A 63,360-nucleotide genomic window follows, 5' to 3' on the forward strand; every position below is an offset into this window, starting at 1 on the left:
AAACTAGCCACCAATTACCGACAAAAATATTTATGCCAATGTCCCAATGTCTACAAATTTAACCCTATAGAACCGTGGCCAGGAGCTAAATTATTTTTAAGTCCACCCCCCCCCCCACCCCGCTTCCGCGCAAAGCGGGGAAGCTTCGACGTTTCATTAAATTATTAGAGAAAGAAGACGATTCGTTGTACTGTTTTCGAACTCTTAATCCTTGTCTGAATTCAGTTTCCCCCACCCCCCCCCCCCAATCCGGCGCGAAAGCCTTGACGTTTCATTAAATTATTAGAGAAAGAAGACGATTCGTTGTATTGTTTTCGACTCTTAATCCTTGTCTGAATGCAGTTTCCCCCTCTCGCGCGAAGCGAGAAGCTTTGACGTTTCATTAAATTATTAGAGAAAGAAGATGATTCCTTGTACTGTTTTCGACTCCTAATCCTTGTCTGAATTCGGTTTACCCGCCCCCTCCTCCCCCCCCCCCCCCCTCTGGCGCGAAAGCTTTCACGTTTCATTAAATTATTAGAGAAAGAAGATGATTCCTTGTACCAACTCTTAATCATTGTCTGAATTTCAAAAAAAAAAATATTTCTTTGTCCGATAAAAAATCACCGTCCGTAGGGAAAACAAATTGCCAGCCGACCATAATAAACCATCTCACCGACTTCAAACTTCTGCATTGATATATAGTACACGGGGATCGAGCAAGAATACCGACATAGCGGACCCGACACAGCAACATAATTATCTATGCATATTTGTCTTGCTCCTTTGACATGGCGACTCCATCGAACATCCTCCTCTCTCTTTCTTACTCCCACCCGTCTTCTCTCAGGCTCTTACCCCATCTCTCTCCTCTCTTTCATCCCCCGTTTCCTTTGTTTCATTTTTATATTTTTTCTTCATTTTTTCCTTTCCCCACCCCCCTTTTTTTTCTTCTTCTTGTTTCCCTTTCTTTCCTCTTCTTCCTCTTTTTCTTTTTTCTCTTTCTCTCTTCTTTTCTCTTTCCTTTCTTTCCTTTCTTTTCCTTCTCTTTATTTTTTCTTTCCCTTTCCCTCTCATTTTTCCCTCCCCCTTTTCTACACTATAGCCTCTAACCAACCAGGCCACATCACTAAGCCCAACTTCTTTCCACCACCCTCAAACAATCCTATCCGCTGTTGATAGTTAATAAAAACCCTTAAGACGAAGGAGGTATAATATATACTCCTTTATTTACCCTGAACCCCCCCCCCCCAAACAACCTCCCATCTCCCTACACTAGCCTCTAACCAACCAGGCCACATCACTAAGCCCAACTTCTTTCCACCACCCTCAAACAATCCTATCCGCTGTTCATAGTTAATAAAAACCCTTAAGACGAAGGAGGTATAATATATACTCCTTTATTTACCCTAAACCCCCCCCCCCAAACAACCTCCCATCTCCCTACACTAGCCTCTAACCAACCAGGCCACATCACTAAGCCCAACTTCTTTCCACCACCTTTAAACAATCCTATCCGCTGTTCATAGTTAATAAAAACCCTTAAGACGAAGGAGGTACAATATATACTCCTTTATTTCCCCTGAACCCCCCCCCCCCGTGCTCGAACAACCCCCACCTCCCTATACTAGCCCCTAACCATCCAGGCCACATCACTAAGCCCAACTCCTTTCCATCACCCTCAAACAATCCTACCCACTGTACATAATTAATAATTCTTTAAACAAAGTAAGTAATATACACTCCTTTAAAACCCTTAAACGCCCTTCCCCCTCCCCCGGCCCCTCCTCGGCCCCCTCCCACTCCTTTACATTCCATTATTCCTTTATATCCAACTCCTTTATATCCCCATTAACGACTCTCCCCGGCACCTAGTATCCCATTATCCCACTCCCTTATATCCCATAAAGGCCCTCCCCGCCCCCCCCCCCGCTAGCCCCAAGCAAACGAGGCTACATGACTATGCCCTCCCCCTTCCCATCACCTTAAACTGATCCTATCCACTGTTCAATATCAATAAAACCCCTGAGAAAGACGAAGGTAATACACACTCCTTTATAGCCAATCGACGCCCATCTCCGGCACCCTCCCCTCTCCCCGGCCCCCTCTCACTCCTTTATATCCGATTAACGCCGCTCCCAGGCACCCCTCCTAGTATCCCAGTATCCCTCTCCCTTATATCCCATAAACGCCCTCCCCGCCCCGCCGCCCCCCCCCCCTCCCCGCTAGCCCCAAGCAAACGAGGCTACATGACTATGCCCTCCCCCTTCCCATCACCTTAAACTGATCCTATCCACTGTTCAATATTAATAAAACCCCTGAGAAAGACGAAGGTAATATACACTCCTTTATAGCCAATCGACGCCACTCTCCGGCACCCTCCCCTCTCCCCGGCCCCCTCTCACTCCTTTATATCCGATTAACGCCGCTCCCAGGCACCCCTCCTAGTATCCCAGTATCCCTCTCCCTTATATCCCATAAACGCCCTCCCCGCCCCGCCGCCCCCCCTCCCCGCTAGCCCCAAGCAATCGAGGCTACATGACTATGCCCTCTCCCTTCCCATCACCTTAAACTAATCCTATCCACTGTTCAATATTAATAAAACCCCTGAGAAAGACGAAGGTAATATACACTCCTTTATAGCCAATTAACGCCCCTTTCCGGCACCCTCCCCCTCCCCGGCCCCTCCTACTCCTTTATATCCGATTAACGCCCCTCTCCGGCACTCCTCCTAGTATCCCATTATCCCACTCCCGTATATCCCATTAACGTCCCTCTCCGTCTACCCCCCCCCCCCGCTAGCCCCAAACCATCGAGGGTATATGATTATGCCCTCCCCGTTCCCATCACCCTATAACAATCCTATCCACTGTTCAAAATGAATAAAACCCCTCAGAGAGACGAAGGTAATATATACCCCTTTATTTCCCCTGAACCACCCCCCCCCCCGCTCCAACAACCCCCATCTCCCTATACTAGCCCCTAACCATCCATCCCACATCACTAAGCCCAACTCCTTTCCATTACCCTCAAACAATCCTACCCACTGTCCATATTTAATAAAACCCCTTAAAACAAAGTAGATAATATACGCTCTTTTATATCCCGTTAACGCCCCTCTCAGCCCCCCCCCCCCTCCACCCCGGTAGCCTTTGATCATCCAGGATACATGGCCATGTCCTCCCTCTTCTCATCACCCTCAAACAATCCTTTCTGCGGTTCATAATTAATTTTAAAAACCTTAAAACGAAATAGGTATAATATATACTCCTTTATTTCCCCATTAACCCCCCCCCCTCTCCAACAACCCCATCCAGGCTAGCCTCTTTCCATCACCGCTCCTTCACTATGCCCGCCCCTTTCTCAACATCCTCAAACAATTCTATACACTGTTCATAGTAAATAAAACCCTTAAGACGAAGGAGGTATAATATATACTCCTTTATTTCCCCTGAACCATCCCCCCCCCCGCTTCAACAACCCCCATCTCCCTATACTAGCCCCTAACCATCCAGACCACATCACTAAGCCCAACTCCTTTCCATCACCCTCAAACAATCCTACCCACTGTTCATATTTAATAAACCCCCTTAAAACAAAGTAGGTAATATATGCTCTTTTATATCCCATTAACGCCCCTCTCAGCCCCCCCCCCCTCCACCCCGGTAGCCTCTGGTCATCCAGGATACATGGCCATGTCCTCCCTCTTCTCATCACCCTCAAACAATCCTTTCTGCGATTCATAATTAATTTTAAAAACCTTAAAACGAAATAGGTATAATATATACTCCTTTATTTCCCCTCTTCCCCCTAACCCCCAACAACCCCCATACCTACACTAACCTATAACCATCCGCCCCTCTCAGCCCCCCCCCCCCCCTCCACCCCGGTAGCCTCTGATCATCCAGGATACATGGCCATGTCCTCCCTCTTCTCATCACCCTCAAACAATCCTTTCTGCGGTTCATAATTAATTTTAAAAACCTTAAAACGAAATAGGTATAATATATACTCCTTTATTTCCCCATTAACCCCCCCCCCCCTCTCCAACAACCCCCACACCTATATACACTAACCTATAACCATCCGCTACATCACTAAGCCCACCCCCTTGTCATTATCCTCAAACGATCCTGCCCATTGTTCATAATTAATAAAACCCCGTAATGTACACTCCTTTATATCCCATGAACTCCCCCCCCCCCCAACCCCTCCTTTTATACCATTTTATCCCCCTCCCTTATATCCCATTAACGCCCCTCTTTCCCCACCTTTGTAAACGGGAAAGCATGCTCGGCCAGCAAATAAAAGAACGGCGGAAATTCAGCGCTATCCACACAATACAACAAGCTTTCTCATTGGTTGTACGACTGTCTAGTAAACAGTAAAAACACACAGCTGAATTACGTACGCGTGGTTCTGTCATAACGTACGCGTGGTTTTGTCATAACGTACGCGTGGTTCCGTCATAACGTACGCGTGGTTCTGTCATAACGTACGCGTGGTTCCGTCTTGGAGTTACACATTTTTTCGGGACCCACGCGTATGACATGACACAACCACGCGTATGACATGACTGAACCACGCGTACGCTATGTCAAAACCATGCGTACGTTAAGAATTACATAGAAGTATAATGGAAAATGACCATGCGTACGTTCTGTCAGAACCACGCGTACGTTATGATCGACCCACGCGTACGTTCTGTCGGAACCACGCGTACGCTCTGACATGCACGCGTACGGTCTTGGCACACGTAATGAAGGCGATAGCCAACCATATTCAACCACGCGTACGCTATGACAGAACCACGCGTACGCTATGTCAAAACCATGCGTACGTTAAGAATTACATAGAAGTATAATGGAAAATGACCATGCGTACGTTCTGTCAGAACCACGCGTACGTTATGATAGACCCACGCGTACGTTATGTCGGAACCACGCGTACGCTCTGACATGCACGCGTACGGTCTAGGCACACGTAATGAAGGCGATAGCCAACCATAGTTGGCCAACCATACGCGACACCTAAATGATTGGCAAGTCGGTCGCGTGCCTTGAATTGATATGAAAAGATATCTAATTCTGATGGAAGGGGAATTTCCGCGTGTAGGTAGTCTGTATTATCTGACAGGGTTTTCTTCGTTAATGAAAACAGAAGACATTCTCCTATTATTCATGAGTATATATAAGTTGAAGATTTAGTCCAAACATTCTTATATGTATTGATAATCGTATATTATATCCCTTTATTTTTAATATGTATACATTTCTTTTCAAACGTTAATCATGCACCATATGATTATTATTCAAGTCAGTTCAGTTGTATGATTTCGATTATGGAACATTCTCAATAAACCTTTAAAAGGTAGACATGACTATCGTGGAACAAAGGAAGAAATTAATGTTCGGATCTTACCCTGATATTAAATTGGTCTTAATAGAAGCCGAAAAATTAGAGAGAAAATTCAGCGAAAGTTTGAGAAAAATCGGACAACAAAATAAGAAAGTTATGAATCTGTTGAAATCATGGAATCTGTGAGACAAATTGGCAATGCCAATGCGGTCAAAATGTTGTGATGTTATCCCTCACAATTCACCACCGATCAGAATGACAGGATGACCCAAAATCTCAATTTATCTGAATATGAATGGAATAGTGTAGACCTATCTTATATGGGGATGCATGAAATAACATGTTACCCGTGATATACGATCGAGATTGGCACGAAGAAATATATCTTTTGATCAAAATGGAATTTAATGAAATTTCTTGCATTCAACAAAGAATACAATGTTAGGGGATGACATCATATTAAGAGACCGCGTTGCCAATTTGACTCACAGATCTGAAGTATTTCATGCAAACTTATGGATTTAAAAAATTCCATAACTTTCTTATTTATTGTCCGATTTTTCTCAAATCTTAATTGTTCTTCTCATTTTTTCTCCTATAATATATATTTAAAAAAAATTATTATCAAGGTGGAATTCCCCTTTAAAGGTACTATATCCCATGTGCAGGCCAACAAATAAAAAAGGTAAAATTCCAACGGCATTTGAAAGATAATACTAATTTAGAACTTCCCTCAAAACAAAAGGGCATGAAAAAGTCTTTTCGAGGGAAAATAACGACCGTTAGATGTCGAATCGAATTTAGCGATTGCGGTCGTTTAATTAAAAAGTCTTATTTTCAGACCCGTGTATATAGGACTACTAATGGTCGTACGCTTCGTGCTGCGGAAAGATTCAATCAGTTTAATTTTGGCCGTTACAAGAAGCGGGTTATTGATGTAGACAAATGCTCATGAGCTCCGTTTAGTTTAGTTTTTTTTGTCTAGCCACTCGAAATTCCCCTGCATCAAAAGTACACCTCTTTTCAAATCCTGGCACACGACCGAAACGCGAACCTGATACTTGACTTCTTCTCTAATCTGTCTAGTCATTGTGTTCTATTTGAAAAGTTCCCACGGTGCTGCCTGCATGTGTTAAATCGTTGTTCTACCGGTACTTGGTTCGACTCTTCGTTTAGTCCCTTTGTCCCTTTGTCGTTGATTTTATTTAGTTCATCATCAGCCCCCCCCCCCAAAAAAAATAAAAAAATATAGAAGCAGGCGCGTGACCTCGGTACCTTTCAACATTTGACTTTGTGTCACCCAGCTCCATTGAGTACCGAAGCTGTGACGTTATACAAATCTATTTTACGAACCAGAGCAAAATAACAGTGATTTCCTATTGAAAATCAATTGAATATGCCCAGTTTTGGCTGAGATTTTGACCATCCGGATAAATAGATTTCAATAGCAAATCACTGTTATTTTGCTTCGTTTCGTAATGCTACGAACCAGAGCAACATTACGAATCAGAGCAAAATAACAGTTCGGATGGTCATATCTCAGCCAATATTGAACATATTTGATTGGTTTTCAACAGACAAACATTATTTTTGATGCTCTTTCGAAAAATGGAGTTCAAAGTTGAAAACTCTAAACAAAAATGTTGTTGATTGCAGGGCCGTAGCCAGAGTGTTTTTTTTTTTTTTTTTTTTTTTTTGGGGGGGGGGCACATACATGTACATGTAATTGATCAACGTCCTGAGGAGGGGTCTAACAAGTTCAACCGATCTTGGTAAATTTTGGGGGCACGTGCCCCCCCCCCCCCCCCCCACCCTCCCGTGGCTACGGGCCTGGTTGATTGCAGACACACACTCGTGCGTCACAGTGTCTGCAATGTGGGACTAGACACGTGACACAGCCAATAACATACATATCTATGTTCTGCTCCTGGTTTTAAGAATTGTGTGTGTGTGTAAGAGAAAGAGAGAGAGAGAGAGAGAGAGCCGAATAGAAGAGACAAGAATGGCGAGAGAGAAATATAGAGAGAAATAGAGAGAGAGAGAGAGAGAGAGAGATAGAGAGAGAGAGAGAAGCATGTCATTGAATGGATAAGGTAATTTCACCCGTGCAACTGTCCTAGATTCGAAATTCAATATCACGTAACAGCCAGGTATCAGTATTATATTATCGCAATCCCATTGGCGTAGCCTCGAGGGGGAGGGGGGGGGGGGGCGTGCCCTCTCGAACCTTAAAGACTCCTGGTAAAGCAACTAGATGGCAATTTGAAACCCGTTTTGTATCGTCTATATAAATCATCAGTGTTGGGATCTCGTAGCTCGTTGTTGTAATGTTCGCACGTTTTCATAGATGGAGCACAAGGCTACAGAAATTGCCGCATTAAAATTCTTCAGTCACACCTTCAAACCGACTCCATACCGAGTCCAAATCGACTGACACTTTTTTCTATCAGGGGTAATGTTATATGTTCGATCGGTCTGCTGTCGGACTAGAGTCGGTTTTGTAGATTTTTCAAATTTTCGAGGGCCCCCCAAAAAATAATAGTGCTCACTACCCCCCCCCCCCCCCCTCCGCCACTGAGCGAATTATTGGCCGGCGCAATTTTCAAATTTTCGGGAGCCAAAAAAATTAGCGCTTGTAAAAATGACGCCTGGCTGGAATGCTCCCCAGGGAGTGGAGAATGTGCATACATCGTGTGCGGATAAGCCTGAATCCGATGACCGGGGTAATATCTGTAAAGCACTTTGAGAGGGCCTTCGGTCCTGAAAAGCGATATAAAACTAGCTATTATTATTGTTACTATTGTTATCATTTTTATTATCATCATTATTATCATTATAATTGTCCTTGTTATTTATATTACGAATATTATAATTGCTATTATTAGTATTATTATTATCATAATTATTAGTAGTAGGAGTATTTCTCATCTTCTCCTTTTTTTTCTACATTATTACTATTATAGTTAGTATTATTATCATTGCCATTTTTATTCTTCGAATTATCATTAAGATGATGATGTTACCCCCGCTCCACCCCTAACGTCACTCGATGGCCTGTTTTTTCTTCTCCTCATTTCCGGTAGGTCCCCACAATACACCCCCATTATGACTGGAACCTGGCTATGCCACGGACCCTGATTGAGATGACTTGGTAGTGAATATCAAGGGTATCAGCTATTCTCTCAACGCCATTCGTTTTAATCCCTTCAGTTACCAACCCGAGTCAACAACGCTTCTAATGGGAGCTGCGGAATCACATCTACCTTTACCTCAGCAACGTCGGGGCAGTCGACGCTCCAGTCATTGCAGCTTTAACGATGCCGAGTGCCGACTTCGAAAATCGTATAGCAAGTTACCCGACGTCATTGATTACGGTGAGGATGCGTTGGACTGCCAGCCGAGGTCGTCTTCGATCCCGTCGGACATGATGGGGAGTGCGCTGAACTTTTTGGCTGACGTCGAGTTCCCGTACGAGAATGTGGTGTTTGAAGGCGGTGGAAGTCAGGGGACAGCTTACATTGGGGCTATTATGGTGAGTTTTAATTAAATTAGAATAAAAATGTTTAAATATCCTCTGCAGTCTGTCGTTCCTAGCCCTCACTTTGTACTCCTATGTTAGCTTTTGTTTGTTATTTGTTGCTTGTGTATCTGCATGTCCAAACGATTGAAATAGATATTTTTAAAGATTTAATTGATTAATTTCTTTGTTTAATTTAAACAGGGTAACTCTTTCAGTATTAAAACCGTTTTTATAAGAGGCCATGTACAGATTATACGTTACAAATACAATGGAAATCACACAAAGTTTAAATACATACATATCATATCATGGATTATTATTATTATTTGTTTGTACACTCTAAGAAAAAAGGGTGCAAAAAAGGGTGCAAAATAAGAGTTTGCACCCTTTACATAAAAATGAACCCTATTGAAGGAAAAGGGGTTCAAAAAAGGGTGCAATATAAGATTTTGCACCCTTCCCACAAAAATGAACCCTAACAACCCCAAAAAGGTGCAAAATAAAAGTTTGCATATTGCATGCATATTCATGATTACTTTCCACGTGTTCACAAAAAAATACATTTATCTTATGATTTGTTAAGCAAATTATGACAATGCACATCAATTTTGTGATTTGTATTTTCCTTCGGCAATCATTAACCAATAGATTATTTTGTCTGATCATGTTACAATTACATTCACGTTTTAGCAATATATATATTGATTATATGATTACTAACCAAGAAACATCATGCATGTTTAATATGTATATGTGTACGAGCAAATGTCACGAGTATTCCTCGATGATGGGTGCATTCTGGCACCCTCCTAAAGGGTGCAGGATTTAACCCCTAAAGGTGCTGCTATTGTTGCATCGGTTTGCACCCCTAAAGGTGCAGGATTGAACCATAAAGGGTACTAACATTTCCCCTAAAAGGTTCGATCTGGCACCCTTTTGAAGGGTGCAGGATTGCACCTTTAAAAAGGGTGCAGGATTTAACCCCTAAAGGTGCTGCTATTGTTGCATCGGTTTGAACCCCTAAAGGTGCATAGTTGCACCATTTTTCTTAGTGTGTATACCCATAACCCATTGATATAAACACGAAGAAAATAGATATTTGACCAGACCATATAATATATGACTAACGATTAACAGAAAATTAAATATTGACATTGCGTTAAGTTGATTTGTTTTAAAAGCAGTTACTATCGTGTTCGGAGCAAATGTGATCATTGTATATATATTCAGACTTTGCTGATTTTCTTTGCACCATGCTTCTCAATTATAAAGACTACATACTTCGTCTTAACGGATTGTAGCCTACTTAGGATATTATTTCATCATGTTGATGCTTTCAACAGAGCGAAAACGATCAATTCAACGATTTCAAATTAAATCATTGACAAACAAAACCGATATTGTTTGGCACATGATACGTCATCGTGTATACATACCAATGATTGAATACTTGTTCCTGATTTTTCGTTGTCGTCTTCCTTACTTTCAACATACATTATAAGATATCGCATTATCGTTTAAGACATTTTTGTAGTTACATTTGTTTTGGATAACATAGAATAAGCACACCAAAACACATAAAAAGTGCAAGGCGAATGTCATGTGTTTGCAAAGAACAGTGAAATCTGATATTATGCAACCTTTTACTTTTGGCGAAAGTGATCCATCACACTTTGGCCGATTAATTCACAGGGTATCATCGGTTCGTTCAAAGGCAGGGTACCTGTATCACGGTGGCAAAGTTGGCAGCATGTTGCAAAATATGTCTTCAAACAGAAACATGAGAGTCTCCGTCAACGTATACAGTCATGGCTACTTGAGCTAAACATGAGTCATGTCTCCCCCCTTCCTCTTCCTCTCCCTCATTATTTTTCTCTCTCTTTGCCCTCCTTCCCTCTCCTCTTTCTCTCCCCCGCTCTCTCTCTCCCCCTCTCTCTCTCTTCCAGTCTCTCTCTGCCCATTTCCCACTCCCCCTTTCTTTCTTTCCCCCCCCTCTCTCTCTCTCTCTCTCTTTGTCTGTTAACCCCTCTCTTTGTCTACCCACCTCTCTTTTGTCAGCCTGTTATGTCTCCTTTCATTCCCTCTCACTCACACTCGCACCTTTCCAGCTCTTTCCCCTCTGCAGTTTCGTTCCTTAAATTGTTCATTTTATTCAATTATTTATTTATTCATTTCTGCATGGTTCATCACACTACATGGTATGATCAACGTGAGATTAAACAATAACAATAGCAGTAGATATTTAGAAGGCAGTTACAATCATAATACAATATACATAATACATCACAATATAATATGAGCCTATAGGGCTTGAGACGTTACCACACCTTTATCATCAATTTAACATAATATATTCAACATACTTAGTTTAATCGTTTATACGATTTTCAGATCTAATATATTATCTTTTTTTAATAACATTTTTAAAGCTCCTTTCCATGTTCTTCTTTTATTGTCAATCTCTTTTCTCTTTTTTCTTCTTGAAGGAGCTGGAACGTCTTGGGCACCTTGAGAAGTTACGTCGTTTTGGAGGTGCTAGCGTGGGTTCCATCACTGCTGCCTTGCTAGCCGTAGGACACACTTCGGAAAAGTTCCTTGATGTCATGAAAAATGGACCTTTCTTTAACGATGCACTAGGTGAATGATCCCCCCCTGTTTCTTACTTTGGTTTGATGTTTGATGATGATAATTATTGTACCTGACTGCTAATAAAGCATTATGCTTGTAAGTAAACAACCAAGCGACTGACGGCTTTAAATCATCTCCGAGCGACTTGGTGATGAGAATTAGTGCCTTACCAAAGAGCACTAGTACATTGTCATGTTTTCGAACCCGGGACCTACCGGTTACGAGACCACTACTCTACCAATCAGAGCATATTTCCTTTTTTCTTAAGTTTTCTTAGATAATATTATTCCATCCGTACACATTTATTATAACAACGATCAGATGCTAGTGAGTATGAGAAAAGGAGGCGGGGTGGGATAGTTGAGTAACATCTGAAAATAAAATTGTTAGCAATATAAACAATACAATCAATATTACTTATGCTTAGCTGGAGAAATCACACAGGCATTACGACGTGTTCTTCTATCTTTGTCGTGTAAAGCATTGTCTTGTCCCTTTCTCGTCTCTTTTGGCATCCCCTTTTTTCTTTCCCCTATTTTGTAGTTCCTTTTGTAGTTACGGATTAGTTAATGTAATTACTCATTATTCTTTAGTATCATTTGAGGTGTTCACACCTGTACAAGCATTGCTTTTTAGTGGACCCCTCTGTTTCCAACATGTATTTATTACATTTATTTTAAATGCTTATAATTGAATTGTAATGTTTTGTTGGAAACATGAATAAATTGAAATTGAAAATTGAATTGAAATTTTACTCGCAATTTTGAATAATCAGCTTTAAAGATCAAAGTCTTTGGAAACGAAATAAGTATTGTAATCGTTATTGTCATGTCCACTGGCCCTATGAAACGTTGTTATAAATGCATACAATTTTTCATTTACAAAGAATACATTATAGAACTCTCAAAATAGTGACCGAGATCTATTTCAAATATTATCTAGTTTGATAATGGGTTTGTGCCTTTTACCCCATTCGATACATAAGAAAGAAAAAAGAAAATGAAAGTATAAATTCAAAATGAATTAAGAAGAAAAAGCATAATTATGAAGAAGATGGTGAAGAAGAAAACATAATCTAACAAAACAAAACACGATTAAAGAAGAATAAGAGGTCGAATGAATAAAAAAGATGACGGACAGAGAAGAAACGACAAGGTAGAAAAGAAGAAAACAATTCTTGATCACATCAATAACATGAAGAAGATGGAGAAGAAAGAGAAGGAGAAAAAGAAGATGATGACTAAGAATGAGAAGAGGGCGAAGAAGGGAAAAACATACTTTTGAGGAGGAATAGAAGGCAGACTTGCAGGAGAAGGAGGAAGAGAAAGTAAAAATTAGGGAATAAGAATAAAATATGATTTACATAATTGTAATAACAAAATTGTAACCACTTGATTTTTTTGAAGATGCTAGATGTGGCCCTTGCAGCATGGTGCCCAACTTCTTACGTCACCTTGGATGGCATCCTGGTAGATCTTTCTATCACTGGATGGGTGAGGTGGTGGAAGAGAAGCTGGGTAACCCGGATGCTACATTTCGAGATCTCTATGAGGTTACGGGCAAGGAACTCTGTGTGGTGGTCACCAATCTGAGCTTGAAGATGGAGGAGTATTGTCACGTGAAGACCACGCCCCTCTTGCCGATTAGAGCCGCGGTGAGGATGTCCATGGCCATACCAGGTGAACTAGAACACAGGAAAGATGGTGGAGGTGGAGTTGGAATAAATTAAAGTAAATGCATAGAAGGAAAGAGGGAGATTGGGGGGGGGGGGGGGAGAAAGGGGGAGGTAGGCAATTACAAATTTACGAGTATATATATATATATATATATATATGGGTGTGTGTGTGTTTGTGTGTGTGTGGGAGGGGTCGTATGTGAGTAGGATGACTACTAAGGCTTAGAGAAAATTCTCTTTTTATCATTTATTTACTTGTCCTGTTAGGCAGTGACTTAAAACATAACTGACTTTGACGACAAATTTGATGAGACACACCCTTTTCTAGCTTGATTGATTTCGAAATCAGACTTACCCCTATTGCACATAATATCATGAGTATGAAACAGAAAGAAGAACAAGAATCAGTTATATCAAGAGGTCTAAATTCAGGGCTGTAATCATGGTAATCATGCTGACAAGCTTCGGGAATTTGTTGTACTTTTAATTCGAAATGTGTTGACATGTGTGGAAATATCATACAATGTTTCAGTCTTTCATAGTTCACCCATTTTTCAATTTTGTCAACCCTAAAAGGAGCAGTTACAGTTTTCATAGGTGATACCTGGTCACCTTCTTCCATTTCTTCCACCTCCTCCAAACAGGTGTATTCTTCCCATTCCAGTGGAGGTACATTGATCGTACAGACGTGTATGTTGATGGAGGTGTGCTGTGTAACTACCCTGTTCACTGCTTTGATGGTAAGTCAGTCTTCTTCTTCTTGTCCTTCTTGTTCTTCCTTTTTTCTTGTTCTTGTTCTTGTTCTCGTTCTTGTTCTTCCTATTGTTCTTGTTGTTCTTGTTGTTGTTATTCTTCTTTTATTGTGGTTGTTGTTGTTGTTGTTCTTCTTCTTCACGTTCTTCTTTTCTTGTTCCTCCTCTTGTTCTTGTTGTTGTTATTCTTCTTTTATTGTGCTTGTTGTTCTTCTTCTTCACGTTCTTCTTGTTCTTGTTCTTGTTCGTGTTCTTCTTGTTCTTTTTTTTCTTGTTCTTCTTATTATCATTATTATTGATATTATCACGATTATTCTTATCATTAGTACCACCACAACCACCATCATCACCTTCATCATAATCAAATCCATCCTCATCATCATCTTTATTTTGATCAGTGCCAGGGAGGGGAAAGTGAACACAAGCAAAATAACCATTGGGTTTTCATGCCAGTAAAATAAGTTCAGCCAACACTACAACGGCCCTACAATTATTTAACTGTCATGGTAAAGTAGTTGACTCTCCACTTTAGGGTTAGGATTCGAATCCCTACCCGGCATTTACTTCATATGTTAAGATATCATTCCACATTTGACACTCCCCACCCAGGGTAATAATCATTGCAGGGCCTGCTGGAAGAGCAGTATTGATACTGATGTAGTTACTCTGGGTAAACAAGACCAGCTTATCACCCTTTAACAAAGCCGAGTGCATTGGGTTCTTGAGGGAGTCGCTGCCCATGCAAGCGACCGCACAATATATATTTGTAATCATTATTATTGTTATTTGTTAAATATGTTTTACTATACCATCATATTTTATTGTTCCTATTCTGTCACCAGGATGGTGGTTGTCCATGAAACCAGAGGATAGTTTTCTGCGAAGGTTACAACCTTTGAACGACGTTGGTAAACTCCTCACCAAGAAAGTCCGATTTGGAACCTTCAACGAAAAGACCCTTGGTTTTATTCTGGTCAGTCAATATGCCACTTCTTTTAGACTCGTTTCGTTAAACTTTCTTATTTTATTTCGTCTGTTTGTTTGCTGTCGTTAATTGAATTTATGCATATTATTCAAATCGATATCTTAGATAAAGCAAAATCAAAGAAAGAACAAAATAAAGCAAATCTTTATTCTGATATAAAATGGGTTTTTAAAATCAATACCTCAGTCACGTAATAATAAACAAACTCTCAAATTCGCCATGTTTTTAAAGTCAATGTCATTTTATCATCAACACAATCATCAAAGATAGTCAGATCATTTGTTCAGTATGCTGTCTAACTGGTGACTGGGATGTTGATGATTGTGTGATTATAATGATTACGTTATGATGATTAAATGATTATATTACCACGATGGCCACCCCCAGTCAATTTGGAGTCCATTTGGAGTAGGTGTGGAGTCGGTTTCCCGATGGGACCCTGAAGACTATTTATAGGTCAACATTTCTTATTTTTAAAAATGTGTGTGCGTGGGTGTGATTAGCTGGTGTATAGGAAACTCTATTTCATATCTATTAATGAGAATAATTGAGGGTGCTTAACTATATCCACCGTATTTTTCTACACGATATAAGCTCTTGTATCTGATGTATGCACTGGCAGGAAGTTGATTTATATCTTTCAAACGATGGCAATGTATGGCAGAGCAATTTTTTCTGATTGTGCATTAGGCTCTACAGTAATCAATCGCACGCCACTATTACTTGACTCGGGAGAAGCATATGTATCCCCCATTTATGATTTATGAATTCCACTTAAATTTAATTAAATTCAATTGTATTCGTTCAAGTTAAACAAATGGAATCTTTACATGTTTTTTTTTACAAGTGTTGATAATGCTTGTAAAAAAAAAACCTGTACAATTTCTTTTTAATTAACTTGGACGAATAAAATTGAATTGAATAGAATTTAAGAGGTATTCAATCGTTTTTCACAATTCTTAGAATGTGCGTCTAGGATGAGAAAAGTTTAAGATAAAAGAATCTTCGTTTTATTATTTATAGTTCAGCGATCACGACCAGCACGTCCTGGCGACAAACCCAGCTCTGCTTCCATCTCCTTCTCCGATACCAAACACTCGACTAGCAAGGTAACAGGCTATACTCATATAATAGTCATGGGGTGTTTTACAAAGATCCTAAGTCGAACTTAACTCTAAGTTGGACTTAAACATTATGGAGAGCCATTTGTATTGTTAAAATTGAATATATTCAAAAGCGAAAATTCAAGTATTTTAGACTTTTTATAAATTCCACATCAAGAACATGAAATCTACATGATATTAATAGAAAATATGAATGGTTGGAATAAACATTTTATGCCTTTGAAAATAAATTTTAGAAAATATTTTCATAGATGCTAACGGCCGTTTCCATAATTGTAAAGTCCAACTTATCTTTAATGTTCTTGATGTGGAATTTATGAAAGACCTAAAATAATTTTGTTTTTTAATATATTTAATTTTAAGGCTACAAATGGCTCTCCAAAATGCTTCAATTTAACTAACAGTTAAGATCGACTTTGGAATTTTGTGAAACACCTCCATGGCCCCGTCTTATTAAAGAGTTACGATTGATCCAATCAATCGCAAGTCCTCAAATCATTTGCAAGTTGCAGTCTCCTATCTCTTATATACACAGTTGCGATATAAGTTGCAAGTAAGTCAACTCTTTATAAGATGGGGCCCTGATCTTTTTTACATTAATACTTTTTGCAAGATTTCATTAATAAGTTGTAAATTCACTCACTGGCGCAGTTTAGTGAAACTTTGACAATATAACAGTTTAATAATATGAGGAGTTTATCTTACGAACTGTATTCTTTTTTATTTGGTTGAAAAGACATTCATCGTCAAGCTTTAATTTTCATATATTGTAATGGACATCTGGTACTATTCCAAGAACCATTTTCCCATGTTTTATTATATAAATAGGCCGATTGGTCAATGGCCCTAAAGTACATGTAGACGTTTTTGTTGGTACACAGAACACTTTGAATTGGGGAAAGGGGACGGGTGGGTTGTCGGTAAAAACTTTCAAAGATTTACCGGCAGCAATACAAATAATAAAGAAACAATTTAAATAGCAACATAAAGGTGGCCCGCCCTTTATACAGCGATGCTGTCATCTTGATATTCATTTATCTTTCGTTGCTTCCATTTGCTCAGAGCACATCAAACATTCATGAAGCAACATGAGATGGAACTGAGGAAGCATCGAATTAAAACGGACGCCATGACTCGTTTTGTTAAAGTTCTCAACGATAATAACCTAGATGGAAACGATAATATCGACATCGGCGAGTTTAGACGAGCTTGTGCTCAGGTAAGATGTTACAAATAAATGTGGCAAAATAATTGGTATAGTTTTAGTTTCCTTTTTTCTGTTACTAATGTTGAGAAGAAGACCTTACCCAAGAACATAATAATCAAAAATAGAAAAGTGGGAAAAGCGGACAAAGATGGGGTTATGGAGTAAAGAGAGAGAAAGAGAAAGAGAGAGAGAGAGAGAGAGAGAGAGAACCTGTAAGACATGAGGAAAAATAATACTAGATTCCCGGGCCCTATTGCATAAAACTTACCATCAATGGCAACTATCATAGTAACAGGGCTCAACAGCCAATCAAAATTAAGGTTTCCATGGTAGTTACCATCAATGGTAAGTTTTATGCAACGGGCCACAGATGTTGAGTTTCACCTATTTCTGTTTTCTTCACCTTCTCTACTTTCAGACCAACGAGTTTACATCGTACCATGCGAGGGCGCTGTTCGGTGATCGTTTGATGTCTGCCACAGAAATGTTTGAACTTCTGGATATCAATAAGGACGGCAGGGTAAGTGAGACCTCAGAAGTCACAAGGTGTTGATAGAGTTGAACAAGAACAGAGGAAGAGGAAAAAGGAAGAAGAAGAAAAAAAAAAGAAGAAGAAGAATATACCACAAAAAGAACAAGGACAAGAACAACAACAACAATGACAAAAAAGAACAAGAACAAGAACAAGAAAAATAGAAACGAGGTGAAGAAGAAGAAGAAGAAGACGAAGAAGAAGAAGAAGAAGAAGAAGAAGAAGAAAGAAGAAGAAGAAGATGAAGAAGAAGAAGAAGAAGAAAAAAGATGATGAACAAGAACAGGAAAAAGAACAAGAACAAGAAAAATAGAAAAAAGAGAAGAAGAAGAAAAGAAGAAGACTGACTTACCACAACAAGAAGTGAATAGGGTAGTAACACAGGAGAGTTATAGTTCGGGCCGGGGGTGGGGGAGGGCCGGGGGTTGTAATTGTCCTATATTAAAGGGGTTATACATTTTGTATGGAGGAGTACGGAGTTGACGAACTGTCAGCGTAAGGATCGAATCCCAAATTGTCCTACGATCACTTGCCCTGGATGTACGGGGATGATTGCTCTACAGAGGTAGCTGTGACGTCATATAAATCTATTTTTAGAATTTTTCAATTTTTCTACATTTTCCGAAAGAGCACCAAAAATGTCGAAACCAATTGAATATGTTAACTATTGGCGGATATTTGACCATCTGAATTAATATATTCTCAATAGGAACTCAGTGCTATATGCTCTGGCTCCTAACTATTATGCTCTTTCGGAAAATGAAGACAAAATTGAGAAATTCTAAAAATAGATTTTTGATGACGTCACACTTCACCACTCTATAGGTATCATGCGATATCTATTTGCCTTGCTCCGTGCAGTTGGACTATCACGAGTTGATGAACCTGGCCGAGTGGAATGGGGTGGGAATTCAGACCCATCTCATCGGGGCTGGGCGGACGGACATTAAGAATCCAACGGATCTCATCACAAGTCTTTTCCAGTCGCTCGTGATGAATGTCAAGAGATCGTTCTTAGAGGTTAGTCATGTTAGTAGACGCAGCGAAGGGAGGGACCCCAGTGGCCATGAGATTGAAATAAAAGATATTAAATTGAAAGAGAGAGAGAGAGAGAGAGAGAGGGGGGGGGTAGACATTAAGAACCCAACGGATCTCATCACAAGTCTTTCAAGTCGCTTGTTATGGACGTCAAGAGATCATTCCTAGATGTTTGTAGCAGTGGTGTAGCGCTGAGAGAGAGAGAGAGAGAGAGAGGGAGAGAGAGAAGAAGGAAAGAAAAAAAAAGGGGGGGGGGGGGCTAAATCGGCTGGCTAAAAATGAGAAAAAGAGAGAGAGAGAGAGAGAGATAGAGAGAGAATTTTGGAGGGAGGGAGGGTGAAGGTAATTAATGTGGCAAGAAGATGATACACTTTATCCATTTAGAAAAGCCAGTGTCCCCCATGACAACTGTGCCTCCTCGAGGCGTGGGGGTAGGGGTGTGGTGTCGTTGTGGTGATGGTGATGGTGGTGGTAGTGGTAGTGGTAGTGGTAGTGTTAGTGATGGTGGCATTGGGTGATAGTGATGATGTTGATGATGAACTTCAAAAGGAACTTGATGAACTTGATGAAAGGTTGCTAGCTGGTTTTCATCAAATAAACTAAAAATTAATCAGACCAAAACAAAGTTCATGATATTTAACTTTGGTAAAAAAAATGATACTTTAATTGAAAATGTTAATCTGACAATAGATGGTAACTGTATTGACCAGGTACAATTTGCCAATTTTTTAGGAGTTGCCATTGACAACAAACTTATATGGGCAAAACACATTGAATTAATTTCCAGGAAGATTCGGTCCCAAGTCGGTGTAATGAATAAGCTCAAAAGTTTTCTACCATCCTCTACCATGCTTTCTCTTAACTACACTCTCATATATCCTTACTTAACGTACTGTAATTTAGTTTGGGCGAGAACGTCTAATAATTTATTAAAGCCCCTTATCATACTTCAAAAGCGGGCTGTTCGGTTGTGCAGCAATGCTTCCTTCAGGGCGCACACCTCTTCATTATTTAAATCCTTAAATTTATTCAAACTTCCAGATATTCTTTCTCAACGGACTTTATTATTTATGTACAAACTCCAAAATAATTTGCTACCAGTAACGTTTTATGACAGTTTTCATTTGAACTCGGATGTCCACTCATTTAATACAAGAAAAAAAAAGACTTTCATCTACCAAAATTCACTAACTCATTTTTGCAAAATAAATCAATTAGATATCAAGGTCCTCACAAATGGAACTCCATGTCAAGTTATTTAAAGGGTATTAAGAACCAGAACGCATTTAAACTTAAACTGAAAAGAACAATACTTGCCACTTATTGATTTATTGAAATACATAATTCATTCATATATTTTGTTAGCATGTAACATTATTATTATCGTATTGTATTGTATTGTATTGTATCGTATTTCATCTTATTGTATTGTATAGTATCTGTATGTTTTTATGTTTGGGGTTGCTTGTTTACAAGTTTTTAACTTATTTTAGCAATCCCGGTATTTATTTATAATGATTTCATTTGTAATGATTTCATTTTGATGTTTTTATCTTTTGCCGAATAAATGTGAATTTTAATTTTAATTTTAATTTGAATTTGATGATTGTGTTGATGATAAAATGACATTGACTTTAAAAAGATGGCAAATGTGACAGTTTGTTTATTATTGATGATATTTGTGTTTCGTGCATGTACAATGATATTTACATGGATTTGTTTATAATTTTGAATCTTAGAGTGATGACAATGAACGAACAGTCTTGATCAACACCGTCTACATGAAGTGTCTGGATTTTGACGGTGACCCGGAAGACTGGGAATTTCTTGTTGAGGTATGCTTTCCTAGCTATCAGTCCCTGGTGGAAACTCCTGAAGTTCGACACAGTTTTAAATGCCATCCCCCGATTTTTAGTCTTTCACAAAGCAAAATGGACGTATGTGTCCAATTAATGCTGGATACTCACGAATTGAGTTTCTTTTTTTTATTTGTTTTGTTGGTACTGTATGGTGTTGGTATTCCGGAGAAATTTATGGTAAATAGTAACCAAAATAATGTGTTAACACGATGATCATTTTTTTCTTGTTTGTCATAAAATTTTAGAGCACAAAGGCCCCTAAAATGGATAAATAATGTGTTCCCCTCTTATTTTTAAAAAGTTGTTTTTCTCGCCAAATATACGGCCTAATGATGGAGTGTGGGGACATCCTTGTTCCTCTAATCATGTTAAAATGACTCATAGTGTGATTTTTTTGGTAAGCTGTGATAGTAGACGGTTTTCCCTTATTTTTCTTTCTAAATTTCAGCAAGGCAGACGGGCGCTTCAAGCTTTCTTACACCTCAAGAGGACGCTTGCGGAAAATACAGGGAAAGATGACACAGAGAAATGTAACATGTAAAATAATGGATGAATAGATAAATAAATAAATAGATACATTTAGAAATCGCTAGATGTATAGATAAAGCTGTATATAAGTCCTTATTTGATAACAGGAAGGTCACAGTGCCTTTGTCATAAAGTATAAACAGATATGTTTTATGATTAAAAGTTGTCGTTTTGATAATGTATAAATAAAATTGGACCAAGTCAATTTCCCTGAGTAACACCACATCGTTATGTAAACTACAATGGTTGCAGGGTAAAATTTCGAAATTTTATCTTTACAAATTCATCACCATTCAAAGCATTTCCAACACCACTTAAAAACGAACTGCTCTGAAAATCCAATCTTTAAAATGTGAATTTTGACAACGACGTGACATTCCTTTTTACTGTCATTCTTGCTGTTATACTGTATTAACGATGTATAAAACATGGAAAATTGCTTATTAGATATTTTTGTCTCCCCGGAGTTGATGCCACTTTTTGTTGGACGTCTCCATGAAGCTTAACATGATCCATGAATGTATGTTTATACAATTAAGCTATCGTTGATTAATGATTTGTGATAATATGAGTCTATATACATGATATATATTTACTCTTGTAATAAATGTACAAAAAATATAATGTTTGTACTTTACAATTCGTAACACATGTGATTATAGTTGTTTTACCCACTTTTTACCAAATTTTGCCAGTCGATTGTGATGTAGTTATGGATTACTCTCCCGTTTGTCGTGTACAAACAATATCACTATTTTATTTTCTACTCCCTAGTGCCTTCACCCTTGGGGCACTACTCAAAATATATTTTGAAGAGTATATTAGTACAGGTCCTCTCATAAGTAAAGACCATCCCGAGTCATACAGTCTTTGTTTAAATTGAAATTTAAGTCACTTTGTGTGTTGGAACAAATATAAACAAATGGCCCACTACTACATCACAGAGACAGCCGGTTTGAAGGGCCCATACATATAGTGGTTGCAAATTCTTAAAAAAAAAAATCACCACTTTCTCATTTTTTCCGATTTCATTTAAACTTTCTCCAGTATGCTTTTGTGATTTTTGTCCTTTCTTCTGTAGAGTAGTTTGCTAATAAGCTTGGATTTCCCTCTAAGTATAAAATAGATTTGCATTGAATTGAATTGGATATGAATAAAGCAAACGAAATTAAAGACACTAATTGTTCAAGTGCTTTTGTTTCCGAACTGGAAAAAATCACTTTAAAAGCGTCATGTACAATTTATCATCAGGAATTTGTTTTACTTACCCCCGAATTAATGGGGGGAAAATTGAGCATTTTTCCTGATTTAGGGGGGTCTCCAAGGCAGGAAAAGCCCGCGAAAAGCCCGCGAAAGGGGGGTTCGGAAATGTTGGCAGTCCTCAGATAGGGGGTGCTTTCAAAAAGAGGGTACCAGCATATGCGTACGCTAAATAACACTGAGTGGGGGGCCGGGACTCTATCCAGATCAAGTCCTAACCCTAACCCTAAACCATAACCCTATAAAACTGGTCTGTAGAATTACTGTCCTCCTAATGACAATGTCTACTTAATGACTCACTTTTTCGCTCCAAATGTCCGTCTTATGACGTAATAAATATATATTTAGAGAGAGAGAGAGAGATTTATATATAAGTATGAAAACTTTAAGAGGACACGAAATTGTCCTCCTTATTAATGTCTACTTAATGATTCCCCTTTTCATTCCAAATGTCCGTCTTATGACCCCTTTAGTAAAATATACACATGTGTATATATATATCAGATATAAACATATATGTATATGCACATAATGTTTAGCTGATATGGATCGCATGTATGTATGTATTTACTTTGCGAGCGAAGCCTTTTGTCGAGACTACAGTACGTCAGACTTGACAAACATTGCAATGCCATTGATCTGGATATATAGTTCATGACATGTCAATGGTACGTTGAAAGCACGTGTAGACTGCTCATGCATGTACAGCTGTAGTATATACCCAGTGATATACATAACACCGTTTAACCAGTCCATTCCAACTCCCCCTTGTTTAACCATTTGATTGATGTCTAATGCTGTAGGAGCGATTGCTACACGAGACAACATGTCGGTACGAGTGGCAGTGGTAAGTATCGTGATTATAATGATACGTGTTTTAGTGTAAATATTATGAATCGTTATACCAGGGAGGTGTTTTAAACTCACATACCCTGGTTATACTGCATTATACCTCACGTAACCTACTGCTAGTAGTACTATCGTACCACTACACACAATAACTCGGTATATGATTAGTTGTAGTGTATACAACTTACAATCAAAACCATATGTGCAACGGCGTCTCAGTTATTATCCGAATCGTGTGATTTTTCTTGCAGCCTCCCTATTCTACTCTCTCTCTTCACCTTTGCTGTCTATAGTTTCTCGAGGATTGTATCATATGATAAGTATGTATAAGTTGGTATATGTTTTAACGTATTAATGAGCACTCGAGCAGTTGGGGGGGGGGGGGGGGAAGGCCTGTGCATGGGCAATGTTTGGCTTTGACCTTTTATTTCCCAGCCTGCCTGGTCGGGTACTAAAGTGTAGATTATTCTGTTATTGTGCTAACTCCTTTGAATAATTAAAAACAAAAAAGATTTATCATTATTAAAAGAGCCAAATAGTAATATCAGTATTAGTAATTTTTATGATAACAGCATAAACAACAATACCTCTAACAACGATGTCTCTAAGCGCTTTACAAATATATTAACTGGAACGCTTTTGCTAAATGATATTCATGAGAGTGTAGTACTAATAATGGTAAACATAAACAATAACTCGAAGGAGGGATGAACCTTACCGAAGAATATAGTTCGCCTCGATCAGAGCTATTAACTTGGCATATAATGTACAGGCATTAGGGGAAAAGGATAGTTTTCACTAACAGGAAAATGATAGATCATTTTATTGACATTTTCTTGACTATTATGCAGGTAGCTAAAAAGCCCCCCACTTGCTGGCATTTCCGGCATTTCCGGCAACTAATATTTCTCGCTTAGTCTTTTTCTGTAATGACTCGGTATCTAAGTACTATTATCATGCAGTAGTTTATCACGTTTTCAACATAATTTTCTTTTGATGAAAAATAAATCATGTTGATTAATAAAAGTGGGCGTAATTCTGTGAAAACCTTAACAACATATTACTTCTTATCGGTGCCTAGTTTGACTTAACTGAGAGAGAGAGAGAGAGAGAGTGAGAGTTTTATTTCTCAAATTTCTCAACAGGTTATTTTGTATTCGTTCTATTAATACAATTGGAAGCAGTATCCTAACAGATGCTATAGGGGCGTTGATACAGAGGGCTCAAAACTGTCTTCTGCCGGGAAACAAATAGAATAAGGAGTTCCTTTTGAACATTCAAAATTTAAGAATTCTTTTATTTAAAATCCGGGTTACTTGGCTAATTTGTAAATCTGAGGTTTTTCTATTCATTTTGCACTTTGACAATGTCGGCTAAACAGTAAGCAATGTCATCGTTATTTTCTTCCGTTGTAGGTGACAGGCGCAAACAAGGGTATTGGTCTGGAGATCGTTCGAGCTCTATGCCGCCATTTTGGACAAGATGGCGTGGTTTACTTGACTGCACGCAATGAAGGGCGTGGTCGAGCCGCTGTTGAGCTCCTCCAGAAAGAGGGACTCGATCCCAAGTTTCATCTTCTTGACGTCACTGATCAAGCAAGCATTGATACGATTCGGAATCATCTGGAAAAGGAACATGGTGGAATTGATGTTCTAGTCAACAATGCTGGTATTGGTACATCGGTAGGTTTGCATTTTTTAATAAAATGGATAACGGGAATTAGTGGAAATGTTACAATTATGGTACTCAAATGACAGGGATGATTATGATATTCATGACCTCGAGGCCAGTCATCTTTGTATTTCGACTTTTAAAAGGCAAAAGGCAGGTCGCAAACAATGATTGTTGCTATGTCTTAATTGCAAGCCTTTGAAAAAAGGGAAGAGTTAATGAGCATCATTAAAGTAACATGTCAGTAGAGCCATGCGTAACCGAAAAAAATAACCGTTAGTGAACTGATCTATTAATGACAAAATATATGCATGTACATTTCTAGAATTAGGTAACTTTATATAATGCTAATTTGGCTCAGTACTACCCGGCTTGAGTCTCACGTACCCTTGACCTGGTACTAGCAGTATTGCATTCCTTTTCATGACTAGATGGAGAGAGGTACTTCGGTTGAACTGTTCTGCTGGATACGCCACTGCTTTCTTTAATCATTTTCACAAACTTTGTTTTACAGAAAGACAACAGTTCGTTTTATGAGAAGCAATTCCGCGTCATGGAAGCAAATTTCTTTGGACTTCTATCCGTCTGCCGGAGTCTCACTCCTCTGGTGAGGTCAGGTGGAAGGTATGTTTTTCATGCAAAATGTTTGTCCTAATACATGTAAAACAGACAGGGTAGATACATTTTGCTTTTATACTTAAAATTAGAGAATTCAAACTTTTCATCTGTCTCAAAGCCTCTCCTACCAAACACGACAAACGACAAAATGACACAACAATACGACAAACGACTTAAATATGTTTACACCATACACACTAAGAAAAAATGGTGCAAGTTTGCACCTTTAGGGGTGCAAACCGATGCAACACTAGCAGCACCTTAAGGGGTTAAATCCTGCACCCTTTTTAAAGGTGCAATCCTGCATTGAACCTTTTAGGGGATATGTTAGTACTCATTATGGTTCAATCTTGCACCTTTAGGGGTGCAAACCGATTCAACACTAGCAGCACCTTTATGGGTTCAATCCTGCACCCTTTAAGAGCCTAGAGGGTGCCAGCTTGCACCTTTTCGGAGACATGTTAGTACCCTTAATGGTTCAATCCTGCTTCATTAGGGGTGCAAACCGATGCAATAACAGCACCTTTAGGGGTCCAATCCTGCACCCTTTATAAGGTGCAATCCTGCACACATACTCGAGGAATACTCATTAAATATGTTCTTACACAAATACATATTAAACATGCACGTTGTGTCTTGGTTAGTAATCATATAATGATTTATAATCAATATATCTATTGCTAAAACGTGAATGTTATTGTAACATGATCAAACAAAATAATCTACTGGTTAATGATTGCCGAAAGAAAATACAAATCACAAAATTGATGTGCATTGTCATAATTTGCTTAACAAATCATGATAAATGTGTTTTTATGTGAACACGTGTAAAGTAATCATGAATATGCATGCAATATGCAAACTTTTATTTTGGACCCTTTTTGGGTCGACAGGGGTCATTTTTGTGGGAAGGGTGCAAAATCTGACCCTTTTTTTAACCCCTTTTCCATCAATAGGGTTCATTTTTATGTAAAGGGTGCAAACTCCGAATTTTGCACCCCTTTTTTCTTAGAGTGTATACGATAATAGCTAAAAGGTCGTGTATGATGTAATGGCGATGTCCAGTTTGATGGTGAGTATGTCGTGATGGAATTCATTTGAAGTATATGATTGGAGTCACAAACACATTGGCAAAACAAGGTAGAAATTAAGTTTTTACTTCTAAACATTATTTTGTATTCGGGTTTGGTAAAGGTTTTTTTAAATAATTAATGTAAGTGACTATGACTAACAATTAAATAAATGATCTCTGCTAGTGTTAAGTGTCATTTTGGATTCTTTTCATTTTAGTAACAAAATTATATTTTCGCATTCAATTAAATTCACTACCTCCCTTTATAGGGAGGGGGGCATCGCCCATAATATATTCACATTTACAGTGATTCCTTATATACGTCCTTGGTACTGGTTAGAGTGAATATCTTTATCTTCGTCGAAAATATGTCGGGAGAGGAAATTGTCCCTTTACCCCTTCGTAAGTTACGCTAGTGTTTTATATTGTAAACATAACAAATTCGACCATTACTCTTTTTTTGTCATCTAGGATTGTAAATGTAGCCAGCACGACAGGATATATGGTGTTTAGAGAGCAATTAACTGAAGAAATTAGGAACAGATTTCGACAAGTTAAGGAAGAGCAGGACGTTGTGAACCTCATGAATGAATTTCTTGAGTAAGTAGAATTGAACTACAATTATAATGCAATTCATGACGAAAACATCCCCTTAGTGAAAATAGACATCACTTTTGCATTCTGGCCTGAAGGATTAAGTCCTATAATCCTAAGCCCAGGAGCTTAATCCAATTACAGTAAGTCCCTCTCCCTCTTGGTGTTCCAGTGCCCTTCACAGTACACAGTCACTTAATAACAGTTATATGCAAATGAGCCAGTGATCGGTCTCCACTCAGTCATTCTGTATCCCCTACACAGTAATGAATGGGCATCATGTCGCCTATTATGCCAATGCAACATTTCGAAGACTCCACAAAGGAAACATTAATTTGTGTATCTATTTCGTACTGCCAGCGTTTTATTTCCACTGTTGTATAAAGAGATCATAGTCTGATAGTCAAACATAATGGAGCATTTAAATTTCTGCGTAAACAGAAAAGAGAAACATATTCAAAAGTAGAAATAGGTTGCATTTAGTCTCTAATAATACAAAAAATGGTAGAGAGGAGAAGCAGAAACTGATGCAAGAAATTACTAAGAAGGTAAAATGAGAGTAGGAAAGAAAGGATATTTGCTGACGAAATTGTCTGGAAAATCATTCTTGGATATGTTGGTGAATCTTGATTGGATTTTTATTGTGCATCTTTTAAAAGGTATATAATAATAGTAACTATAGAAGTTTTCTATTATCTATGCTTGTAGCGGGGCTTGTAGCAATCATCATCATGATCACCACTGTATTATCTATAATCTAAATTTTTCCTCTATACCTTCCTCCCACCGTCCTTTCCCCCTCTGCAAGTGTCTTATAACTTCAATCCACTTTGCCTTTACCGACCATTAGACACAACGATGTGGATGAAGAATATATACTTTGCAAAGAGTTTTTAATGTCGCAATTGTTTTGATTCGCTATTGCTAGCAACCACGTCTCCATTATCTCATCTTTCCATCTCCATCATCATCATTTTCATCATCATCACCATCACCCTAGCTACCATCTTCATCACCATCATTATCTGCATCATCATATCCACTTCCATTATCATCTCCATCTCCATTATCATCATCGTCTACACGAACACCATCATCTTCATCACCACTATCACCATTGTCATCATCTTGCTATTTCTTGCTATTCTTTGCAACAATTGTTGTTAACACTTGCTTACAGTCACTAATAAATAGCAAATGTCTTTCACAACCACTTTGCAAACATTCGCCACTCAGTGACATTCGCCCTTAACCACTAACACTTCCATCTCCTCTCCATCTTTCATTCCCCTGAAATTCTCAAAACAAAACTACTTCTGAAAAATTAGTATTTCCTTTACAATCATTTAATATTTCAAGATAGGTATCATAAAATACAGTAAAGATCAAATGGAAAGCTTACAATATGGAAATGTCTATTGTTAGTGGTCGTTTGGCAAGAGTAAACTCAAGTAAATGTAACTTTACTTTTTAAAAAAATTACAGGATTTTTCCCACATGTTTTTCACAGATGTAAACAAACAGTGGTGTAATGAGGGAAATCTATTGAGAAGGCCGAGCTTTGGATATGTTATTATTTCTTAAATTTGTGAGCAAGCCAAGTGAGTGAGCAAATACAAATTTGACATTTCATTATATCTTGTCATAGGCTACATAGATAATTTGATCTTAATGTGTCATTTTAGAAAAAAGAGGGTACTGTCAAAATAACAAAATAACAGAAAATCTAATTGGCAAGGTATTCAAGGAAGTTTTATAAAAATCACAATATTCACACAAACAATGATTTAAATCTTTTAGTGAAATTTTGGGGGGTCTCCAGCATGGGGGAAAAATACATGGAAGCTAAGGGCAATTTGCCCTCAATATGTCAACTCCCCCCCCCCCTCCCCCCACTTCCCCCGAGAAACTCCCCACCTATACACTATACACCAAACTAAACATACATGTGTAATGTTGATAGTGAGCCAACAATATCAGTTATTTGTTCTTTGTTCCAGGTACTGAATCAAACGACAGCCATTGTCAAAAAAATTGCTCAGATTAAGCTAAATCCTTTCAAGTATGTCCTTACATTGTCTGAATTGTACCAAATGATTAGCAATGAATGATCATTCTCAAAATTAACCTGTTCTTCAAGTCAATAAACTTATATCCCTTTTTATAAATAAAAAGGGTATATTATCAGTTGCTATGTGAAATATACAACTTTTCTGACATACATGTACGTGTAAACCAGCCTTAAAAATATACATTCAAACAGTAGTAAAAGCCTCTGTACATAAATACGTGTATTGGTTACAAGAGAGAGGCAAGTACATGCAACATCAATGACAATTAATACATATACTTTTTTGTACAGCATCTAACAGTGTTATAAATGGCAAGTCTCTAAGTGACCTACAATAATACAGTATACGGTACATGTGTAATTATAACATCTTATCTTGATACTTAAAAATCATTTACAAAAAATAGCTAAATTGTGATTGTCTGAAACAAACAAGCAATAACCACCCCCACCCAAAATAAATTTTAAAAAGAATCTTCATCAAAAACGTATTCTAAACGTTTAGGCCCAATTAACAATGCAAATGATATCGAAAGCAAAAAGAGAAAAAAGAAAACCAAAATATATCGTAACTTGCTATCACCACTCTTTGAACAATATAAGCAAAAACTTAAAACTTTGACACATTCAGGTAATACAAATTGAAGGGCAAAATAGTCTATATAATACTAATCCTAGGCCAATTTTTTATCAAGGTTGTGAATTCATGTGCAAAACCAAACACTGTGCGCATCACTGTGGGAGTGCATGTGGCCAAAGCCGCTGACAATTTCCTCTAGCGTTAAAAAAGTGGCCATTATAAACACTCATTTCAGAAATACACTGAAATTTAAAAAAAAATCATGAGCAGAATATCATATGATTTTGAACATATTTCTATCCAAGGCAGAAAATGTTAGATTATTAAGTCAGTGTCAGATCAATATTTTGTCTACTATAGAAGTTGGAGATGAGGTTTAATTTCATGATACAATCTTGGTATACACTTTCTGACATACACGTGTACTATTAAATCAGATTATTGTCCAAAGTGCCTATATCAACAATAAAATTCACTCAGTGTCAGGATAATTTTACGTGTACTGACTGGCCTTGAGCAAAATACCTATAAATTGCTCAAACAAGTCTAATATTGCCCGATTCTAAGAGGGCAACATGGAACTTGTGAGGGCAATGTATGTGAAATCCCCCATAATTATCCAAATCAGACATCATACATATTGCAGAATGGCATTTAGTCATGTATTAGTAGGCAATTTTCACTATTGGATGAGCAATGTATGGATGCCATTTTCAAAATCATCTGAAAGGGATAATATCCTAAGTAAGTTCAAATTCTTCAAGTATATTGTGCACAGTACCCGATAAATTCAAGTACTACTACATAATTTGAACAATACACCTCTTATTTACACTTTACAGCAACATTAACATGTACAAATCTGAGTTGTTAGAAGATATATATAGCACAGAAAAATAACATCTTAACTTTACAGTCATCTTATATAAATGTATGCAAATGAAGGAAATGATGGAGACAAAAATAATTTTAACATCTAAAGAATATAAAAATATACATGCATATTCTAATCCTAAAACATAAATATGAAGACAATTACTGGTGTGTATAATATCAGTTGTCTCAAAAAGATGTATTGGCACTTATTTTATAAAATTTTCTAGAGTGTGTCAATGCAAAATGCTGTTTGTTCTGAAATCTGGGCGCAGTCGTATTGTGGTAGTGTATGGCAGGCTAAGTTAATGCACTTTGCCACTTTCTTACATTGCACAAGAATCATTTGACTAGCTTGAAGAGCAATTTATTGCAATTTGTCAATTTATTGCACTCATATCCACATCAAGCAATGAGGAAACAAAGGCACAATGGAATGAATCACCCTCCCTCGCCTAGTTTCATAAAGACTGTACAATTATAGTTGTACTTGAAAAGAAGAAAGTATATTTACATGCACCCTTCAAATGGATGGTATCACAGAGCATGGATTTGAGACTTCATATTCAACTCCAGAGCATGCACTTATACCACTATGCACTATATAACCAAAGAGAGTAGTAAGAAATAACTCTCCATCATCATATGAGTACATGTATCCCGCTAGGGTGACAAATTCTTAATAGGGAAATGTTCGGGAGAGTGAAAAAAAAACATGGCTGCCAATGGGACAGTTATCCCTTCGACATGGTGTAGTAGCTTCCTTTTTTGAGATAGAGAGCAGGTATTCAGACAGGACTCCACTTAGTCATTAAATCATATCATTAAAGCAAAAACAAAAGGCCTAGTCGCCATAGTGATGATACATGTAAATATATGTAAATACCAGAATATGCTTTTGGGGGAATGAGCAATGTTGGCATGTAATTGTGGAATTGTATGCAAGGAATAGCATCTTGCAACTGAGAAATCACCAATCTTCAAATATTATGCAAAAATATGAAACATAATAGGCATGACAACATACCTGAAAAATGCAAGAAATTCAACATCTATGTTCCAATGGAACAAATGGCAATGTTGGCACCTCTACTTCCGTCTTGCAATTACATTAAAGAAAATAAAATCCTTAACTTTGTTTTCAACATTTTTCAAGGATTATAAGCAACTGACAAAGAAAGCAAAAATGTACAACTTAACTTAATATTTTCAAGAAGAAATCGTTGCTTACGCAATTACTATTATCAGCTGTATCAAAGAGACATACATGTATTAGCATATCATCTTGGAATCATATTGATCATCTAACTTGTATGTAGGGAGTTGCAAATGCAAAATACTCCACATGCACTTGAATAATTTAGCATCAACTTCTAGCTCGCATGTCAACTCTCCAAATGGTGATGTCAATCATAACCTCAAATATGTACACTTTTTGTACAGGCTTTCATCTGATGAATTGTAAGTGAACAAATCTCTCCTCTTTTTTTCAACAGAAGCAACCATTTGCTTCTTTTTTTTCCACATATCTTTGTAGAAATCTTTTTGTTCTGAAGGAAGATCTCTGTATTCCTTACAAAAACTACCTATAATCTTACTCTGATCATGGAAAGGAACATTCCTTCCTTGAATGACCTCTCTCCTTTTGATGTTAGCATACAAGACTGCTGAATTTTTTTCTACCAATATCTTTCGAGGATGATCAGACAAGGGCATTTTTTTCTTTCGTTTCTTTATAACACTTATCATCCTAGGCACTTTATTGAAGTGCTGAGCTCCTAATGTTTGCTCCTGTGTAACATTGTCCAGAAATTCTTTCAAATCAACCACAAAGTCTGTTTGAGAACACATGCTATTATGCCTTAAACATTCAAACACAAATTCATATTGGAGGATAACATATCTCCTCTGGTAGGCCTTTCTCAAGTTGTCATGAATTTTTCCTGTACCAAGGATTGCCTTGTTGATGAGTACATGATACACCTTTGTTGACCGCCCTTTCAAACATCCTGGCAAACCTTTACATACCTGTCCACCAAGGCTCTCAACTTTTGCTTGCAACAAATCCTGGGTCCATCTTTTCTTACTATGTGCACATGTTGGTACATAACCAACAAAGAGAAATGTGAGGCCAGTGAACAGATTTGTTGGTGTTTCCTCAAATGTACATGTGAAGTTCTGAATAGAATGGATTTCATTCAAGATATTTCCATTGTGCCTGATATCAGCATCATTGGAAGGAGTAGCTGTCCATCCTCTTTCCTGCAGCATTTTTCTTGTATAGTATCCTCTGTATGCGGACTGTATTTTACAAGCAGATACATGTCTTGTAACAAAATCTGCAAAGTCTTTCTCACATTCAGAAACACTGATTTCATAGGACAACTTCCTGAACATTGTTGCTAACAGGGTATGCTGAGGGTCTGTTCGCTGCTTCCCACCATGGCGAGTAGTGTGGTTGAAAAAGTAGGAAGAATGGCAGTAGTTTAAGTGTTCTGCACCTTCTGATTGAAAACGACATATAGGCAATTGAAGGTTATCCATGAAATATCTGGCAGTGTCTACAAACTTTATCATGTAAGGTGTCAGATTTTTCCAGGTGTAACGGCAACAGAACAACTTATAAAAACACTCAGCGTGTTGCTTGTACTCATCTCTAGTTGCTTGACCATATCCCCATGTGTAGTCTGAAGCAATAAAGGATCCTTCAGGTTTTCCTTTGATAAGAACAGGCTGTGGTTCAGTTCTCAATATTGCGTACATCTCATGTAAACTATGCCATATCTTTTCAACAATGTCAAACTGGCTTATAGGCATATGGCTGAAAAACTCTGCAACAACAATCTGTATTTCATCAGATATAGGAGCACTTGAAACTACATTGAACAGCACATGAGGATACTCCTGTCCTTTACCTTCAGGAGGAGGACTAATTATACCAAGGGCATGGTCCTTATTGAGTGTTATAGGCTCAGGCTTTCCAGTTGTGTCAAATCTAATATCAAAATTGCCACTTCTTATACCTCGTCTATTGATATTGTTTACCAGGTTACTGATAAGTGTCATACCAGAATTAGAAGTTCTCACTTGCTCATGCTTATTGCCTTCAGACAAGATCTTTTCGACTTCTAGTTTCAACAACTTTTCAACAATCCTTGTGAAACCATGCAAGATGTCAAAAATAATCTTGCTTGTTGGAATTGAAGAAACTATTGAATCAGGATGTTGTCTGTCTACCTTCGCTTCTAAATCAGTGCGCTGACCACTGTCGGCAATGCATTTCTTTTGCTCTTTGGTACAAGTATGATACAAATTCCAACCCCTTTCAGAGGTTGGACTTAGCTGACCTGATGCATCCAGCATCTTAATGAGAAACATCTCATCTCCTGACAAATAGAATAAATCTCTCTTGCGTCTGTTGAAAAGCTGCTGGAGAATGTTCCCTCGAGAACCGATGAGATTCATTTCCAGATTATCTCTCGAATCGCTTTCATAAAAAAGAGCGATTGGATAAATAGCATGTGGGTTTTGAAATGATAGGTTCCTTAGATACATTTCATCATTTATAATAGAGAGTGTTAAGGCTGTGCTATGACGGCCACCAAACTCCCTCCCATCACCCCATAACTTCACATGCAATTTGCCAGTAAGAAATGGGTACTTGAAGGTGAGTACATCAAGTAAGCGGTCTGGGTCTATAGCCCATCCTGTAGCAGTGCGCCTAGGGAGTAAAACGGCATTGAAGTTCTTTTTCATATTTCTCTTAACGGTCTGCTCATTCCTGATGGATGGAAAGACTCCTGGCAGGCTCTTTCTTAATGCATTGATGAGCCGACTTCCACTGAAATTTTCCGAATTATAAATCAATTCTTCAGGTGTCAAACACAGTTTAGAAGAATGTACCGAGCCTTCATTTGTTTGAGTTTTCGCATCAGATTTATGTACATGTTTAGGACAATTATCAATTGCCTGAGCAGCAAGTCTCTCAACTTCAAGATGAATCTCCTTCAGACAGGATTCTTTCTCTAATGCATCCCCTGTTTTCAAATGAGTTAGAATAACTTCTAAAGCTCTCAAAGAAATGAATTCTCTCTTTGTCTTCTTTGAATTTGTTGTGTTCAGATTGGAACAAAATGAAGACTGAACATGAATGCCATGACTCTTGAGGCATCTGTCTACATATTTCCATCCGTTCTTTTTGACATGTCCTCTTGCCTTTATACGGTCTACAACACGATGAAAATCAATGAAGACCTCTCCTTCTCTGGAAAAAACATAAACATATTCATTTCCCAGGAACATAGTGTTGTGGGGATGATCTGTTCTAGCATTCTCTCTTTGATTGCTACATTTACTTTCATTCCTCTTCTCTTGACTAGCACTTTGATCAAATCTCAAATTGGAAATATTTCTTATCACTGAATTTTTACTTGCCTGTAAATACTTTGAATAGTTTCTCAGCAGAATGAGCAGTGACTGCTTAAGTATCCATTTTCTGCTCTTTCTCACACGAAGTAAGAAGTCTGCCAGTTTTCTGCGTGGAGATTGCTCCAATACTTCATCAATTTTTCTATAACCAGAACATGTCCTTATTCCACATGTTCTAAGTATATCAAATGAAAAATAAATCTGGCCATTGTATTTTGTGTATGCTATTTCTTTCCCATGAATACTCATAAATCTCAGAGAACTGATTTCCTCTTGCAATATCTTAAATTGCACAGGATTCCTACATGCTCCAATATTTTGCCCTACATCCATTTCACTCATATTTTGTTTGGTTATACCTATGGGTGCTGTTATATCTTCATCTTCTACGGACATATCTTCATCTTCTACGGACAAATCATGTTTTGTGCTCTCTGACTCATAAAATGGTGCAAATCTTTGTCGCTTATTTGGATTCAGTGATACATTACAGAAACTGGTGTCCTCTTCCACATCCCTTTTCATATCAGGTCTTTTCACTGGTGTTGAAGAGGCCATAGGCCTTCCAAGGCCACATTCTGGGCGAAACGTCTGCCCACTTTGTTTTTTAGGAAAACGGGTTGATCGGAAGTCTCTGTCATTTCGCAATGAATGTAAATTACCTGATGGGAGGCCTCCTTCATTCTCTCCAAGAGGCTGATCTGTTGGGGAGCTATTAACATTTACCTCCGATAGACGGTGAGCTGGAATCTGCTCTTTACCTTTACCCTCAGATACATGGTGAGCTTTCCCATTCGAAGGAGGGTGGGCTGGCGGCTGGTCTCTATCTTTCACTTTCACATTCGAAGGAGGGTGGGCTGGCGGCTGGTCTCTATCTTTCACGTTCACATTCGAAGGAGGGTGAGCTGGCGGCTGGTCTCTATCTTTCACGTTCACATTCGAAGGAGGGTGAGCTGGCGGCTGGTCTCTATCTTTCACGTTCACATTCGAAGGAGGGTGGGCTGGCGGCTGGTCTCTATCTTTCACGTTCACATTCGAAGGAGGGTGAGCTGGCGGCTGGTCTCTATCTTTCACGTTCACATTCGAAGGAGGGTGGGCTGGCGGCTGGTCTCTATCTTTCACGTTCACATTCGAAGGAGGGTGGGCTGGCGGCTGGTCTCTATCTTTCACTTTCACATTCGAAGGAGGGTGAGCTGGCGGCTGGTCTCTATCTTTCACGTTCACATTCGAAGGAGGGTGAGCTGGCGGCTGGTCTCTATCTTTCACGTTCACATTTGAAGGAGGGTGGGCTGGCGGCTGGTCTCTATCTTTCACGTTCACATTTGAAGGAGGGTGGGCTGGCGGCTGGTCTCTATCTTTCACTTTCACATTTGAAGGAGGGTGAGCTGGCGGCTGGTCTCTATCTTTCACTTTCACATTCGAAGGAGGGTGGGCTGGCGGCTGGTCTCTATCTTTCACTTTCACATTTGAAGGAGGGTGAGCTGGCGGGCGTTCTCTATTTTTCCCATTTGAAGGAGGGTGAGCCGGCGGGCGTTCTCTATTTTTCCCATTTGAAGGAGGGTGAGCTGTCAGCCTGTCTTTATCTTTTGCAATCGAAGGAGGGTGAGCTGGCGGTTGGTCTCTTTCTTTCCCATTTGAAGGAGGGTGAGCCGGCGGGCGTTCTCTATTTTTCCCATTTGAAGGAGGGTGAGCCGGCGGGCGTTCTCTATTGTTCCCATTTGAAGGAGGGTGAGCTGGCGGCCGCTCTCTATCTTTCACATTAGAAGGAGGGTGAGCCGGCGGGCGTTCTCTATTTTTCCCATTTGAAGGAGGGTGAGCTGGCGGCCGCTCTCTATCTTTCACATTAGAAGGAGGGTGAGCCGGCGGGCGTTCTACATCTTTTCCATTCGATGGATAGTCATTGTGTCCTGCAATAGACTTATGGTGAACATCACCGACTTGCTCCTTCCCATATACTAAGATATGAACACCATCATGTAATTCCGATAACTTGGCAAACTTTTGATACGTTTGATCTTTCATTACAGCAGATGCAAATGTTGGGAAGTAACATACTTTAGACAGCAGGTCATCTATAACAACATAATGATTGCCCACTTTCACAATTGTGAAGAAATGGCCTGGGGTCATCTGTACTGCTGCTCTTAATTTGTACAGTGTGTTATTCACTGTTATTTCCTCTTTAACAATCAGTTGAGGTTTTTGGAAATTTTTTGCCTTTCCATTCAAAGGAAGCGAAACCACAAGAAAATGCGGCATTCTGTGTTTAATGCTTTCCATTGGACATACATGTAAAGCAGTAGAGCACGAAGGGCACAAATGTTTCTTCATTTTATGACCCATTTCTCTGTGAAGTATATATTCAAGACCACCAGCCATATTGCCTTTGAACTTGGCATTTATGGAACTGTCATAAAAATGAACAGGGTCCAGCTGTCCATGGATAGGATACAGTGCATTGCACACAGGGCATGTTCCCTTTCCTTCAAAGACTCCACAGAACTTGCCATTTTTGTCTGTGAATCTTTCAAAGCTCTGAAGAATTTCCACATTGGAATTGCCTTTTGGACAGTAACTGGGAACATTGGATATCAGCCAATTCCACAACTCCTCACGAATTTCACAAACTGGTTCTTGTTTCTTTAGAAGTTCACACGTATGTATGAGTTTCTTAATAAGTGGGCATCCACCACAATCTGCAGGTTCAGGATCGATTGGGTACACCCCATAGCGATAAACCTCAATTAAAGCATCTATTCCACATGACGCCTTTAAGGTACCATGGCTGTGCTTAACACAGTGAAGTGCATTTCTAAAGTGTGTGACTCGTCCTTTAGAATGGTTCATAGTATTCATGTATTAAAATAACATAATGGCAGGAATATATAATAAGTATTAAGAATACATGTAGGTTTTTTTTTTTTTTTTTTTTTTTTTTTAAATAAATATTCTAAAATTTACATCATCCTTCTGTAGTCATCTGTATAGTCCAAACTCATACAGTGCATTAATAATAATAATAAAAAACAATAAAAATAACAATAATAGTAATAGTATACAAATAATGCACAGGTGAGAGTGTGTTAATGGCAATGCAGCGCACATTCAAGGGTATTTACAATGGTGCAACAAGTAAAAGGCGCTTTTGCACAACATTGTGAATACCCAAGATGCCTGCATCACCACTAAAATCATGAATTCAAACATGTGCATTATTTCTTTTTTTAAACGGATTAGCAATATGGCTCATGTGATTGGCTACATTCGTAAATCCGTTTTATGATAATCATTTAGATACTGATTATATCAATATTTGCACTCTCTGACAGATCAAAAGGGCCTACAGAAATGTAAAGAGCATATTAAATCGAGCTATTTTACTGGAAGTGGTAAAAATACTTGCAAATAACTGTATTCAACATCAGTATGATGCCTCTCCAAACAACGCACAGCAGGAGTAAGATATTGACGTAATCAACATATGGGTTTTTTAGTTTACTTTTGAAAATTGTTTTTTTTTTTTCCATTTCAACAACGTGGTACTATGTACTATGCTTTATTATATATCCCTCATGTATAGTTGTTTGCATTGCGATTGTACAGAGCACGAAAAAGGTATAGACAAGTACTATCTTTCGATCTCAGGTCGAGATAGTACTTTTGTAAAGTAATTTTTTGCTGCTACCCCACTTGCCCACCCTTGCCCATTGAATACGCATAGCAAAGTAGGTTACGCGAAATGTCAAAGTCAATGTCAATGTCAAATGAGCGCGCATCAACTGTATTACATGTATGCATGTTGCGCTTTGTAAAATCTAGCTGAAACTAAACTGTCTGCAGAATCAGTTCTTATTATTATGTAAAATTCACTTTAAATAGACCTTATTGCCGATGTGGGATATAAAACAAATATTAACCTCCTTTACTTGGGCAATGGATACAAACTATCATCGCCTCGGTGATCTCGGGGCTACCATCTTCCCTCGCCTTGCGGCTCGGGAAGATAGTAGCCCCGAGATCACAGAGGCGATGATAGTTTGTACCATTACCCTCGTAGTCGATTAATATTTGCTTACTATCTCTTCTTGCTTTTTAACATCTTGGTGGTCCTATTCTCTAATGAGATTTGTTTGATTGTTTCCTTTTTTTAAATCGTCATTTAATACATCATTTTGTATTGGTAAAGTATCTTATCAGAAGAAGTAGTTAGGCCTACATGAATAGGTACACTGTACACCGTACTGTACAATATCCTTAAATAATATTTTGGACAAATAGATATGATGCAATGAAGCAACCTACAGGAGTGTAACACTAACAGCCCTGGGGTAAGTTTATGATAGTACTGTCAGTGTTTTTTTATTGTGTTTTGGGTCATATATTTGCCAAAAGTATCTTTCAAAAACTGTAAATCACAATACATTGGAGGGATTCCATAGTTTACGCCTTGTAATATCAAAAAACCATTCCAACATGTACATGTATTACTATTATCAAAAGAAAAGCTCAGCTACACAAGACTAAAGACTACTCTATGAAGTCTTTTGCAAATGTGCCATGATAGCACTGCGGTAGCTGTCACCTGTCAACTGACCAGGATATTCAGCTGTTTTAATGAGCCCCTGTAAATGAAAACTGGATGTGAGTGAAATCCTTATCATGGTAACAAACCTGGAGATTTGGCAAGGGTTTATATCCCAACGCTTGCCAAGGTTAACGTCCAAGAGGGAAAGGTTTTGCCTCCGATAGTTAAACTCGGCACTTTTGTTTACAAGGCTGAGATCAAAGAAAGACAAATCAGTGTCAACATTGGCAACTCCCAAGTCAAATTTTTTCTTGTACGTTCTACATGAAACACTTAATGCATGCTCAACATTGCTCTTTATCTCGGACATTATCTGTGCTCTACGAAAATCTCTACGGAATGTCATGTCTTGACAATTACTTACAGTGACAGCAAAGCTATCGCCTAGTATCGATTTCCCTACTTTTCTCATTTCCCCATTCACCTTTTGTGCCTTTGTTTCAAGTCTACTAACATCTAGTGATAAGGTAATGTCTTTTTGAAGGGTGCTGGTGTTCACTGGCCATCCACTGCAACGCTGGGTTGTTACATCAATGTCTGTCACCATCATGAAGATGTCCATGTCCTTGAGCTGTAATCAATAAAAAAAAAAATAACAATGAACAAAAAAAAAACAAATTACACTTTAGTCACTTTAAAACAAAATTATACACAAAGCCTGTAATAATAAATGAAAAAATGATTTCCAACAGGAACTAGATGGAATCTCAATTGCACGCAGTCGAAATTTATGCCTCCGCTATTGCCAGATCTGAAATACCTGTATACTACACATTTGGAACTAATAATTCATAATACCTAATCAGATCATCACTCCCATATGCATACATGAATTTTAAGTTTAAATTTGATTTCTTTGTTGTATGTTTTAAGTTATGGCGAGAAAGAGCCATTTAAATGATGGACCTTTGACCCTGTGAACCCAAAATCTGATCAGCTATTTTCAGCATTGAGGCCCTGGCGCCTCCCAATATGTATTTCATATTCCTGGATTAGCCTCTGATTTATACATGTATCTTATACTCTTTTCACACTGGCAATATTTTGCTTAACCCCGTACTATAGGTGGGGTTAAAGGGGGGGGGGGGGGGTCTTAGCCCCACCTATAGTACGGGGTTAAGCCTAATCCACTTTCTGTTCAGACTGGTTTTTACCAAAGTGGGCTAATGTTGGCTAACCCCACCTATAGTACGGGGTTAACTAACCCTGCAAAATAGCAGGGCTAACTCCGCAATTGTGGTGCTAACTCCTGCTAACCCCGCAATTGCGGTGCTAAGCAAATGAATGAGAACAGAAACAAAAAATAGTCCGGTACTACGCAATGGAGCGTATCGCAGCTGGCCAGATGCGAAGTATGTCCAATCATAACATGCACGATATCCGGGGTTAACGAAATGCAGTGAGAACAGCGGGAATTTTCTTATTCCGGAATAGGCGCTAGTACGGGACTAAAAACAGCGTGTGTGAAAAGCCAAAAAAATAGTCCGGGGTTAAGGATAGTACGGGGCTAAGCAAAGTACGGGGTTAAGCAAAACCAGTGTGAAAAGAGTATAGATATACTACATGTAGGAGGTGTGTCCCACATGGGCCTGGGAACGAATATCAAAAATATAGATACAAATAGTTGTGGAAAAGGATTCAAATAATTTGAATATTCATATTTCATGCGATTTGGCCAATTTCATGAAAATACCTTGCTGTTTAGCTGAAATATCATGATAACGTATTAATCTTGTGAGTTTTTGTAATACAAAGATTATATAAGGTATTTTATCATTAATTATCATTATTAACCATTAATTAATTAATTCCTATTACATATAGAGTTGGATTACTTTATGTACCTGTCTTATTTAGCTGTAAAATGAGACCAAAATACCATCCTAAATGTACCATTTCACGGCCAAATGACGTCACAATAAGATTGTTGCGTATACTATTCACTGCTTTGCGCTTTCTAACTGTGCCTGTAATTGATTTACTTCTACATGTAAATTACTTGTTTTGTTTCTTTTGTGACGTCACTTTTAGCTTTCAAAGTAAACACGAATTGCAAGTCGCTGACTTCAAGTTGGTTTTAATAAAAGCAGAAAAATGAGCGAAACATATTAAAGGTATTACAAAGTTTTGGTAAATTTTGAAAATTGGCTGGATAGTGATTCTTTACAATTTTGATATATTTGGATGCCCCTATGGATGTATTATAAGCACTAAAAATTTTAGCCCCTAAAACTCTTCTGCTTTCGAGAAAAATTGAATATAAAAATTTACCGGTGCTCCCAGTAAATTTTGATAAATTTGAAATAGCGCCTACGGCCAAACGACAGTAGCTGCCACCATCAAAATCTCGGAATATGCAGATCTGATACATATATTCCAAACGGTAATAGCAAATCGGTCGATTTTTGTCAAATAACATTGTTTTATATGTGTGTGTGTGTGTTTATAGCTAAATTAATATCTTCACCTTGAGAGGGCGCTATACAACATAAAGAGTTTGTTATTTACAATTTTATCACTTTAGACTCGATTTCAACCACGACAACGATCACTGAATTAAAGCATTTTCAATCTTCTAAGAAAATGGCACTTTATGGAATTTATATTACATGAATTATGGGGGAGCTGCTCGCATGTGATGTTACAAAATTAAAAAATTAAAAATTCCTAACTCTGTTATTCTTCTATTTTCACCAATCCTTCATTAATATGTTTCTCTCATTTTTCTGCTTTTAATAAAACCAACTTGATGTCAGGGTGGACTTCCCCTTTAAAGGGTCTTAGTAACTTTGTGGAACCTTCAATGAATCATTTGTTAAATTCTTATGTTTGTGGCATATAATTATGTTCAGATGGATAGTTAAAGAACCGGGAGTATGGAGGTTTTTACATGAATGATATTATTATCAAGCTACATGTATCTATGACTGAATAGTGCCATTCATGAAATGGCTCTGTGGTACCAAAATATAACACTGCATTCAATGAGGGAAAAATCATCTGGCAATTCCTGTCACTTGCACATTCTTACATCGTTTGAAGTACATAATAAGTCTTTTGCCAAGGATTTTTCAGGGCTTCATCTTTACACTATATAACATGCATCATGTAGGATCATGTAGCTCAAATTTTACATAGGTCTAGTTACCAAATCACTTTAAAGATAGTAAAAACCATTTGCAGATTTTTGGAAACCCCCTTGAAGATTTTAGTGATCCAACAGTATACCATTCTGACCATGTGTATAGAATATTATAGCCCTTGGCTTTGCAACATTCTTGTAAGAACGGAAAACTGTCCCGATTTCCTGTGAACAGTGAAAACATTTTTAATACAAGCATGGACTAGATGAGTGCCTGTACCAGAATGTGTGTCCGAACTGGTCAATGGCTGTGTGTGTATTGCACATAGGGCTAGCACTGCCTAGCTGGTGCTGCCCGCCGGACACAACACATTCACATGTACTGGACGTGATTGCACATGACTATAGCCGTTGGCATCAAGCTTGCTGAGTTCGGTGGTTATTTCAATAATCGAAAAAATACTTATCAATCTAAAGAAACGTAAAAATAATTATTCCCACTCATCTTCCAGCTTAATCAGTTGGTGGGAAGTTATTATCAATGAAACTCTTCAATATGCTGCTGGGTTCACGTAATGTGAGATTTTAGGCATGCAAAAGGTTTTTACTGTCTTTAAAAGATAACATGCTATCAGCATATTTTTAATGCAGTCTGGAATTCTTTCCCCATTTTCAAAACGTTGATTTCTGTACAAAGAATTCATTTATTTTTCCTGATTGTCATGAATTTCTCAAACTTCCAAGGTGTTGTACAACACAAATAATCTTGCAAGTCTGACATGGCCTAGAGGTTTCTTGCTTTCTGATGAAACATTTAGTCACCTGCAAGCTATTTTCCTATTTCAACGCCCAAAACCTTATAAAAAAGGGAAAACCATCCAATTCCTTATTTTAATATCAAGCTCTGATAGGTGATATATAAATTCATAGAGCAAGCACTGGTTCAGAGGTTCAAAAAACTTTCCTTGCTTCGATAACAAGTCATAATCTAACACATAAAGTAATATACATGTAACAATAAAATAAGAATCTGGTCGTATGTGTAATTTAGTACTATCAAAGCTAAATGCCAGAAGTCGCACTGCGCAATAATTTCGATAGAAAGTCTTTCAAATCAAGGTTAATTTTTACCATAACATCATATATAGTCCTTACATAGTTTATTCCACCAAACGTTGTCAAATATTGAAATCTAGGCTGAAAACCGGGTACGCTGAAGATCGCCAACACAGATAAGCAGAAGTGGGAACGTGTATTATTATTGCTTGGAAAAAGACCCATCAACCGGCACAATGCCATGCTTATTTTGCTAATTACTGAGCAATTACTCATTTTCTACCAGATTTATTTGGCACATAATTTTTATTTATACATACAAACACTTGGTTGGTATTTTATTGGATTCTGTTCGAACCCATTTTCTGATCGTTACCACAGCTGGAATTTACATGTATGTTTAAGACCACATCAAATTTATTACTTTTGTTAATCATCAGGGCTTTTTTGAATGTCTTATTTCATACTTGATATTTTCCTTAAGAAGATTGTCACGATATAACATCCGTACTATCAACTTCGATCTGGGAGCTGTTAATTTTCTTGGTTTTAGACAAGAAACATAAAGTTTGATATTCTGTTATTCAACTAGATGGATTCTTGACTGCGCGCAGTCAAAATTGATGCCTCCGCCATAGCCAGAATTGAAATATATTAGACATTTTCAAATACTTTCATAATTTCCAATCAGATCATCACTCCCATATGCATATATGAATCAAGTTTAAATTTGATTTGTTTATTAGATCTGTTAAGTTATTCCGAGAATGAGCAATTTTTATGATTGACCTTTGACCCCATGATCCCAAAATCCGATCAAATCAATGTCACTTCCATATGTGCATGAGCCAAGTCTGAAGTTGATCAGTCGAATAAATCTTTAGTTATTGCGAGAACAGGCCATTTTCAGGTACTCTGTGATCATCGTCACTCCTACATGTACATACATGAACCAAGTTTGAAGGTGATCCATTTAACAGTTTTCAAGTTATCACGAGAACAAAAACGGGACAGACGGGCAACCCGAAAACATAACGCCTCTGGCAACCATCTACAGTGGGCAGAGGCATAAAAATTGTGATATATAATAGGTACATGTATCTTCATTGGTACCTTTTACTATTCTTTCTAGTGAAAATCAAAAGCAAAGAAGAGACTGGTGCGAACAAGGAAGAGGGAGGGTAAATCACCAAGAATTAATTTCACAGGGCCTTGGATGTAAAATAATATAATAATAAAGAGCTGAATTGTACAATATTTTTACAAGTCTATATACATGGTAAAAACAATACAAGTTAAATTGAAACATAATAAAAATACATGGCATATAACGATTGCAATCAGGTATGAAATATATAATTATTACACTATAGAATAATCATATATCAGAATAGAGCTTAGCTAATTTTGAGAAAGAGGGGGGAAATTGTAGATGAAAGTACAAGAGCATGAGAGAGAGTGAAAAAAAAAATAGAGAGAGAGGGATGCGGAGGGGGAGGGGTGGGGAAAACTGAGAAGAAGAAAAAGGAAGGGAAGAAGGTGAACAATCACTTAACGATGGTATAAATGAGGTCTACACATACATGTACATGTATTAACATTACGTTACATTAAAAAAGAAAAAAAAGAAAACTACATACCTTGTAAACATTTCCGCACTTTACAGATCCAAGACAAAATGTTTTACTCGCACACTCTCGAGGTTGGCATTTTTCCTGCAACTCGGCCCTTTCACATGGTAGTGTACAGGTAGCTCTGTCTTCTGTCTGTACCTGATGGTCAGATGAAAACACACATGTACATGAACATGAAAAGATGTGTAATTACAATGGTTGCAGACAACGAAGGGATTTGTCTAAATTACCAGCCTTTCTCATTAACGATGCAAAATCCCTTTATTGAGTGTGACATTGACTAAAAGTGAACCAGAAGAATAAAGGGATATTCATTTTTTCTCTAGAACATAATACTTATTGGGCAAATATCGACATCAAAAATTTATTTGGTGCTTTTCTCCTTTACTGAATGACAAGCACATTGATTTGATGTGTCTGTGCATTGTTTCTACTGTGCTTAAAACAACTTGAAGTAATTGCAAATGACTAATCCTCATTCATACGTAAAGCGAAGCAATCATTAAAATTATTGTCATTGTGGGAAAATGACACATGATTCTAACATAATGAATGTAGGCAAAAGAGCCATTAATTTGGTTGAGAGTACTAAATTCAGACTGCTGATTTAATTTTCCCCTCTTCTTTGATTTTGACACAAGCCCATTTTTTTGACACTCTGGACAAAAGCGGTCATTGTTTGCTCAAGTGTGAACAATTTTTTTTCTTTTTAGTGGCATTTTATAGATGAGACTATAGAGCCTCTATCAACATGAATGAATTCTCTTCATAGTTTGATATGTAATTTTAACAGATATTACTAAAGTGTAACATATTTTTGGAAAAACACTATATATATATATATATATATATATATATTGGTGGTCATTTTGTTGGATTCTTTTAGAATCCAATTTGTGGTCATTACAACTAGAGTTTACCTCAGAACTAAGAGATTGATGTTAACCACCCGGGACCCCCCATCCCCCCCCCCCCCTCCCCGAAAAAAAAACACAGGACAAATAGGTTTCTACAGAGGGGGACAAAAAAAAAATCAATATTTTGTCTACGGGGGCTATATTTCCTGCTTCTGATCATTCAAAATTACCTTTTGTATTGAACCCAATGGTAATTTAAAGGGGCTATTTTGGACATTTAGGGGGCTAAATTGCCCTCAGCCCCTGTGTATATTTTTCACTAGTACGTGGAACAGTCTATTGATTTAACAAATAAATAGAGCAAACAAAATGTACCTTTGAATGTCCAGTTACATTTGTTTCTTGCTGAAATGATTGCTTCCTCCTCTTTCCAGAAGTGCCCTCATGTGAAATCCGACATCCTGTTTTGCACAAAAAAAATATATATATAGTAATACATGCACATTGCAGGTGGAATATATGTACAGTGTATGTGGTTTCAAGGTTACACTCATGCAGAAAGAGTAGCTTGTTGTACATATTATTGAAATATATATTTAAAACTAGACATGTAATACTTGTTTGGAACAAGTATAGGTGGGCTGGTCAACTAAAATTTGAGACAAAATACAGCAAAAATAAGCGAGATACTGCTTCAAAATGATGATCTTGATGATGATGATGATAATAATGGTGATGATGATGACAATGATAATGATGATTATGTTGATAATGATGATGATCATGATGATGTCGATGATGATAATCTTCATTATGACAATGATGATGATCATGATCATGGGCGTGATCCTGACATCTTATTAAAAAAAATGAGGGATGATTAAGATAGCATATAGTCTCAGCTACAACATACTCAAAAATCCAAGCAGAAATAACGGCGTTATTGCTCGCAAAAGACAGAAATATAGAATCCAGATTTGAGAAAAAGTTATCTCCCATAGGGATTACACGCAAAAAGTAATGGATCAAGTGAAAATAGTGTAATAATAAAGTAAAGAGGGGGTGTTTATTACATTATTTGCGATTGTACGTGTTTTAATATTCAAAGGAGATGGTACAGTGAAAGGTCAACAAGAAAAAAAAAGGGAAGACAAAAATTGTTGGAAACGCCCGGACTCGAACCAGGGATCTCGAGGTCGGAAGTCAAGTGCGTTACCGATATACCAAAACATTTCCCATAGCGATTACACGTAAACGATAAATGGAATTCTCAAATCCCACTTTGCAAGTGAAATATGAGCATGATTCCGGCATCTGATAGAAAAATAAAGGGCACACATATGATAGCTTATTGTCTCAGCTACATCATACTCGAAGCTCAGCGAAAACGAAGCTAAAACAACGGAGATATTACTCGCGAAAGACGGAAATGTAGAATCCAGTTTTGAGAAAAAGTCATGTCCCATAGAGAATACACGCAAAATGTGGGAAATTGACATGCCTCCTTTAATCGCAAAAATACGCCATGATGCCTTTGTCAAAATGAAAAATTGTTGATACTGCATATGTGGAAAATTGTCTCAGCTAGAACATATCAAAATTTGGAAGAAAATCGGTCATCATTTACAGAGATACAATCAATTTCCCATAAATATGCTGACGTCATAATATGCAAATTCGTATTTTGAGTTCCAAGGCCATTATGACAACGTCATGATATTTGTAATTCCAAAATGAGACATGATTTCATATTTCCGACTCATACTCTATCCAAATATGTAAACAAAATTGGGGGTCCCGGTTTATCCAAAAGAGCTATAATGGATTTTGTATAGGCAAGTTTTTGCCCATATATGCTATGTATTACAAGAGCACGAGCGCACGGACATTTATCTTGAATGGACGCTCATCTTAATATTAATGGTTATGGGCCATTCCATGAGAAGAAGGACATGACATCAAAAAAAGAAATGTACCTCTTATGTTAATTTTTTGATTTATCACTAACCTTATGCCATGGATGTTCATAAAACATTAGGGCCTTTCAAATTCAATACAATTTATTTTTCATTTTTGTTGATTTCCTAAGATCTCAAACCATCATCAAAAACGTACATGTGGGACTGTAGATGAAAAAAAAACAATTTATTGCAGATTACACAGGATTCTTGTAATATTTTTTCCTGAAAATTTCGCTAAATTGAAAAAGATGAATATATTTCCATATTCTAAGCCTTTTCTAAGGGGTCCAGGGATATTTAATCTATTACATAGGGGTGAAAATGGCCTCCGGACAAAATGTAACGCGAGTTACCGTAACGTGAGTTACCGACATATTTGCTTCCTGCATTTTACTAGTCCATTGTTTCTTATCTTTAATATTGTGATCTTATACTAGTAAGTCTCAACCTACTATCAACGTAGGAAAGATTTTGTCAAGATTGTCTAGTATGAGGAGACTTTGCCAAAAGAGGGTCTCATAGAATTGACCATGTCCTTTTTTTGTAACGCGAGTTACCAAAATTCAATAATCCAAGAATCTAAAAATGTTTGTTCTTCAATTTTCTTTTTTGTTTCATTCAGTTGTTCTATATCTACCCTGTCCATGTTTGAAAAAAGTATCTTGTAGATCCTAGCAGTTCTAAAGATATAGGCACATTATCGTGTCAATGTACCCATTAGGTGTAACGCGAGTTACCATGGAATGGCCCTTATAAGGAGATGAACATGGTATCAAATTGTTTGAAAAAATATAGATATTATCATGAAGAAAAAAAATGGTGATTTTATGTTGTGTAATGGTGTTACGCACCAAAACGCGCGCGTGATGTTTTTATAAAGTGCTTAAAATGGCCTAAAACGTATGCAAACGAAATTAGAGACGATTTTGAGCATTTAAAAATTTTGCGCGCGGACGTACGCGCACGCGCGCTTTTTTTGACCCAAAATTGACAGGACGGATATTGACCTTGATCATGATAAATATGAATGAGAAATTACTTCTGGTTATGAAGATATGATCATAAGGTTTTTTTCAGAAAATTTCACAAAATGGCGCCTAAATGACGTCATCAGTCAAGGTCAAGGTTAAAAACTTTACCGTGTTTTTTCCATATGCCTATACATATGTGTGCCAAATTTCAAGGTATTTAATTGAACCATGTCAAAGTTATCTTGCTAACAAAAAAGTGGGTGGAAATAAGAAAAATAAAGAAATAAATAAATAAAGGCAATTTTAACAAAATTATAAGGTGGTCTGTATTAGATACAGCCCACCTGAAAAGACTATCCTCACAGCAAATATAGGGATGGGGCCTTTCAAGTCAAAGATAGGAAAATTTGAATGTCCTCCTAAAGCACAAAAATAGGCTTCTTGGCTGTTTACAGGAGTTTACAAACATTTTTGGTGGAGTAAATTAGCCATTAAACCTTCCGGGAACAAAATTGTTTTGGTAACCCAAGAAAATAGTGGTAAATGTCTATCAGAACACACAAACTGATACAAGTGATAGCACTCCTTGGTGGGACTAAGGGTGATCCATAACCTTGAAATATGCACTTTTTTTCTTCATCTTTGCCAACTTTGAGAGTGCTCTCCGCAAAGAAGGCTTGCACAGCTGAGCTGATTTTTTCAGAATTATTGAGTGAAAGTCTTTAACACCCTAAAAATAAAGGCCATAGATGACAAGATATTGAAGAAATAAACGTGTAAATACACATTTAAATTCTGAAATGGACACTAAACACCATTATTGGTGACCTCATGCTCTGTAACAAAAAGTCAATTTTGCGTCATAATCATTTTTTTCTGGCAAAGACTATAAAGTTCTTCTCATTTCCTGATAGTGAACACTGTAGCTTATCAATCCGCGCCACAATAGCCAATCAAAAATGCATTACTCGTTTGCTGGTACACGCATTGGTTGCTATGCAAGGCTGTATCTGTATCTCTATGCGTAAATATTCGGAGTCCTTTTTTAGATGGGAAGGATTTGAAAGCTCATCTTATGTAGAAATGTGCGCTGATTCCAAATATATCAGTCTTCTTGACCCTATTCTCTTGCTTGTGGTCATTTTGGCAACTTTTTGGCCCCTAAATGACCAATAACATATTTCCATTTATCCGAAAATAGTTCTAATTCACTCAGAATCATTGTTAGAGTGAGGTATGGCACCCATAATCAGCGGAAAGATGATCATCAATATCAATACAATCATTCACATTGAATTTCTCCAAGCAATTTGACCATTTGGGTCATTTTGGCCACCTTGACCAATCGCACAATGTATACAAACTTGACATTAGTAAGCAGCACATTTAGGTTTGCTTAAATCATTTTGTAGATGGGCTAGTTTTGAAAAGCTCATCCTATGTAAAATTATGTGCTGATTCCAAATTTTTCACAAACTTGTAGTAATTTGGCCACTTTTTCGCCTCCAAATGACCAATTACATCATTTCCATTTATCCAAATAGAGTCCAAATTTTATTCAGAATCATTGTCAAAGTTTTTTTTGCCATCCAAAATTAGTGCAAAAGTGTGTTTGATAATTCAGATTCAATCATTCATTATGAACATACATTCAAAACATTTTTACCATTTTGGCCACTTTGACCCAACTTAACCATTTGCCAAAGTTGTGGTCTAAGGGGCCAATCAGATTACCTGTTTTAGATGAGAAATGTTTAGGAAGCTTACCTTATTTTTTTTTAAATAATTCGAATTATATATGTCTTCTTGACTTTCGTTTTTGCAAATCAATTCACTCTAAATGTATATTTCTTCCAATGCAATTAATCTCATGAAACGTCTTTAACTCGATATGATTTGTGAGCAGCTAGTTGATGTTTGCATTTGGCCTTTAATATAGGGAAGGTTTGAAAGGCTCAATAAGACTGGTAATCATTAAATCTCTGCAAAAATTACAAAGTTGTCAGTTTAAAACCTTTCCCGTCTATAAAAAGAATAGAAAATTCCCTCCAGAGCCTAACGCAAACTTAGTATTGCTGCCAATAGATATCAAGTTTGGCATGGATATAATGCAGATGGACAAATTTGGTCAAAGTGGCACTTATCCATTCTCATAAATGACACTTTGGCACTGAATTAGAGTGTCGTAATACACTTTCCTAATGACTCTCAATTATATTTTGAACTCTTTGTAGACATGTCAGATAAAAAGAAATGATGTTATTGGTCATTAGAGGCCAAAAAGTAGTCATAATGACCACAATTTTGTGAAAAGGGTCAATAACACTAATACATGTATGTTTGGGATCAGAGTAAAACTTTACAATAGATGAGCTTTTCAAACCTAGCCCATCTACAAAAGGAATGTGCATATTTATGCAAAATTTAATTTGCTGCTCACTAATGTCAAGGTTGTGCACACAGTGCGCAAATGGTCAAGGTGGCCGAAATGACCGTAATGGTCAAAATATGAGTAATTCATTGTGAATGATTGTATTAGAATGATTAAACACCTTGCACTGATTATGGGTGTCACAAAACACCATGATAACGATTCTGTGTAAACATTGAAATAATTTCTGATAAATGGAATTGATGTTGTTGGTCACTTGGGGCCAAATAAGTGGCCGAAATAACCACTAGTGAGAAAATGGGATCAATAAGACTCATATACTTGGAATCAGCGCACAGTTTTACATAAGATGAGCTTTTCAAATCCTTCCCATCTAAAAAAAGGACTCAGAATATTTACGCATACCTAAATTTGCTGTTATATGTCAAGTTTGTAGGTATACACATTGTGCGAATGGTCAAGGTGGCCAAAATGGCTAAAATGGTCAAAATACTTTGATTACGTTAAATGATTGTATATATGGAAATTAACAAACACTTTTGCATTGATTATGAGTGTCATAACACACCTTGATAACGATTCTGAGTGAAATTTGAACTATTTTTGGACAAATGGAAATGATGTTATTGGTCATTTAGGGGCCCAAAAGTGGCTAAAATGACCATAAGCTCTTGAACAGGGTCAGTAAGACTGATATATTTGAATCAGCAAACAGTTTTACATAAGATGAGCTTTCAAACCTTTCCCATCTTAGAAAATTAATCTGAATATTTACGCATACTGGTACCTAAATTTGCTGTTCATATATGTTAAGTTTGTATACACATTGTGCGAATGGTCAGGGTGGCCAAAATGGCGAAAAATGGTCAAAATAATTTGATTACGTTAAATGATTGTATATATGGAAATTAACGAACACTTTTGCACTGATTATGGGTGTCATAACACACCTTGATAACTATTCTGAGCAACATTTGAACTCTTTGCGGATAAATGGAAATGATGCTATTGGTCATTTAGGGGTCATAAAGTGCCCAAAATGACCACAAGCTAGATAATAGGGTCAATAAGACTGATATATTTGGAATCAGCGAAAGTTTTACATCAAATGGGCTTATGAATAATTTTCCATTTTAAAAAAGGAAGTGAATAAATTCCGATGAAGACCTCAGCTTGCTGATTACAAATATAAAGTTGTTATACAACTTACGCAAATGGTCAATTCGGCCCAAAGCAGCCAAAAAGAACGAAATGGTCAAAACTGTTTACATAAATTGAATGGGATTGATTGTTAGGAACCAATGCACATTTTGATAATAATTGTGGTTGTCCAAACACATTGTATTGATGATTCTGATCAACATCTTTATCATATTTTGGACCAAAAAATCATGAAATAGGTAATTTTGGGCCAAAAAAAGGCCAAAATGACCACGAGTTCATGATTTGGTCAATAAAACCACTTTTTCTAGAGTCTGGGCACATTTTTACATCAGATAGACCCTTTTAATCAGCTTTGATTATAAAAGCATTTTGTAAAATGACCCTTTTCCAAAGTGTGGTCAAAATGGTCATTTTTGGTCAAAAAGTGGCCAAAATTGCGTGAGGACGGTAAATAAGACTGACATTTTTGGAATCAGCGCCAAATTTTACACCGGATAGGCTTTTCAAACCTTCCCCAGCAAAAATTCTGATTAAAGCCCCCTATCTCCTAGACTAATATACATGTATATGTGTAGCTATTCATGACAGAAAACAAGCTTCACAACAAAGTTTGGTCACAAAGATTGCTAACTCCCTAATTATTGGACAATAGCAAGGCAGGAAGTTATGCCCAGGAGAGTATTGACTGCTCTTTCTTTTTTGTTTGTTCACGCTCTGTATTAAGTGGACAGTACATTGTTCACAACAAGTACACTACAGCCCAGAACAATAGAAGACTTAACAGCACAGAACAATACATGTAGGTTCTGTGAACCATATCTATTGTTTTGGGCTTTACATGGGTTTTTTTTAAGGTACACTTATGCTGGTAGTGTACTATTCTTCCTTCTTACAGCAATTCTTCATTGCCATGAATAAAACAGCGTGTAACTCATGAAGACTAGCTTGGAATTGCTCTGAAACAGTTGTATGCATGTCATCATGAATATGAAATGAGTGAGCTGATGATGTCACGTCCTCACTTTCCCTTTTATTTCATTAGTATCAAATCGTAATTATTTAATTTTTGTCATACATGTGTATAAGAATATCTCCTATCATGTAACAAAATAAGTTACAACAATAATGATCTAACACATTAATTGAGGAGTCAATCCTGTTTTTATATTCTTGGAGCAGATAATTAGGATAATTGTAATTTCATAGAATAAAATACAAAATAGAAAGTGGGGAGATGACATCATAATGCAAAACTTAAGAATGCCATAACTGCATTATTTTTCATCTGATTTTAATGTTTTGCTTGTTTAATTTTACTCTATTTTTCAATTCATATAAATTTCAGGCCGGGGTACCCCTTTAACCTTTGGTTAAGATTTTGATGTTGATGCTATTAAAGTCTAAGTTTGTTGACCTGAAATTACCTTTGACCTTGATTTTGTGACATGAAATTCTCCTCACATGACCAGTGATAATTGTTAACCCTTATGTCCAGGTTTCATGGAATAGTGACTTATACATTTAAAATTATGTTGAAATTTCAAAACCTTGGCCTTGTACACGCACATGAAGGTTAATATTTTGATGTTGACGCTGCCACTGCTGCTGCATGAAATAGGGCCTTATACTTCCCAAATTATGATAACGTTTCAAAAACATAGGGTAACATTGTGAGCATATAATTAAAAAAACTCCAAGTCAAGATGAAATATGCATGTGGATAGCTTGATATGTACTAAAAAACTCTGAAACCAACATTTTTTTTTAATGAAACGCTTTCGATAGGTTACAAACAGAGATTTTGCGTATTTATTCTCGGCACGAGAGAGAAATTCAAAACGGCCGTTACAATCGATCGTTAGGTATCGTTTTCAAACAGTGGCTCAATTTCACTATTTAAAAATACTTCCCATAGATATTACAATTTGAGACATTTAGATTGGTCTTTTTAAACCTTTTACACCATTTTCAAGTATCAAAATGAAATTTTTTTAAATCTAAAAATGTTACCCAATTACTTAAAGATTTAATGTTGACGACGCCGCCGCCGTCAGAAAAGCGGCGACTATGTCTCGCTTTTTGCTACGCAGGCGAGACAAAAATGACCACCAAAGTGTCTGTATGTATAAATAGAAATTATGTACCAAATGATTCTTGTAGAAAATTAGTAATTGCTCAGTAATTTGCAAAATAAGCATGTCATTCTGTCGGTAGACGGGTCAATTTCCAAGCAATAATAATACACATGCCCACATGTTTTCAGCGTACTCGGTTTTCAGCCTAGATTTCATTATTTTACAATAATCTTAATTTTAATCTAAACTATGTCAGAACTTACTAGATCTAGATCTATGGTGATATGGTCACAATTAACCTCAATTTTAAAGACTTTCTCTCGAAATTATTGCTCACTGCAACTACTGGAATTTGCATACCTTGTCTAGATGTCCTCTTTTTCTTCTTCTTCTGTGGCAAGGGGTCCTCTTTTGAACTCATGTTCCCTAGATTGCAATAACATAAACAAATCATTAGATTAGAAAATATCACACTTAATATTCATTAAAATAGTAAATGGGAAGTCCACCCTGACGTCAAGTTGGTTTTAATAAAAGCAGATAAATGAGAGAAACATATTACTGAAGGTTTGGCGAAAATCCAAAGAATAACAGAGTGATGGATTTTTAAAGTTTTGATTTTGTGATGTCACATACGAGCAGCTCCCCCATATGTCATGTAATATAAATTCTATAAAGTGCCATTTTCTCGGAAAATTGAAAATGATTATAACTTTTCATTCAATATATAATTAGACACATTATTTCATGTACGCTTCTATGAAAGAAATATATTCAGTCATCATCAACCATTTTATGTTATTGCAATAACGAAAATGAGACAAGTGGATGGACAGACGGATAGACAACCTGAAATCAAAGCCTCTGGCGCACACCTATGGTTGGCGGAGGCATAAAAAAAAATGATATTGATCTAAGTGGACCGAAATTTGGAATCATGCAGCCCAATAATTTGCTAGTGTACCAAAGCAGTACCCTATATGTAAGTATACTTTTAAAAATGTCAAACATGGATGCTACTTAAAAGTTATTCTAACACTTATCACATTATTTCATAGGTTCCATTTTGGTTAATAAAGCAAGACATGTGAGAATTAAAGACATTTTTGTAATTACCAAGTATAATATCCAGAAGATGGACAGTCCTGCCATCTTCCAAGATAATATCTCTTTTAAACGGATCTATGGTATAGATTACTCCTTCCCCTTGAGTCGTCAATACAACGTCACCTCGTTCGCATTTAGCAAGCCAAACCAAGCGTTGCTTGTCATGTCCCTTTGGGGCATCTCTCCTTCGCTGATGCTGAACTGGCTTCACTGCAAAAAGAAGAAGTTATCATATCAATACTGAACTACACATTACATTTTAAAGTCCATTCAGCCATTGCATGACAAAGCTCAGCAACATTTTGTAACTTACAAAATCAATGGGATACAGGGCAGCAAAGCCGAGAATGTTGCAGATGCAGGAGACATTTTATTTGTTGTCTTCTTGCTACTAAAAGCCGTGGACCAATCAATTTTTTTTTAAAGTTACCTTGGTAGTTCAAAAGTATTTGTCTTAAATCGTCACAAAATTTAAACTTTAAAAAATCCATAACATTACATACATGAACATGGTTCAATCCACAAACGTCAAATCAACCAACGCTAAGAAAGTTAGACTTAATGTTAGGGGCTACAGTTAGATCTAGATCTAACTTAAAATAGTCTGGTGGTCGTTTCACGAAGCCAGCTCCATGACAGTCATATCTTTGTCGGCGACCCACCGGAGATGTCAGCTCGCCGACAAGATGTTTCACGAAACCATGACAGACAAGATATTGCTACCAGAAGTTTGAGAACATAGTCTTTCTCATGATCCCTCTGACTTCCCTTGAATAAAACATAACCATTTTTATGGCTACAGTGATTCAAAATGGAATATGCATATTTTCTCTTGCCCGAAACAAATCAAAAATCTTGTCATTATTCCATATGCGCTGTTGGTTATTTAAGAAATATTCTCAAAGATTTTTAAATGGGCCTTTTTTTCCATATAATATTCGAAGCTTTGCATGTTGATATTTTCCCAATATATTCAAACATGTTTAAGTAAATGCAGATATTTGACCTTTATGAGATTTTTATTTACCCTTCATATCGGCTTGTCATTTATCTTGTAGTTTTTTGTACAAATTTGTAATTTTATATTTTGTTATCACTCTTTCGAATTTTAAGATTTAATATTTTTGTAATAATTTTGTTTCAATCCTCACATATTACGTAAAATAATTTCTTTCTCTAATCACATGCATCCTAGGGGTAGGCTTACTTTACTTTGAGTGGGATACATCCCCTCAAAGCTCCCATCTTCTCTCTCATTCTCTATCTCTTCTCATTTTCCTTCCAAACTTTTTATATGACTCAAATTTTCACGATAAATTTAGAAATTATTTGTCATGCACTTTTTCCAGGATGATAGCTTCGAAGAAGCAAGAAACAAAAGTTAAGACGAAATAGATAGAGTGGAGGAGAGAGACAGAGAGAGAGAGGATATAATATTTTATGAAGGGCCTTTTTATTTTTATATAGGCCTAGACTTTAGCCTAAAGAATGAAAAGAATTAAATTTATTAAGAAGGTACATGTATTTGTAATGATGTAGATCTAGACCCTTCTCATGCTTCTAGGCCTAACTGTTAGATCTACTTAATACTTTTAGTTTTAGTCTTATATCCTACTTATGTGGAGTAAGGCCCTTTTCTCTTGGGTCTTGAAATTACGAGCAATCATTGTTAAATAAAATAGTTTGTTTGACTTAAGAAATCAATTTCAAGTTCTCACCTCTCTCCTGCTGCTCAAACGGCATTATTGCAGGTCTGACGCAATCTACGCTTACACGTAAATTGTCCGTCGCGGGATATCCTGGAAAAGAAACGTCTACATAATCCCCTCCGTTGTCCGTGCCTTCTCCGGTGACTTTGGCGTCTGTCCATCTTCCAAGCTCATCAATCGCCTGTACTCTTGATCCACTCATCTTAAAATTCATTACAATTCCTGCCACTATATTAATACGAAAGAAGACTTTAGAACATCATTATACAGTACAACTACGCAACTATTGGAGAGGCTGAACCGAGCCAAATTTCAACGCGGAATGCCTTTCAAGTCTGGCCTGGATGTATGGTATACCTGGATGTATGGGCATGTGGTTAGTACACGCGCATACAACATAGAGAGTTACATAACTCTAAACAAGTCAACAATGGCGGTCGGGACGCACATGCCTATTAGTCTTGATCTGAAGACAGCTTAATAAATTCTTGTGCAGTATTAGATATCTTGAAAGAAATGGTGAATGACACCAACAGTGTGAATAGTTTGTGTTATGAATATGTAAGTTATGTTCTGAAGATCTGAAATATCTGTATAATAAGCAGGGCCGTACAAACTTGGAGAAATACAAATATAAAAAATCAGACAAACATTAATAAAGGTAATACAAAGTTTTGGGAAATTTAGAAAATTGGTTGGATAGTGATTCTTTACAATTTTGATATATTTGGAGGCCCATGTGAATGTATTATAAGCACTAGAAAATTTAGCCCCTAAAACACTACTGCTTCCGCGAAAAAGTGAATATAAAAATTTACCGGTGCTCCCGGTAAATTGTTCGATAAATTTCAAATAGCGCCTACGGCCGTACAATATTAGCTGCGACCATGAAAATTTCAGAATATATAGTCGTGATATATAATTTCCACAAGGGAATAGCTAATCGGTTGATTTTAGTCAAGAAACATTGTTTTATAGCTTAATTAATATCTTGACCTTGAGAGGGAGCTATACAACATAAAGAGTTTATTATTTAACATTTCATAACTTTAGACTCGATTTCAACCACGACAACGATCACTGAATATTGTAGGATCGCATATGCTTCCAATATATTCATTTGAACGAAACATACCAAAACTTTGTATTACCTTTAAGAACAAATACAAAATTATAAATATAAAGAAAACTATGAGTAGTATGGCAAGATGCCGATAACATTTGCATTACTAATGTTTCATCGTGCATAAGAATTGATCAAAAGTAGGCCTAAAATTCAATTCTGAGTATATAAGTATTCTAAAAATCTTTTTCTTTCTAGCTCGGCGCTACGCGGCTCGTTCATACAATTCAGGAAAATTAAATTTTCCAGTCGCAAGAAATCTTATTCTCTTGAAATCACGTTTTGAATATCACCATGATTTTTTAAACAAGGTGGGCACATATTACAGGCGCGGTTCTATGGGGGAGGGGGCTTTGGGGGCTCAAGCCCCCAAAAAACTTGTTGACAATCATGTACAGTTCGAATTCCATTATACATTATGATCTAAACTGTTGCCCATCAAAATATTTCAAGTAATCCAATCTTACTATAGCGCTTAGCAAAAACTTAAATATTAGATCATAATTATATTTTCAGTATACGAAATAAGTTTTTTTTTCTCGCACGTCTATAAAATGGAGTCGGGCTAACTCGGACCAGGGGACAACTCGGCCAAGCTGCAAAAACGGTTATTTTGTGCATGTTTAGGTTTAGGGTTAGGTTTAGGGTTAGGGTTAGGGTTAGGGTTAGAGTTAGGGTTAGAGTTAGGGTAAAATGACAAAAAATGACCGTTTTTGCAGCTGGGCCGAGTTGTCCCCTGGTCCGAGTTAGCCCGGATCCTATAAAATTATTGTCATTTTATTGGTTCACATTCACAAAATAACAGTTTTCATATATTACAAAGGTTCAGCAAGATAAAGCATAATGACAAACACAATGATGATGATGCAGTAAATACATGAAATATGAGGAACATGTCAAAAAGCAATGTTTGTATAACATGGGTTCCCCAATACACCAATGAATTAAAAATTCCAGTACAAGTGAAGAGAGACAATAGTTTTGGTTTTGGGCAACGAACTTTCTTATCCTAGCAACGAGATTCCAAATATCATAATATCGGAGCAGTGTAGTTTCCGACTAGCCTCGAATTTTACAGTAAGATGAAGTACGCTATATATGAAATTCATCTAATGTGTTTGGTGACGAATCGACGTTCTACAGAAAATATATAATTTTTGTATTGGTCAATGGCCCCGCCCACTGGTAAAACCCGAAAAGTTTCGGACGTCAAGGAAAGGTGCCAAAATAGAGTCATGTTCGGCAGATATAGGTGATCGAAAATATTATTTAGAGATCTTGATAGTGATAATGAAATAACAATTCTAGCACAAAATGGGTGCTTATGTTTCCTCGCCTGCTGCACTCGCTCATAATTATGATATGAAGATACAGGATATTTTGGAAAGCAAAAGAAATTCGGCAAGCAAGGGGCACGAAAGAGAGTGGTCATACTATAAACTTGAAAGTGTCAAATTTAACTGTCCTAGTGACGCCTAAACTGTGTGCTCCTTTGTTTGGTCTATCTAGCAGTTTTGAACTCCACACCTTTTTAGCTCGATCGCTTAGGTGCCTCGTAAAGGATATTCGACATTGATCCCCCCAACCCCATTCGCGTATAAAAATCGACACAAAGGGGCATCGCTAGGAGATTGTGGGGTGTGACACCCCCACTCAAAATTGTGGCACCACCATCGGCAAATAAAAGGAGAAAAAATGGAATCGAAGGACAAAATTAAAAGAAAAGGAGGAAGGAAAAAGAGATAGAGAAAGGACAAAAAAGTAAATAAAGAAAAAGCGAAAACCCAGTAGCGCTCGCTCGCATTTTAAATATCTTGACCAACGCTAGTAATTATTGCTTTTCGTACAAAAGGAATTTAATCTGTACCTTGTTTATCAAGCCAATGATATTATTTTTCCCCTCATAGTCTATTATTTGCTGAATGGAATCGAGCAGCAAGTTGACAGAGACGAATTTTAAGGAGATAGCGACCATGCAGTGACCAATCAGTCTATTCCTATCGTACACACTATGAGAGCGGAATATGCAGATAAAGTGTACTTTACTAAACTAAGCATTAAAGAACAATAATTAATAAGAACCTCTTCTCAGTATACAATTTTTTTCAGTCGTTCGCTCCACTCGCTCATAATCTAAAAACATTATGGTTTTAGACAGCAAACTCCCTTACGTAACTATCCTTGATTCTACATGAAGATGTCCATTATAAAAGTTATCAATTTTGGTTACAAAGCTACACTCTAAAGATATGATATTTTGCCCGCGGTCGATCGCTTCACTCACTTGTAGAAACAGAATGATTTAGGACTCTTTTATGACTCTCTTTGGGCAAGAAAGTTGCCGAACGAGAGTTATATTCGACAAAAAGGCTTGTAGGTGAACGAAAATATAAGTTAGACATTTTATAAGCTTAGATAACAAATGCGACTCCTAACACACGAAGGTACTTATTTTTCCTTCGAGGTTAACAAAAAGCATTTTAGCTTCATTTTATAAGTTCACTTTATATGGACTCAAAGTCGGGGTATAGTAGAGGACTTAGTTCGTTTTGTAAGGATTGACGCCCATGGACAGAAGTCTATAGCACAAGTTCCAACTTGCAGTAACATTTTGGGGTTAGGAACAGCTTCTGTACACAAGTCACAATTCAGCTCCTTCGTTAGAATGCAAATTCAGAACATTTACGACAAACCGGGGGTTTGCACTTGCAAACTGTTTTTTCCCACGCCAACGCAGCTTGGCTGCATCTTATAGAACAAAAGAAAGGTGGTCGTGGTCTTATCTCGGGAGGTATAGGCTTTTAAGAAGACCTTTTTTTCTCTCTCGAGAGAGAGAGAGAAATAAAAACCAATGTTTTAACTATATAATCCTTCAAGGTTACCAAAAAGAATTTTAGGCTTTATTTCATAAGTTCACTTTATATGGACTCAAATCCAGAGTATAGTATAGGATCTAGTTCGTTCGTATATTGTTTGTAAAACTACTCAAATCATTAAGCAAGCTTGTGTTATAGACTACTATCAAGTCGGGTTCCAACCATAGAGATTAGTAGTATATATCTCTATGGTTCCAACACATCACATTCTTCTACTCTTTGTAGGAAGCGGGAGGCATAGGCTTTTTAGTAGACCTTTTTTCTCTCTCTCGAGAGAAATAAAACCAATGTTTTAATTATATCATCCTTCAAGGTTACCAAAAAGAATGTTAGCTTTATCTCATAAGTTCACTTTATATGGACTCAAATCCAGGGTATAGTAAAGGACTTAGTTCGTTTTGTATATTGTTTGTAAAACTACTCAATCCATTAAGCCAGCTTGTGTTATAGACTACTATCAAGTCGGGTTCGAACACATCACTTTGCTCGAGTCGAGTCGTCTATTCTCTCAGTCTTCTGAGGCAAGTGGGAGGTATAGGCTTGCCGCTTTTAAGTAGACCTTTTTTCTCTCTCTCTCTCTCGAGAGAAATAAAACCAATGTTTTAACTATATCATCCTTCAAGGTTACCAAAAAGAATGTTAGCTTTATTTCATAAGTTCACTTTATATGGACTCAAATCCAGGGTATAGTAAAGGACTTAGTTCGTTCTGTATATTGTTTGTAAAACTACTCAAATCATTAAGCAAGCTTGTGTTATAGACTACTATCAAGTCGGGTTTCAACACATCACATTCTTTTACTCTTTGTAGGAAGCGGGAGGCATAGGCTTTTTAGTAGACCTTTTTTCTCTCTCTCGAGAGAGAAATAAAACCAATGTTTTAACTTTATCATCCTTCGAGGTTACCAAAAAGAATTTTAGCTTCATTTCATAAGTTCACTTTATATGGACTCAAAGTCAGGGTATAGTAAAGGACTTAGTTCGTTTTGTATATTGTTTGTAAAACTACTCAAATCATTAAGCAAGCTTGTGTTATAGACTACTATCAAGTCGGGTTCGAACACATCACTTTGCTCGAGTCGAGTCGTCTATTCTCTCAGTCTTCTGAGGCAAGTGGAAGGTATAGGCTTGCCGCTTTTAAGTAGACCTTTTTTCTCTCTCGAGAGAGAGAGAGCTCTCGAGAGAGAAATAAAACCAATTTTAACTATATCATCCTTCAAGGTTACCAAAAAGAATGTTAGCTTTATTTCATAAGTTCACTTTATGTGGACTCAAATCCAGGGTATAGTAAAGGACTTAGTTCGTTTTGTGTATTGTTTGTAAAACTACTCAAATCATTAAGCAAGCTTGTGTTATAGACTACTATCAAGTCGGGTTCGAACACATCACTTTGCTCGAGTCGAGTCGTCTATTCTCTCAGTCTTCTGAGGCAAGTGGGAGGTATAGGCTTGCCGCTTTTAAGTAGACCTTTTTTCTCTCTCTCGAGAGAGAGAAATAAAACCAATTTTAACTATATCATCCTTCAAGGTTACCAAAAAGAATGTTAGCTTTATTTCATAAGTTCACTT

The 63,360-nt window shown here is 37.3% G+C and overlaps 4 protein-coding genes across 4 annotated transcripts; 2 read left to right on the forward strand and 2 right to left on the reverse strand.

Annotated features, from left to right (window-relative positions):
• The first annotated feature begins 8,575 nt into the window (after nucleotides 1-8,575).
• On the forward strand, nucleotides 8,576-21,269 carry LOC105447314. Its single transcript, XM_030989851.1, has 11 exons — nucleotides 8,576-8,869; nucleotides 11,344-11,494; nucleotides 12,892-13,194; nucleotides 13,805-13,900; nucleotides 14,755-14,885; nucleotides 15,921-16,006; nucleotides 17,084-17,240; nucleotides 17,647-17,748; nucleotides 18,622-18,780; nucleotides 20,538-20,633; nucleotides 21,106-21,269. Exons 1-11 carry the CDS (start codon nucleotides 8,576-8,578, stop codon nucleotides 21,196-21,198), a joined length of 1,668 nt encoding a protein of 555 aa, XP_030845711.1. The 3' UTR covers nucleotides 21,199-21,269.
• Nucleotides 21,270-22,993: 1,724 nt separating this feature from the next.
• On the forward strand, nucleotides 22,994-27,270 carry LOC115926118 (carbonyl reductase [NADPH] 1-like). The gene is made up of 4 exons (XM_030990614.1): nucleotides 22,994-23,292; nucleotides 24,710-24,976; nucleotides 25,480-25,589; nucleotides 27,127-27,270. The coding sequence occupies exons 1-4, from the start codon at nucleotides 23,233-23,235 to the stop codon at nucleotides 27,257-27,259; spliced, it is 570 nt and encodes a 189-aa protein (XP_030846474.1). The 5' UTR covers nucleotides 22,994-23,232; the 3' UTR covers nucleotides 27,260-27,270.
• Nucleotides 27,271-34,999: 7,729 nt separating this feature from the next.
• Nucleotides 35,000-37,223, reverse strand: LOC115925845 (early nodulin-75-like). The gene is made up of 2 exons (XM_030989852.1): nucleotides 35,864-37,223; nucleotides 35,000-35,037 (listed from the first exon to the last, which is right to left on the reverse strand). Exons 1-2 carry the CDS (start codon nucleotides 37,221-37,223, stop codon nucleotides 35,000-35,002), a joined length of 1,398 nt encoding a protein of 465 aa, XP_030845712.1.
• A 1,997-nt stretch (nucleotides 37,224-39,220) lies between these two features.
• On the reverse strand, nucleotides 39,221-58,140 carry LOC105447310. Its single transcript, XM_011685179.2, has 6 exons — nucleotides 57,804-58,140; nucleotides 56,095-56,295; nucleotides 55,339-55,404; nucleotides 46,791-46,876; nucleotides 45,565-45,696; nucleotides 39,221-40,357 (listed from the first exon to the last, which is right to left on the reverse strand). The coding sequence occupies exons 1-6, from the start codon at nucleotides 58,006-58,008 to the stop codon at nucleotides 39,734-39,736; spliced, it is 1,314 nt and encodes a 437-aa protein (XP_011683481.1). The 5' UTR covers nucleotides 58,009-58,140; the 3' UTR covers nucleotides 39,221-39,733.
• Between the last annotated feature and the right edge of the window lie 5,220 nt (nucleotides 58,141-63,360).

The sequence above is a fragment of the Strongylocentrotus purpuratus genome, unplaced genomic scaffold, assembly GCF_000002235.5.
Source record: "Strongylocentrotus purpuratus isolate Spur 01 unplaced genomic scaffold, Spur_5.0 spur5_scaffold_19, whole genome shotgun sequence".
In the NCBI taxonomy this organism is placed as follows: Eukaryota; Metazoa; Echinodermata; class Echinoidea; order Camarodonta; family Strongylocentrotidae; genus Strongylocentrotus; species Strongylocentrotus purpuratus.

Excerpts from the sequence above, each read along its gene's own strand:
- LOC105447314 (XM_030989851.1), top strand. The coding sequence starts at position 8,576 with ATGGGAGCTGCGGAATCACATCTACCTTTACCTCAGCAACGTCGGGGC. Across the intron at positions 13,195-13,804 it reads ACACAGGAAAGATGGTGGAG|GTGTATTCTTCCCATTCCAG; the intron begins GTGGAGTTGGAA and ends TCCTCCAAACAG. Across the intron at positions 20,634-21,105 it reads ACTGGGAATTTCTTGTTGAG|CAAGGCAGACGGGCGCTTCA; the intron begins GTATGCTTTCCT and ends TCTAAATTTCAG.
- LOC115926118 (XM_030990614.1), top strand. The coding sequence starts at position 23,233 with ATGTCTAATGCTGTAGGAGCGATTGCTACACGAGACAACATGTCGGTA. Across the intron at positions 23,293-24,709 it reads TGTCGGTACGAGTGGCAGTG|GTGACAGGCGCAAACAAGGG; the intron begins GTAAGTATCGTG and ends CTTCCGTTGTAG. Across the intron at positions 25,590-27,126 it reads CTGGTGAGGTCAGGTGGAAG|GATTGTAAATGTAGCCAGCA; the intron begins GTATGTTTTTCA and ends TTTGTCATCTAG.
- LOC115925845 (XM_030989852.1), bottom strand. The coding sequence starts at position 37,223 with ATGAAAGATCAAACGTATCAAAAGTTTGCCAAGTTATCGGAATTACAT. Across the intron at positions 35,038-35,863 it reads TGAAGGAGGCCTCCCATCAG|AGAAGGAGAGGTCTTCATTG; the intron begins GTAATTTACATT and ends TGTTTTTTCCAG.
- LOC105447310 (XM_011685179.2), bottom strand. The coding sequence starts at position 58,008 with ATGAATTTTAAGATGAGTGGATCAAGAGTACAGGCGATTGATGAGCTT. Across the intron at positions 45,697-46,790 it reads ATGTAACTGGACATTCAAAG|GTACAGACAGAAGACAGAGC; the intron begins GTACATTTTGTT and ends TCTGACCATCAG. Across the intron at positions 40,358-45,564 it reads AGTGCGGAAATGTTTACAAG|CTCAAGGACATGGACATCTT; the intron begins GTATGTAGTTTT and ends TATTGATTACAG.